The sequence below is a fragment of the Homo sapiens genome, chromosome 2 (genome assembly GCF_000001405.40).
Source record: "Homo sapiens chromosome 2, GRCh38.p14 Primary Assembly".
NCBI lineage: Eukaryota > Metazoa > Chordata > Mammalia > Primates > Hominidae > Homo > Homo sapiens.
This window is the reverse complement of record NC_000002.12, coordinates 146,824,754-146,896,842: the sequence shown is the minus strand read 5'-3', so window position 1 is coordinate 146,896,842 and position 72,089 is coordinate 146,824,754. Positions and strand designations below refer to the sequence as shown.

General features: G+C 35.6%; 1 long non-coding RNA gene and 1 pseudogene across 7 annotated transcripts; one reads left to right on the top strand and one right to left on the bottom strand.

The window, feature by feature from the left end:
• Nucleotides 1-18,622: 18,622 nt before the first annotated feature.
• LINC01911 (long intergenic non-protein coding RNA 1911) lies at nt 18,623-59,152 on the bottom strand. Of its 7 annotated transcripts, none has more exons than NR_187165.1 (10): nt 58,638-59,152; nt 50,025-50,214; nt 48,432-48,594; nt 47,530-47,698; nt 46,479-46,587; nt 42,889-42,972; nt 40,036-40,195; nt 37,242-37,305; nt 29,196-29,273; nt 18,623-18,921 (listed from the first exon to the last, which is right to left on the bottom strand). It is a non-coding gene; the product is annotated as a long intergenic non-protein coding RNA 1911 (long non-coding RNA). The 7 variants fall into 7 exon arrangements; NR_187164.1 differs by lacking the exon at nt 42,889-42,972 and adding an exon at nt 38,199-38,331; NR_187166.1 differs by lacking the exons at nt 42,889-42,972; nt 48,432-48,594 and adding exons at nt 38,226-38,331; nt 38,732-38,864 and having other exon boundaries at nt 58,797-59,152.
• LOC100420430 (nipsnap homolog 2 pseudogene) lies at nt 62,805-63,342 on the top strand (annotated as a pseudogene).

The window sequence follows — 72,089 nt, the reverse complement described above, 5'->3', positions numbered from 1 at the left end:
TAGAGAAATGCAAATCAAAACCACAGTGAGATAGCATTTCATGCCAGTCAGAATGGCAATTATTCAGAAGTCAAGAAACAACAGATTCTGGTGAGGCTGTGGAGAAATAGGAACGCTTTTATGCTGTGGGTGGGAATGTAAATTAGTTCAACCACTGTGGAAGACAGTGTGGCAATTCCTCAAGGTTCTAGAACCAGAAATATCATTTAACTCAGCAATCCCATTACTGGGTATATAACCAAAGGAATATAGATCATTCAGGAATATAATCATAAAGATACAGGCATGCATATGTTCATTGCAGCACTCTTCACAAGAGCAAAGACATGGAATAAACCCACATGCCCATCAATGATAGACTGGATAAAGAAAATGTGGTACATATACACCATGAAATACTGTGAACTCATAGAAAGGAATGAGATCATATCCTTTGCAAGTACATGATTGGAGAGGCAACTCATTATCCTCAGCAAACCAACACAAGGACAGAAATCAAACACTGCACGTTCTCACTTACAAGTGGGAGCTGAACACAGAACAAATGAACACAGGGAGGGGAACAACACACACTGGGGCCTGTTGGGGCCAGGGTAGGAGGGAGAGCATCAGGCTAAATAGCTCATGCATGTTGGGCTTAATACCTAGGTGATGGGTTGATAGGTGTAGCAAACCACCATGGCACACGTTTACCTATGTAACAAACCTGCACATCCTGCACATGTATCCCAGAACTTAAAATAAAATTACAAAACAACAAAAAAGCATTGCTCCTAGGAAACACAGGCTTTGACAAATGGGATTCAAAACAAGCTTTAATGAGAGGGAAAGGAAGATATGATGCTCTCCTCCAAATAGGAGACCTGGGCAACAGGGAGGTCACCCTGGTGCAAAGAAATAGAAGAGTGGCTATAAGACAGCCCACTTTAATAGAAAACCATAAAATATTGATGTACCTTATAAGTTTTCAACCATTTAGAAATTTAAAAATCATTTTTGCCCAATAACTATAAAAAATCGGTAGTGGGCCAGATTTGGTCTGGGGGATATGGTTTGCCTACTGTTGAATTAAAATATTCTGCTGGTGTTGACATTTCAACCTTTTTTTTTCTTTAATTTTTAAGTTTTGTTTTCATTTTACTTAGTTATATTACTAGTAAATCTCTAACAGGGAACCTATACTGATTCTATTCACTCAATGGATATTACCTATTTCTAAAAAGCTAATTTAAATAATATCCATTTGATATGCATGGATTTCTGAGAGGGAAAGGAAGATATCATGATGCTCTTAGGTGGATTTTAAAAAGTCTGTTTTTTTTTTTTTTTTTGGAATTATATGCTCTCATGCTTGTATTTGATAAACTTTCCTATTGTTCCTGAAAAAGAAAATTACATGATTATGATTAAAATAGTTTAGCTAATAGCACTAATTTCTGATTTCCAAATTTTTCTCCAATATTTTCCAGAATGTATAGCGTAGCAAAATGGAAATAGAAGCATGCTTAAAAATGCAGACACCTGGGCCTCAGTTTTGTAACTTTTTTTTAGTAAACCTGGGATAAAGCCCAGAAATGAGCAATCCAGGTGATGTTGCTGAAAATGGTCTTTTATTTATTTATTTTTTTGGTGGTGTTTGAAAAAAATTTTTTTTTTGCTTTATATATTTGGGTGCTCTGATGTCAGATGTATGTATTTATAATTGCTAGGTCCTCCTGGTGAGGGTGGAACTTCTTATTCAGGAGAGCTCATGGCCTTTCTTACTAAATGTCTCTGAAGTTTAGAAGTAAAATAGAAATATTCTTCTTTCTGAAAGTAGTTCAGGTATACATTTGCTTTGTTCACAGGATGATCTTTTGTGACCTCGTCAGAAAAATAAAAATTGTTTAATTTTCTACTTTAAGATCTTAAGATCAAATTCTTTTAAATTGAACTTTTTAAAAAAAGATATAATGCACAGGTTTATCTAAATTCAGGAGAGATTAGAAACTTTTTGATAGGTCCACTACTCCCAGCTGTAGAAATCAATTTAGTTGGCAGAGTACATGGGAACAGTGCACTGAGCTGCATTCTAGCGATTCTCATGACTGTTGAGCTTTCCATGTGATGATAGCTATCATATTCCTGCAATACTAATGGAAATGTCTACTGATAGTGGTGCTGTCATGCTGTTGACAGACCATTGTGATCAGAAAACATATAGCACTTCTAAAAAAAAAAAGAAAGAAAGAAAGAAAGAAAAACTATGATCAGCAGTTGTTAGCTTACTTTTAATTTTCTTGTTCCTTTTGTAAACTCCAGTTTAGGACCCAACATACATTTTTATGCCAAGGTAGTAGCAAGTTTATAATGAACCTTGAGTCTCCCTGCATAGGAACAAAGATTGCTTTCCCAGGTGTCTTCAAATAAGACTTTGGTCACTTAATTTGAAGGTTACACATGCTGAGGAGTTGGGGTGGGGGTGGTTCCCCTAAGAGACACAGCTGTCATATTTAAACAGTTAAGCAAATTAGGAAAGCTCTTGTAGAATCTACTCACTGGGAAGGAAGAAAGGAGTCCAGTTCTCAGAATCTTTTGCTTTATTAAAAACAAGTTTAGCAAATACATCTATTATGAAAGAATACTACCAGAGGAAACCCTTCTTTCTAGAAATCTATGCCCATCAACTCATAAAAGGTCTCAATTGAGGATATTTAGACAAGATTATAAAGAAATGTTTGATGTTTTAAAAATGTGTTTACCTATTAACTCAAAATTTTCACCTACATAGAATATTGTGCTTCATGAAAGCCTTTTGATATGCCTACAGAATAGCCCATCATGTTCTGGGAGATGTTCTGGGAGAGTTTCCTCCAAAAACCTCTCTTCATTCATTTGATCTGTCTGTGAATTGTACTAAAAGTTGGTGTACAACTGAAATGGGCATGTCATAGGTTGGCTGTAAGGGACGCTGTGTTGGAGTCACTTCCTTAAACTATACATCAGTTTGAACGGGCTGCCTCTTGTCTTATTTGGCTTTGGGAACATTCTTTTTTTAATAGTCATGTTTACTCGGACATTCAACCTTGTCCTCATATTTGGTTCCTGTATTCAGCATAGAGAAAGATAGAAGTAGCTGCTTATCAGAGACAGTTTGCCAAGTTCCAGGGTCCCCAGGGAAATGTCTTGAGTAGAACACTCCAGAATATTTCCTAATTTTGATGCTGTAAAACAGTTAGTATTCAGCTCAGGCTGATAGGCAATTCTTGTATTCACGCCATACTAGGTGTTATACTATAGAAGGCATAAAAACACGTTTCAAGCAGTATGTTTTCCTTCCTGGCATTTAGGAAAAACTAAACTCGAGAAGTTTTAAATGTCACTCTGGATTTGCTTGTTTTCTATAGCAGAGGGTTATTTGTTAAGATCATAAAGATACTTTTGTGAATGGTACCTTATCAAAAAAAGAATATTACTACCTCTCATTTGCCACTGTGCCTCTTTTTCAGCAATAATATACTTCTGATCTTGGTGTAAATGTCATATTGTGTGAATATGCAAACATCACATCCGCCTACATATGTTCTGTTGCTTAGTAATTCTTGGCACTGGAGCACAGTGAATTCTGTGCCTAATAAATGAGATATCCATCAGAATGAAAAATGAACTATGTTGGTCTCTTGAATAAGATATCTCTATTTCAGATTTTAGTTTCGAAAGTAGGCTGCGTCGTTGTGTATGGTGGTAAAGAAATTCAGAAGGGAATTGAATTCAAGGCTAACATTTGTTTACTTATTCATGAAAAAATGCCCACCATTTCCTAAGACATTAGCCAGTATTTCATTTAAAGACACTTAGATTTTTAGATAGATGAGGTTTTATTTGAAAAATGTAAAATTTACTTTAATCTGTAAAAGTCTTTCACAGTAAAATACTTACATAATTATTTTTGTCACCCTTTTCAACTCTAAGCCCCCATCTCTTTTTTGTAACATTCATTCATAAAGCTCTGTAATATGAGGTTTTCACTAGGGATCCATCAGCAACTTCAAATCATTGAATTAAAAAATATCTATTAACTCAATTTATTATTTCTCTGAATTGAAGAGACACTACCTCTGCCCAATTAAATATACTTTTCTCTAATTGGGACTTTGAATCTACCAAACAGGGTACCAGATTTCATATTTTAAAATGTCACCCTCTCCCCCGAGATGACTTAAACATCACTGTTTTCTCAGTCCTCACCTTGTGCTACAGACTGGTGACACAAAGGTGAAAAGATACCACCTCTCTCATTCAGAATCTCATGCTCTTGTGAAAAAGACAGATATGTACTTTGTTACAGCAGACATTTTGACCAAGCCACCAAGAAACAAGAGAGATCATACAACAAAACAGATACAGAATCATTTTAAAAAAGAAAACAAGAATCAGATGACTCATGAAGCCCTTGTTCACGTTGAGAAATGTTAAATAAGTAAATAAATAAAATATAAAAAAATAAAATATTAGAGAGGAGATTGAGGGAAAACAGTTTGGAGAGAGTTGTTAGTTAATAATACTTTAAGTCATAACCTCTCCCAAGGTGGAAGAAGTATAGGGTGTTCCGCACTTTACCACAAATCAAGAGCGGGGCCTTTAAAAGGACTAAGAATTTGAGACATGAATTCTTCAGTTTTTGGAATGGGTGCAGAGTATACTGCTGGGAAAATTGAAACAGAGGTTCACCTCAACTTCCTGAGTTTGCTAGGTCTTCAGTAGATCAGCTGTTTACCATATCATAGGATAAAGCCAACAACAACCTTAACTAAATACATATTTTATATCCCTTACCTCAAGTGAACATAGAGTAGAACTATGAATGATCTTTTATAGCCAAGTTATTTTTATTTCAGCTGAAATACTGTGCTTCTGTGCCCTGGCCTGACTTCTGAATGCTGAAAATCCTGCTCTTTCTCTTCACACATTGTCTATTGGGTACTTTACCCCTTCTCATAGTTCCAGCTACCTACTATGGGAAGATGTTTTTCAATTCTTTATCAATATACTCTTGACTCATATCTAATGATATATGTGACTGTTATAACTGGCTGTCCCATGGGTACTTCAGATTTCGGTTTATACAAGCCTGAACTAATAATTTTAAAATAATTCTTCAATTTGTTCCTCCTTTTATGTTCTATCTCACATAGATAACACAATTATCCACCCAGCTGTCACCAAATCTAGAAGAGTAAGAGCCAAATTTAATACATAGGTACTTCTTCACCTTTCAGTTCCTATAAATTACTACCTAATGTTAGGTTTCCCATTCCTTTTTCCTCTCTTATCTTCATCACAGCTAGCATAGTCTAACTCGTCATCACTTGTCTAGACTCTCACTTAACAACTTTCCTGACTCCATTCCTGTTCCACTAAAATTTATCTTTAATAATATTTCTAGAATGAGGATTGTTTTAAAAACAAAAATCTGAACATGGAATTCCCTTGATTAAAATTTATTCAGTAATTTGTTAAAATTCAGTCTTTAGAATATGATAAACATTGCTTCCTTGAGCTTGCTCCTTCTTGTACTCTAGCCAGATCTCCTATTACCCTCTGCCTTTTACTTTATGCTCATGCAACCTATACACCGTCTGTAGTTCCCACTTACATCATGCTATGTTCCTCCTGTGTTCCTGTTCTCATGCCATTTTCTTTGCCTGAAATGCCCTCTCCACTGACACTCACGTTAATGCTATGAAGCTCTCACTAAATGTCTTGTGTGCAATGGTAAAATTTACTCTGAACACTTTTATTTTTATCTTTGCACTGTCTTAATTTTTGTATTTATTTGTTTGGGTCCCTGCCAGATAGTGTTGCTTTTGAATAACCAATGCATAACTAAGAACTTGGTATATTAGAAGTGTTAGATGATTGAATGAGTTAATACATAAATGTCTACTAGTCCTGCTTGGTCTTTTATGCTGTACATGTATAATTCCTGTGGAGGTATAGAGAGGTAATATTTGAACTAGCAGGCCAAAAAGATATTCTAGATAGTTGATCAGATAGAATACACAAGCGCCATGACAGAAGTGATACTGAAAGAATTGTAATTTTGAAATTATCTGTGATATGGGTAAAAAGAAAGAAACATGAGTCAAGAACAATAGTCAGGAGATCTTGGCAGTTGTCCAAGATGAGTATATTTAAAGGGGGATTGGAAAAGAAAATAAGTGTATTTGAGATACTATCAAGAAATATTCAGCCAGAAAAATTGAATATATCAGCTATAAGTGTTAGTGAAGAAAAGTCTTCAGTGTTAAGAAGGCTTAACCATACGATTTGTGACTTCTTAAACATGGGTGAGTAATTGAGAAAAGATGTTTAATCTCCCTGGACTTGGAAAGATTCTAATTTATATAGAATTAACACTATTAAACACATTGATATTTGTAGTTTTTCTATTTCTGTCATGATGGAGTAACTGGTATTAATCCAGCCCTATTGTTGTAGATGATTAGAAAAATAGACCAAATGTAAAACAACTGATTTCAGATATTGGACAAAAGATGACATAGAACTGTTAAGCCTAAGAGAAAAGAAATAAGTGAAGTGAGCTCTATAACATCCCTTGCTTTCTTCATGGAGTCACTTTCTGAATCATAGCATGGGGGATGGAGGGATTCCGGAGAGAAAGAAATCATAATTTGGGAAATGGGGTTGGGATGAGGCAGCTTGAATTTGCAGGATGGAATACCAAAGAGCAAGAAACTAGAAGGAAAGAGCTTCTGAAATATTCACAAGAGTTGCCTTCAATCTGTCGCTGAATAATAATGTATGCATGTGCAGAGAGAAACTTTATGAAACAAACTATGATCAGTTATCAAGGAGCTGCAAGTTGAACAATTCCCAGAGCTCACACAATGCTGGGAGTTTCCATTATGCAGAACGGAAAGACCTCATTGGGTAACTGAGGCCTTAGGTAGTACCCCAGAAAGGCAGAGCCAGACTACACTTGAGTAAAGCCTACTCTAAATCAACTTTAAAAACATGTTATGAATATATCAGGCTGGTCCATGAGTAATAAAGTGAAAGATACAAAGATAAAATGGATAATACTTCAGGTGAATATTAGATGAAAATTCCCTAAAATGCAAACTGACCCAAGGGGGAAAAAAGAAAAAAAAATGAACAAAAGGCAAAAAATAGCAAAATTGGCACAAAATTATAAAAATTAAAAATCAGAGTGCAAAATTGTTTAATAAAAATTTTAATAAAATTTAAATTAAGTATTTAAAAAATTTAAAAGTAAAAAATAGCAAAAAGGAAAAGGAAAAACTGACTCAAGAAAAAAAAGCATTTAAAAATAGATGGCTTTATATCCAATAATGAAATTGAATTTGTAATTAAAAATGTTTTCACAAAAGAATTCCAGTCTTAGGTGGCAACACTGATGAATTCTATCAAAGGTAAAGAAAAAAATATAACAATTCTATAAATTCATTTTTCCAGTAATAGAATATGTGAATACTTTCCAACTCATCTAATGAGGGCAGTATCAACCTTAAACTAAAACTAGGCAAAAACATTACAAGAAAACAATATTAGAGTTTGATACCCCTATGAACTGAAATTAGATGCAAAAATCTTTAAATATTAGGAAATCAAGCCCAGCAATATATCAAAAAGATAAAAAATCATGATCAATTGGAATTTGCGCCAGAAATACAAAATTGGATTAACCATTGAAGATCTATTAATTTACCTTGTTAATAAGATAAATAAGAAAAAAGTAATAATTCTAGAACAGAGGTCAGCTTACAGGCCAGTCACCTATTTTTGTAAATAAAATTTTGCTATAACCCAGTCATACCAGTTTAAGTGTTGTTTATGGTTTTGTGTTACAATGGTAGAGTTAAATATCTGCAACAGAGAGCATATAACTTGTTAGCCTAAAATATTTACTACTGGGCCCTTTAAGAACAAATTTGCCGGCTGGCGCGGTGGCTTTCGCCTGTAATCCCAGCACTTTGGGAAGCCGAGGCGGGCGGATCACGAGGTCAGGAGATCGAGACCATCCTGGCTAACACGGTGAAACCCTGTCTCTACTAAACATATGAAAAAAAATTAGCCAGGCGTGGTAGCGGGTGCCTGTAGTCCCAGCTACTCGGGAGGCTGAGGCAGGAGAATGGCGTGAACCTGGGAGGCGGAGCTTGCAGTGAGCCGAGATCGCGCCACTGCACTCCAGCCTGGGTGACAAAGCGAGACTCTGTCTCAAAAACAACAACAACAACAACGAACAAATTTGCCAACTCCTGCAGTAAATAGTAGGACAGAAAGAGAAGAAAATATACAGAGATTGGAAAGGAAGAAGTAAATTGTCTTTATTTCAGACAACATAATTATATAATCATGTACAAAGAAAATCCTACCTATTCTATAAAAACTCTCCTAGAAATAGTCAGTGAAAGTCACAGGAAACATGGTCTAATTTTAAAACTCAGGCTCTTTTTAATATTTTAGCCACAAATGCTTTAACTTTAAACATTTAACAAATTGTATCATTTTATGATATCACTGAAAAACCCAAAAAACTTAGATATACATAACCTAACAAAATATTTACAAGACCTGTAGAGTAAAAAGAACCATACAATGTTAACAGAAATAAACAATATAAAAATAAAAATAAATAGACATACCATGCTCATGGATTGGAAGGCTCAGAACTGTTAAAGGTGGCAGTTTTTTCCAACTAATTTATGGATCCAATGCAATACCAATGAAGCCTATGAGCAAGTTTTTAAATTATTTTTATTTTTTGGTGAAAATTTATAAACTGAATCTAAATTCTAAAGAAAAGCAGAATTGGAAAACTAATACTATCTAGTTTAAAGACTTACCAAAAAATTACATTAATGGAGTGAGTAGTAGTATTTGGTGTAAAAATCAATGAAATAGAATAGAAAATGCAGAAACAGACCTTTTTTGACAGGAAGAGCTACATCCTTGGAGTTCAAGTTACAGACAGAAACTCTGCAGATATTACATTACCTGCACGATACCATAAATATTTGTCTGGCAGTGGCACACATGTTTAAGATATATGTTAAATATAACAATATGCTGGGAATTTATAGTACCCCTCCTTACTTAATTTATTTGAATTTGTTATAATTTTAACCAGACACTGAATCTATAATTTGATTACATGATAGTAGATGAACATCATTCTTTTGGGTAAATATCTAAGACTTGCCCAACCAACAATTCAGATTGTACATTCTTACAAAAAAGTATATTGTTATATTGACAATTTAAATATAGCACACAAAAATCCTGTGATTTTCATGTATATTATTTAAGTTATTTTTGAAATATGTATTCAACGTAAATGTGGAAGCCATAATTAATAAAACTTTTACAAATATTTCTGATTTTTTATATTTACTCGTAAGTTGCAAGAACAATTTACTTAACATATTACCAAATGTAAATTAAAAAAACAGATTATCTTGAAAGCAACAAGAGAACGATACTTTATATAGAGAGAAAAGGCAATTCGAATTGTGGCTGACAGCTTTTCAGAGACAATGGAGATCAGAAGACAAACTAAATGTTTAAAGTGTGAAAAGAAAATAAGTAAATCAGCATTCCATATTCAGTGAAAATATCTTGCCAAACATATAAGTTCAAGTTTTAACTTTTGACCTTGTTTCTTCTACTTGTTTAATAATCAAAAAAAGAGGTTTAAAGAGGGGTTTTTTTTTCTTTTTTCTTTTTCTTTTTAATCATCCAGGCTGGAGGTCAGTGGTATATTCTCGATTCACTGCAACCTCCACCTCCCAGGTTCAAACTATTCTCCTGCCTCAGCCTCCACAGTAGCTGGGATTACAGGCGTGTGCCATCACGCCCGGCTAATTTTTGTATTTTTAGTAGAGACGGGGTTTCACTATGTTGCCCAGGCTAGTCTCCAACTCCTGACCTCAGCTGATCCTCCTGCCTAGGCCTCCCAAAGTGCCAGGATTACAGGCGCAAGCTACCTACCATGCCCAGCCAATAATCAGTAAAAGAGTATTATTAGCAATCATGAAAATAAGTCCTGATTTTCCAGACTGGACAGGAGCCTAAAATATATACATACACTCTACAGGCTGGATCTAAGCAAGATCCCTTTAACACTGAGTTTATTTGTAAAATCAAGCATGATATATATAATTAATACTAGGCAAAAAATAGATAAATAAATAAAATGTCTGCCCACTAAGAAGAATGTGGAAATAAATAGTGTGTTAGGCTTTCAGTATCTGAACATTAAGCATCTGATACACTCAAACAACTCTGCATGCTCTGAACCCCTGCTCACAAAGCAGTTGTCAGATAATTAAGTGGTTTTCCATGTATATCTGCCAAGAAGAAAAATGTAACAGATAGGCTCACACAAATCTTACATCTCATTTAGCAGTATCAATTTTTGTTGTTGTTAATAAACTGGCATTCTACTTGATATATCAGTTTCTTAGAAGCTTGGTTAACACAAGTTGGCCTCCTTGAACATTATTATAATTGTATCCCTGAATGATCAATTTTCTGTATCTTTAAGACTTCTCTGAAACCGGGTTTCCCCATCCAAGAAATCTGTAAAGGATGAATAAAACCCTACACTCCTGAGTTTTTATTTTTTACTTTTTATTTTATATAATTTTAAACTTACAGAAGAGTTGGCAGAAGAATCCATTGGACTCTTACTATACCGTTTCCCCAAATTTAGAAATTGTACATTTTTTTTGCCATTTGTTTTATCATTTTTCTCTGTATACAACATACAGGTCTATGTACACTTACGTGCATACCAAGCATTGTTTCTAATAATGTATTAGAAATGTCGAGTTCCCTTTCTCTTAAATATTTGTGTATATTTCTTAGGAAAATGAGTATTCTTTCATATAACAGTCTGATTAGAAAAATCAGAAATTATCTATTATCCATAGTCTATGTTCAAATTGTTAATCATTACAATTATGTTCTTTATAGCCCCTTGTCCCATCCCCCTGTCCAGTGTCAATCCATTTAGTAGTAATGTCTTCTTTAATTTTTATATCTAACAGTTTTTCATTCATTTTTTTCCTTTTTAAGTTTGACATTTTTGCAGCATGCAAAATGTACAGTATAATATCTCTTAAAGATTGCTTGATCTCCTTATGCATTTTTAGGAATAAACCACAGAAGCGATGTGCCATCCTTAATCAAAAGGCATTATGATATAATGTTGTCTCAATTACAGTTACATAAATTTTGATCACTTCTTAAGGTGGTGTCTAACAGATTTCCTTTTTGTGAAGTTACTGTTTTAACCTTTGAAATTATCCAGTCACTACATCTCCAATGGCAATACGCTGTCCTTTAACATCATAGATTGGTTTTGTAGGTTTTTTGTCTTTATATCAATCATACAGTATGTATTCCCCTTGCATGCATTCTTTCATTTTACATTTTTTGTGAGATTCATCCATGTAGCTATGCCATTGCTATTTGATTATTCTTATTGCTATATAGTATTTCTTTGGTGTGATATACCATTTGTTTAATCACGTTACTATATAGATTATATTATTGTGCTATACAGGATTTCATTGTTGTGATATGTATGCATTCATGAGCAATTGGTAAATTTCCAGGCTTCATTATTAAAAATGTGCTCTGTAAACATTCTTACAGATGTCATTTGGAGAATCCATGTACACATTTCTGTTGGGTATATATATCTAGAAATGAATTGTTGAGTTGTGCAGTATCCATATATTTAGCATTGGTAGGTAATTTCAAAGAATATTCTGAAGGGCTTGCATTAAAATTACATGAGAGTTTCAGGTTGTCTGAAATAATACCATTTTTATTTCTTTTCAATTTTGTCTTTTCTTTCTTGCCTTATTGTACTTGCTAGGACCTCCAAAAAATGTTAAGTAGCACATTTATCATGAATGAGATTTGAATTTTGATTAAAGGCATTTTCTTTATCTATTGAGATGACAATATGCTTTTTCACCTTTTTTATCTTAATGCATTATATTATATGATTTGATTTTCAAGTGTTAAGCCAACCTAGAATTACTAGATTGAAACTACTAAAAATAATGAATTATCCTTTTTCTATATATCTAGATTTCATTTGTTAATATTTTATTAAAGATTTTTGTATCTTTGTTCAGGAGAGAGATTGCCTTCTAATTTTTTTCCCTATAATGTCACATTTTGGTATCAAAGTTATGCTGGTTTCATAAAAAGTTATGAAAGGGTTCTCTCTTTTTCTGTTTTCAGATGTGTATATGTCATATGAGGGAATTTTTTAAAATTTGAAAAAACTCAATGTTAAAACTATTTGGACTCTGGGTATTATATATGTTTCCAATAATTGATTCAATTTATTTGTTTGAGATAAGAATATTCAAATTTGTAATTTCACTTTCTGCAAATTTTGGTAAATTGTATTATGTAATAACATTTACAGGTCAATGAAATTATTTTTTGCATAAATTTTATTATAATATCTTTCTAAAAAATTGTCCTAGGGTCTCTAGTGATTTCTACTTTTTATTTCGGATATTGATAATTTGCGTTGTCACCCTTTTCTTCTTTATCATTCATGCTAATTGGTATTCAGTTTTATTAGTATATTCAAAGAGCCAACTTTGGTTTTTCCCTATTGCAACTTTATTTTGTACTGTTAATTTCAAATGTATTTTCTTCTTTTATATATTTTATTTGCATTTTTTAAAGATTCTATTCATTTATATTTCTTTTTGGTGCTTTCACTTAAGACTATACATTTCTCTTTGTTTAACCGTATTCACAAGGTTTAGTGTGTCATATGTAATTCTTAATTTTCATTTGATTTAAAATATATTTTAACCATTAATGTGACTTATGCATAGACAAATAGAAGTTTGGAAGCATATTGTTTAATTTCTAGTTTTAATTTCCACTTTCTGTGATTATGGAAACTTTCTATATCTGAACTGTCAACTATAGTAATTGTTACCCATTTATGGCTGCTGAACTCTTGATACATGACTGGTGCAACTGAAAAGCTGAATTTTTAATTTTCTTCTAAATTTTTAAAAATTAATTTAAATATAAATAGTTACATGTAGTTAATGGCTTCTGTATTTGTCAACATAGCTAGGGCTTTCAGCAATCTAATTTCTACACTGACATACTGAAGAGTGTGTTTACTAGATTTAGAAAAAAAAAGAAGACAAAAAACTGAGATTGCTGTTTTAAAATCTCTTGATCTGGGGGGCAATGCAAAGTATACTGTGGAGGCCAGATACAATTCTAATTTTGGAGTCAGAATGGGAATTAGGAGATCCCTGGCTAAGCCTTGACTACTCTCCTATGGAGTTGCTGATTTTGTGCTCAATAATGATATAGTAAAATAATATCCATTGTGTTAGACAGCTCTGGTTACATGAGTTATAAACCTTAAGTATGATAATTTGATAAACGGAAGAATGAGAATTAAGTCTAGTATGACCTAAGAATACACTGTCAAATACTTCAAAGCCTTCTTTCAATTTTTGTATGTATTTTGTCCCTACCTTTCAAATTCAGCATTTAGAAGAGAAATCTTATTTCTCCTTGCTTCAGGTTGTAAATTTTCCTAGAGTAATATCTAGGGAAAAAAGTGAGAGAGGAACAGAAAGGACAAAGAAGAAGGAAAGGTTGAATTCAGTAAATAACTGGTTTTGCAATTAGAAACTATGACATATGGGCTGCATATAAATTAGAATTCAATTATCTTATTGAGGAAAACATGATTACAGTCCTCCTACCTTATAATTATCATTGTACTCTTCTTTATTATTGGTTAAATATTTCAATGACTTATTATATCAGCTTCTGTAATGTCGAGTAAATAAATGATTTACACTGATGTGGACCTTTAGTAGCTGAGAAAATATTATCTTTCACTGAATTGAAGGTGATTATAATTATTTCCAAGGAAAACTCATAAAATTATTACCTTCTTGAAAAGGAACTCTAGCAAGTCCTGAGTTTCAGAGAATAAAATCAGATCTTCCAGTTATAAAAATAAAAAGAAAAAATCCTCAGGGGCCCTGTGAACAATACTTTCCAAAAATAAGGCTCTTGTCTTTTGGTAACACATCAAAATTTCACCATAGAGTTGGTAACAGCACAGAGAAAAGGATGAAATAACTTTAAGAATACTTTAGAGCTTGGGGATAAAAAGTCCTTTCAGGATAAAAGTCCTTTAGGATATTGTCACATTGGTAGAATACCAACATTACCATTCCTTTATGAAATGTCACCGTCAGAGAGATTAACTTTAGAAGTATAGGATCACAGAAATGTTTCTATTGATGTTGGCTACTTTGTTGAACTCCAAAAATGTGTCAAGAGTAACAAATCTATCTGACGTGTCCAGTCAAGGATCTGTTTTAAGCAGAAACCATGGCTTGTAGGACACTGTTACATTTTAATTTTGTTTTCCAGCCACAAAAAGGAGTCTTTGTTTGCAGTCAGGATGAACACCTGTGTAATCCTTAAACGTTTACAGACATGTCTTTAAAAGCTCTATGGTACAGTTAAGATTTAATCTATCAAAGTGGTATAAATAATGCAGACATAGCCTTGGGTGCCAGTTCTTCCCACAGTACATAGAAAAACATCACAGTAAGAACTTCTTTGCTGATTTTCCTATAGCTCAAACAACACTGCCAAGAAGGGCAGAGGAGAGCAGTGTAATTCTAGAGATATAGCCTTGACGTTACTAATAATGTGCTAAAGTCTAGAAATTGAAAATATGGTCTGCAAAGCTAAAATTATGCAGAAGAAATAAGATTCAGATGGTTTCATGCTCAAAACCTTGGATCTCATTTTGAAATGTTTATAATTGAAAAGAAGTGGTTTTAAGAACGGTCAAGTTGTTTTACGCCTAAGTACTGACCTTTCATATTCTTTTCATGTAATCTGAGGGCATTTCAATGTTTATCCAAGCTATAAAAACCCTTCTGTTTTCATGAATGTGGAGATACAACCGAAATTTCAAACCAACCATTAATTAAATATGAAATCGGATGTGCAAAGCACTGTGTTGGCTACTATAATGGATAGTGAGAAGTGTAAAATGATTATGAGAGGTGAAGCCAGCTGGACTTCCTGGGTCGGGTGGGGGCTTGGAGAACTTTTCTGTCTAGCTAGAGGACTGTAAATGCACCAATCAGCACTCTGGGTCTAGCTAAAGGATTGTAAATGCACCAATCAGCACTCTATAAAAACGCACTAATCAGTGCTCAGTGTCTAGCTAAAGGTTTGTAAATACACCAATCAGCACTCTGTAAAAACGCACCAGTCAGCACTGTGTGTCTAGCTAAAGGATTGTAAACACACCAATCAGTGCTCTGTAAAAGCGTACCACATCAGCATTCTGTGTCTAGCTAAAGGTTTGCAAACGCACCAATCAGGACTCTGTAAAAAATGGACCAATCAGCACTCTGTGTCTAGCTAAAGGTTTGTAAGTGCACCAATCAGCACTCTGTAAAAACGCACCAATCAGCACTCTGTGTCTAGCTAAAGGTTTGTAAATGCACCAGTCAGCACTCTGTAAAATGGACCAATCAGCACTCTGTAAAATGGACCAATCAGCAGGACGTGGGTGGGGCCAAATAAGGGAATAAAAGCTGGCCACGTGAGCCAGCAGCAGCAAACCGCTCTGGTCCCTTTCCAAGTTGTGGAAGCTTTTTTCTTTCGCCCTTAACAATAAATCTTGCTGCTGCTCACTGTTTGTGTCCTCACTACCTTTATGAGCTGTAACACTCACCACGGGGGTCTGTGGCTTCACTCCTGAAGTAAGCAAGAACACGAACCCACCAGAAGGAAGAAACTCCAGGCACATCTGAACACCTGGAAGGAACAAACTCAGGATACACCATCTTTAAGAGCTGTTAACACTCACTGTGAGGGTCTGCAGCTTCATTCTTGAAGTCAACGAGACCAGGAACCCACTGGAAGGAAGCAATTCTGGGCACAATTAGACTTACGCTTTAGGTTCTAATCCTAAAGATGATTAATATCTAGGAAGAAAGATAAGGAGAAAGTATTTAAACAGTAAAATTCAAGGCAGTAGATTTGAAAGGGAAAGAAAACAATTGGGTTGGGTTGTTCTAGAAAAATCTCCTTGGAGAAAGAAAACGTGAGACTTGGTAAAGACAAGGCTTGGTGCTTTTACAGTCATGTGTCTCATAATGATGTTTCAGTGAACAACAGACCACATATATGACAGTGGTCTGTCGGATTCTAATACTGTGTTTCTACTGTGCTTTTTCTGTGTTGAGATACACAAATACTTATTGTGTTAAAATTGCCTGCAGTATTCAGTACAGCAACATGTTGTACAGGTTTGTAGCTTAGAAACAATATGCTGCATCACATAGCCTAGGTGTGTAGTAGACTACACCATCTAGGTTTGTATAAGTGATGTTCATGTAGTGATGAAGTTGCTTAACAATATGCCTCAGAACATATCCCCATTGTTAAGTGATAGATTATTGTAGATGAGATGGCAGAGGCGTTCTTGACAGGAGCACTGAGGCAGAGTTGGAGAAACTGAGCAACAGAAGATAACCAATTTTAGCTAGAAGAATGGATTTATTAGAGCAATAGAGAAATCTCTTTGGAGCTAGTCCCCCCCCCCCCCCCCCCCGCCCAAAAGAATGTAGAAGGGCTGTGTAGTAAATGTAAGAAATTTAAAGGCCAGACGCGGTGACTCATGCCTGTAATCCAGCACTTTAGGAGGCCGAGGCAGGCAGATTATGAGGTCAGGAGATTGAGATCATCTTGTCTAACATGGTGAAACCCCATCTCTACTAAAAATACAAACCATTAGCCAGGCATGGTGGTACGCACCTGTAGTCCCAGCTACTCAGGAGGCTGAGACAGGTGAATTGCTTGAACCCGGGAGGCACAGGTTGCAGTGAGCCAAGGTCGTGCCACTGCACTCCAGCCTGGACAACAGAGTGACACATTGTCTCTAAATTAATTAATTAATTAAAGAAGTCTTTGAAATAATCACCTTTATATATAGAAACTAATACAATGTAGTTCAATAAATATTTATTGAATAAATGGAGAGATTATCACTGGATATTTATTATCAGTCTTATCGTAAAGGTACATATGGAAACAAAAATAGGCTAATCTATAGCAGATACATTTAGAGTAGAATTAGAGTCAAGATGAGGTGCTAAAAGAAAATGCAACTGCTCCTTCTGTGGCTACACATGCAAGAGATGGAAATAAGGTAGCAGTCCAATTATCTTCTTGTAGAATGAAAAACCCTAAGTTTTCTTGAACTTTCTCTTTTACCTAGTGCCTCCAAATTCCTGTTGCTTAGCACATGATCTTCCCTTCTGAAGAAAACCTTCTTTCTTCTCTCTGGAGGACAGATATCGATGTTGCAGGTCACCTTCTGAAAAGCCATCTCTTGATCCCTCTCAGGTAATGTTAATTACCTCCTTTTTTGCACAAACAAAGTAGGCACTGCTCTTGTTATATTGTACTTTCCAAAGTACGACTCATTCTTTCAAACGTTTATGTCTCATGCTTGAGTCTTTCTAAAAATTAATATCTCTATTCTTGGCACAATATATACTTGCCAAATATTTATTGAATTAAAAGCTTTCCAGTAACATAATGCCAATAACATAGAGGAAACTTACAAAACAAGCTATCCTTAGAAAATGAAAAATAAAAAAATGGCCAAAGGATTACTGGCCCTTTGATAATGGTTCCTTAGTATCTGCACAGAATAAAGAGGGAAGTGACAATTACAGCTTTACTTGGGAATTCTAGATTCAGCCATTTACTAAAATACTTTCATTTTATACATCTGTATTTCCTAATACATAATATATAATGTAGATATAGATCTATATTTCATATATCTATATGTATACACATGCATATATGTTCATATGTATACATTATGTGTATATATGCATGCATGCATGTGTATTATATATATAATATCAGTGATCTCTCTTTTTCTATACATATGCATTTTTAGTTGATGGGGTATCTGTAAAAATGCTGTGCTTCTGCCAGCCTAGCTTTCCAAACAGGTCTCATAGAAACAAATGAAATAATCAAAACAACTCCTGTCCCTCCTTCAGCCACACTATTAGTTACCTGTTGAGTAATTTATTTTGCTGAAGATTTCGGAATCCTAAGGTTTAGAAATGAACAATAAATAGATAATCTATAGAACAAATCATACAATAAAGTTGATAATTTAAAAGAAGAAAAGTACCCAGAATATTTCTACTTAAAGGTAAGCTTTTCATATCTTAGGGCATTTTACTTTGTTTTGTTTCACTCTGAAGATCCACAGCTAGCCTTCAAAGGTTTGTGGGCCCCATTGAAATCATATGCTACATTTTGCAATATGTACATTTTTCTTAGGAAAGGTTTCTGGCCTTTTTTATGTAAAATTAAACTTTCAAGATCTACACCCTTCAAATGTTCTATTTTGTCCATTTAATGTGTTAGACAGTAGGATAAATATTTGATAAGGATAGTAAATATAGTAATACTTTACATATAGATAATAATTTCAAATTATTCACATCTCCGTATCTTTTTGACAACTCTAAGAAGTAGAGTATTTTTAATATTCATTTTGATAATGAAGAAATTGAAATTCAGATATCAAGCATCTTGCATAAATGAGTTTTTACATGGTAGACAACGAAACCATTTCTCCCATCTTCAAATCTGCAACTCATCTCAGTAGGCTTGTTCCTTGCCCCACCAGTCTTGTGCTCTTCAGGAATTTCTCTTCCTCCATCTGTTTTCCCATACACATGAGCATGATCAGTTCTTGAACAGCTTGTCCAAATGCTCCCTGTCCCACTTCCTACCATGGTTCCAGGTCTTCTGAGCGTAGAAGAAAAAACAGATCAACAGAATTGATATTTTGAGCTGGCAATCTGGAAGTCAGAATGGTCACACTTCATTGTTGGGTCACAGTAGTGGCACAGAGGAGTGCAAACATAATTATCAGAAAGAGCTTTGTACTGGAAATTCGGAGGCAGAGGTACAAGAAAAGGAGTGAACTTAGAATAAAGCAGGCAGGAGAAAGGCAAAGAGAGATATGTCAGCTGGTGTCATGGACCTAGGCTCAAATAGAAAAGATTCCTTTTCAGCACTAGAATTGTAAAACCTTACTAATGCTGGGAGAGCCTGTTCCCAGTAGCTTTTAGTGACTCTGTCTCTATCAGTAACTACTCTTTAAATCATCCTCCCTAGACAAAAGAAATGCATCAAAGGAAGGAGTAAAGAAGTTGAGGCCAAAACAGTCCATCTGACCCAACTCCCTAGGGAAATCTAAAGCATCTTAACTCTGCAGTGCCACCTTTATACTGCATGGATTCTAGTCCATTGAATCTTTGCAAGCCAAAACCATCTTTATTATTTTTCTCACGCAAACCTGACATCCTTTATCAGACTGGGAACATAAGTGTTTCTTCCTTCCTCCTCTTCATCCTCTTCCTGGAAGCTTTCACCTACCAAAACTAACAAAAACTTTTGCAATGTAATTTAAGCCTGAGAAGAGATAATACTGTGTTATGGTTCCTGAGGACCTGAGATATATCTCATTCATTCTTACTGTTTGCATTAAGAAATTGAGGTCCAGAAATATCACATCACCTAATTGGAGGTAGATGCCTTGGGCCTTTGGATCCCTGGCTCAGACCCACCCCCTCTGTACTGTGAAATGTTCAGTACATACATTGTCAATAATATTGCTTAACTGACTGACAGGAAAGGAAGTTAGTCACTGCTACTTATTCTTGGTATTAAGTTCAATATATGTATTCTATTTATCTAGAAACATAAATAAATTCAGAACCCCTTGGTACTTATTTTTCATATCAGTGCATGCATGCAGCAGATTAACCAAGTCAATATTTATCCCTACTTCAGACCATTTAGTTTTCTGTCTTACCAAGACAAGCATTGTGATTGGGCATATCCTAGGATACAAGAAGTTTCCACAAATCTATAGATATTCCCCACCACTAAGGGAACAATACACTTTGTAAACAAATGCTGTTTGTGTCTATGAGGACATGCAAAGCACTACAATGTACCTATCAGGGTATCTCAACACTCTTCCCTGCTTAGTCTCAGAGTCCTAGACATTGGTGGTGAAGAAAGGATGGAGACAGGAGAGAGAATGGACAATGTTAAGTGATACCTGAATTGACCTGTAAAGTCAGAGCAGATTTCAAAGAAAAATTGCAAAGCTAGTGAAGTTTCTCTTTGGAATTTTTATTCATTTCCAGATGTCTATTTTAATCAATAAGAAAACTTCTTGTCTGCTGAACTACTGGGGTGCTGATCCCAAATGGGTTTCTGGCTGACCTGAACCTCACTTTCTCTGGCATGTAGCATTGAGGAGAGAGCAAAGGTTTTGCAGTCCTCTCTTTGCTCTGCTAAGATAACCGGCACTGTTCCATTTGGGAACCGTTGGGAACAGCATTTGTCCAGCGCTGGGAGAGATGGCCTTCCCAACCTCAATTTCTCAATGATAGACATGGAACATAATTTGTAACTCTAAGCCACTGAAATTTTGTATCCGTGTGTTACAAAATCCTAAGCATAAATTAGCCTTTCCTAACTAATACATTCCTCCCCGCTTTTTCCCCTCCTAGTAAAAAATTAATGGAGTTCTGTTTATGGAACAGGAGATTAGAAAGTCACTCATTGTCTTGGTCGGCTCAGGACACTATAGCAAAATACCATATCCTGGGTGGTTTAAACAACAGACATTTATTTCTCACAGTTCTGGAGACTGGAAGCCCAAGTTCAAGATACCAGCGTATCTGGTTCCTGGTGAGAGCCTTTTTCCTGGCTTATAGACAGCTGCAGGGCTGGGGTGAAGATCTTGTGTTTCTTCATTTCCTTATAGTGGCAGTAATCCCATCATGAGGGTCCCACTTTCAGGACCTAATCTAAACTCAATTACCTCCCAAGAGCCCTACTTCCAAATACTATCACGTTGGGAGATAGGGCTTCTATATATGAATTTTCTGGACACATTCAGTCCATAACACCTACATATTACAACTAGTAATACAGGCAGAATGAACAGTGGCATTCTAACACCAATTTAGTTGAAGGTAAAGCAGTGCATCCTATTAAAAGCAAACCTGGTGAAATGAGAGGGAAGAATGAGTGAGTGGTTCTTCCATTTAGAGGTGGCTGAGGGGCACAGTGCATAAGAGAAATGATGTTATGTGACATTTCCTATATTGGCATTTCATCCCAATCTCTACTAGATTAACAACCCTGAAAAATTTTCTCAACTTCCCTGAGCCTCAGTTTCCTCATCTGTTAAAAATATATATATATTTCTCATATTGTTGTTAGGGGGATTAAATGAGATAACACATATAAAATACCTAGCATAATGCTTGGAGATTAGCAGTACATTTAATAAATAGAACAATTATTTTTATATTTTTATTCTAACAGTTTTTTCATCTCATCTCAATTCCTGTCTGATTACAGCCATGCATGCTTCAGCAGTGTAAAAATAATTATTTTCATTCATTTGAATGGCTTACCACTTTTGCCTAATGATGTGTAGCACAATAGCTGTTATACATATCATTAAATATGTGTCTGATTAATCTTATTATAATTTTAATTGCAACATGAAATTCCTCTCATGCATACTCAGCCATCAAAGGCTGTTGTTCATGAAACATGGCTGGCTACTGTCAACCTGAAAGAATTACAGGGAACATTGATCACATATAGTATATATCATAGACCTAAGAACAGCCTTGCACAAAGGACAGAAAACAAATTTGGGAGTCATATACACCAAGAACTGAAAGCTTTACCCAACCACTGTAATTTATTCAACTTTCTTCTGAGAGTTTTTCTCTGAAAAATGTGGCCAGTGATACCCACCATGTAGGATCTTGTGAGGAATCGAGATATTTTATGTAAGGTGATCAACAAGGACCTTGGAACACAATAGACAGTTAATTATATTAGATATTACTACTTTCATACTTTTGGACTTTAACTTGGAAGGGACTTCCAGAAGCCCATAGTATTAACCACCTCTGCTTCAAAGGCGAGATGTTGTCACCTCCCCCACTCTCATTTTCTACAAACACAGGGTATAAGACACCAGCATGATTTGCCCAAGGTTAGGCAGCTTGCAAGTGAAGGAGGTAGAAGCTGAGCCAGCAGTGGGTGCCCCACCTCTTCCTTTACTTCCTTCTTTCACTCAGCTCATGCCCGTGGTTGGCGAAACAACCCAAAGCACACATTCTTCTGGTGCTGAGTCAGTGGCATCCTGTGCCTTCCCAAAGAGAGGAAGCACATTTGAGTCAGGAGGAAATGGAATTGCCAAGTAGGAAAAGAAATCCGAGAACAGAGGACAGCCGACCTGTTCTGTGCTATAAATGTGGCAAAAAGCCACATTAAAGTGGTTCTGTAGACTCAGTAATCTTGAGAAAATTAAAATCTGTCAGTATCTGAATCTACATTCCTCCTTCAGGAAGGAAACTAGAATGACTTCTTGTTAATAAGAACCTGTCTTCATAAGGCCTAAACCCCAAGTTTCCCAGGAGACCTGGCCCTCCCTTTGGCTGTCATCCCTGAATACTTTCTTTATCATTTAGGTCTCCTTCACCTGAGTCTGACTCAGTGTACAGATGGAGCAAGGAATCTGAGCTGTCCCAGATGCTGGCTGCACACTGTCATTGTAGTAGTGGCTGCTCATTCAAGGACCCCATCTAACACGTGCAGTCCCATCTCAGAATGGGTAGCTGCTTTCTCAGAAGGTTTAGTGCTGGTGCATAAACCTTGACTCAGAGCCCTATGAGGCTGATAGAAAAGTCAGACTTGACTACTCGATTTCTTTCCTTTCCATTATCACTGTGACCTAGTTTTCTCTCCAAAGCCATGGGGACAGTGTGTTAATGGTGGTTTGAACCTTGGCATAGTATCTCACTGGGAGGTGAGTCACTTTTCTTCTCAGGTGTTCCAATGAAACGGTCATTGCAAGGATGAAATAAAAGACTATGGCTGAATAGACTAGATATACATTAGGTATGAGGAAAATGATACTGTGCCTTTATTTGCTGCAAAATAAAAGCTAAGTTTAGAGAAAGAGCTATAATAAATATAAATATTTCTGATAATTTCAAACTGATAGGGTTAAAGATAGAGGAGAGTGCTACTTCCCCATCATGTTGAATATCTCATTTTCTATAACCATTACTTAAAATTTATGATGAATTTATGAAAAAAAATTTAAAGTTTATATGGAGAAGCAGTGAGACTTTAGAGAGTAATTAATATATATATATTAGGTATTCATTTCCATTTTAATTGAAATGACTTTTCATACATCAGGAAAACCTTTAATAAAGGAAGCAAAACTAGACGTTTGACATGACACTTTGTTGATGAATTCGGAGTATTGAAGCAATTTGAGGGTAAATATTTTTCTGGTTATGATAGAATCAAGTTGTGATTTTTCTGGTTATGAACTTGTGGTTTGGAAGATTAAGAGCTTTGTTGCCAGAGAAGTTGTTTTTCATCAGCTTGGGCAGTTTTGTTGGGTTCTTCAGTAAGGTCCTGGCAAAAGCCAGTCTCATGATTAAAGCTGAAAATCCCATGATGCTCCATGAATTTTTTAAACCTAAATATATTCATAATAATAAACACATGGTATCTCAATGTCCTTCATAACAATTTTGGAGAAGTGGGGAAGCAGTTAACTTCTTTTTGTCTGCATTAAGTGTCAATGAAGGAGAAAATGGGCTTTTATATAGGTTCTATAAGCTGGAAGTTCTGAAGCATTTTCTATAAGTCATATCATCTATACTACTAAGAGTTCAATATGTTATGTGTACAATTTGTTTATATCAATATACCCACGTATAACACCATTGATGCCACGAAGAGTTAGAAAAAGTAACACTGTGGAAATGTTAGTGTGAGCCAGTATTGCCTGTTTGTATGGCTTGATGATTTCAAGCCTATCTGGCACATAAGCCATATGGGGCTATTCCTGGAATGTGATTTCCATTTGGGCTCAGTCCTATGACTAGCTGATAAGGGCTGTGGAAATGTATATGAGAGGAAATTTGTAGCTGTTATACCCTCATCTAGATAATCAAATTGAGGCACCTATAGATGAATAGCTCCAAGTTCTGTCTACCTTGCAGACTACTGAGGAAGATGAAATGTCAGTAAGTGGACCCATACAGTTCAAACCTGTGTTGTTCAAGGGTCACCTGTATAGTACTTGCAGTTTTCTGGAAAGTGTGTTAAGTTTCATGTTGAAAAAGTATTGTTGCTGCATAACCATCCAGGTACAATTCTTACCATGTTCTCTTGTTTCTTTAAATTAAATGAAAACTTTCACAAACTCCTTCCCTTATCTCATAGCCCAATTTTCAGGAAGTCTAGAATTTTGCTCTTGTCTCATTTGCCCTCATTTTACCAATGAGGAGACAGTTTCATAGCATGAGAGGGATAACTGCTGAGTTAGGTTAACAAAAATTATTGACATAAGAGAAGGCCCTTGGGAACAGTGACAGGATTGTTACTTAGACCTTCTTTTCTTGGGTCATTATGAACTTGAAAAGGAAATCTATGTTCCATCTCTCTTGTTTGTGTTCTTAAGAGTGAAGCAAGGAGATTTAATACTTAAAAAAAATGCTGGAATAGGGCATACCTACTGTATGTCAGGCACTGAACTTGTGCTAAGGATACAGCTGTGAAAAAGACAAACATAATTTACATTCTCAAATGCCACTGTGAAAAGATAAGCGAACAAATAAGTGGTGAATACGTTGGGGACTAGTTCTTCCATTGCAAAATTACTACTATGGGAACTTACAGCAAAACAGCTAAAGTACAGTAAGGTTATCTTTTATAAAATTAACCAGAAATAACTACAGAATTTTGGAGTTGTAGGTTGGGCGCCGTGGCTCACACCTGTAATCCAAGCACTTTGGGAGGCCGAGGCAGGTGGATCACCTGAGGTCAGGAGTTCGACACCAGCCTGGCCAACATGATGAAACCCCGTCTCCACTAAAAATACAAAAATTAGCCAAGCATGGTGGTGGGCACCTGTAATCCCAGCTACTCAGGAGGCTGAGGCAGGAGAATCACTTAAACCTGGGAGACAGAGGTTTTAATGAGCCAAGATCATGCCATTGTACTCTAGCCTGTGCAACAAGAGTGAGACTCCACCTCAAAAAAAAAAAAAAAAAAAAAAAAAAAAAGGAGAAGAAGAAATTTGGAGTTGTAGACACCCTTTGTGAGAGGCTTTGGACAGATATAGAATCTCTGGCCTGTTTAGGAAAAGAAGGGACATCAGTTTCCTACTACTTAACAAATGACTACAAACTTAATGGTTTCAAACATATTATCTTAAGAGCTCTACAAGTTAGGAGTCTTATAGGACTAAAAATATCAGCAGAGCTATGTTCCCTCTGGAAAGTCTAGGGAGATTGTGTCCTTGCCTTTTCCAGCTTCTAGAGCAAGCTTGTCCAACCCGCAGGGCACACGTGGTGCAGGATGGCTTTTAATGCGGCCCAACACAAATGTGTAAACTTAAAACATTGTGAGATTTTTTTTTTGCGATTTTTTTTAAAGCTCTTCAGCTATCATTAGTGTTAATATATTTTATGTGCGGGCCCAGACAATCCTTCTAATATGGTCCAGGGAAGCCAAAAAATTGGACACCCCTGTTCTAAAGGCTTCTGACCATCCTTGGCTCACAGCCATGTCACTCAACTTCTGCACATCTTCTTTGCCTCTAACTCTCTTGCATCCCTCTTTCACCTGTAAGGACCTGTATGATTACACTGAGCCTGCCTATATAATCCAGGATACTCATCTCAGCATTCTTAACCACATCTGTAAAGTAATTCTTTGCCATGTAAAGTAATAACGACTCATACATTCTGGGGATTAGGAGGTAAATGTCTTTAGGGAGGGAATTCTGTCGCCTAGCACAGAACATAGAGTGAGAATTAAAAATGTTTCAATTTAACATCTGTTGGGGATGGAATGTTTTTGTAGCCCCCCAAATTAATATGTTGAAATCCTAACCCTCAATATAATGGTGTTAAGAGGTGGGGTTTTTGAGAGGTAATTAGGTCCTGAGGGGAGAGCCCTTATGAATGGGTTCAGCATCCTTATAAAGGGGTTCACAGAGAACTCTCTCATCCTTTTCTCACCATGTGAAGATAAATGAGAAGACAGCCACCTGCAGCTCAAAAGAGAGCCCTCACTGCAACCCATCCATGCTGGTGCTCTGGTCTTGCACTTTCAGCCTCTAGAACCGTGAACAATAAATTTCTGTTTTTTATTAGCTACCCAGTCTATGGTGCTTTGTTATAACATCTCAAGCTAAGACAATAATTAATTCAGGTCTTAATTATTTGAAATAGATAAATATAGATGGAAAGACATTTTAGGTTGAGTTGTGAGGAAATTATCTTCAAACTCATTACTGTCAGTTTTGCATGAGGCTCTTTTACAGTCTACGTCTGAAACACAGATGCTTCCTGGATCTTTAATGTTTAGACCTTGTTTTTCTTACAGAATAATCATGAGTCCTCGTGATTGCCCTTCAGATACCTTCAAAGGGCAGTTTAAACTAACTATAAGTTGGAACCACTCTTCTTTTGGAATAAATCAATAAAAATAGTGGGATCTCCTAATAATAGGTCACTAATTGCTGAAAGAATAGACCAAAAAATATTTAATATATTTCAGCCCTGTGCCAGTTACGAGAGTAAGTAAAAAGAGTATACACTCCAAAGCTATTGGCCAAAACATGAAAAAGAAAATAAATGCTTACATGGGTCTTCCAAATTAAAAGCTAATGTAAAGGTTGGATATTAGATTTTATAATGTACATTATATTGTACATACCAGAGAAAAAGAATCAATAGGTGATATATATTAGGGATACATATATACACACACATACATACACAGATATATATATATGAGATTTAGAGAGAGACTTATTTTAAGGAATTGGCTTATTCTAAGGAGTTGTGGAGGCTGACAAATCTGAAATTCTTTGGCCAGGCTAGCAGGCTGAAAATTCAAGTAAGAGTGAGGTTGCAATCTTGAATCCAAAATCAGCAGGGCAGGCCAGCAGACTTGAAATTCAGGTAGGATTCCCATGTTGCAGTCTTGTGGCAGAAATCCTTCTTTGAGAAACCTCAGTCTTTTCTCTTATGTCCTTCAACTGATTGGATGAGGCCCACCCAAATTATGGAGGATAATTTGCCTTACTTAAAGTTAACTGACTGTAAATGTTAACTTACATCCACAAATACCTTCACTGCAATATCTAGACTAGTGTTTAACCAAATAACTGAGCAGCATAGAACTGAGGCATGTTGATACATAAAATTACCATCACAATGCCCAAGGCTGAGAGCAGGATTCTTATTTCTTTGGTTGGGGCAGTGGAGATTTTTTTTGAGCAGAATAGTCTTGAGAATTAGCAGTAATTCTCACGACTACCACTTATATTACTACAGGCTGGCATTTAAATAAAATAAAAGAAGTCAAAGATTTCTTGGAACTGAAAATTGGGGAAATATGAGATTTTGTTACTTATCATTGTACATAATTTCTTAGTAATGATTATTACTAGAACTACTTTATTGCGCAGCCATCAATTCATGTAGAAGGACATGGGCATAAATCCCTGTGTTGATTAATTATTTTGGGAGCCTGGAATCACCTTGAATTAATCAGCCAGGTTACTTTAGAATATAATATATGACATTAATTTTATGATACTGTGACAACTGTGGAGAAACGAGCTGATTTGAAAATGGACCACCCATCACATTGATAAATAGAAACTGCCCAAATGCAGAGGAAATGTTGACTTAGAGAAATTTACAGATATTGGTGTTAATAAAAAAGTTCCTCAATATTAAATATAACCAGATAATTTTTAAAAACTTGAAAGGATTAGGAGCTTAAATAAGTAAACGAAGCTGAGTTTAATGCAGAGAGATGTTTTACTAGATCCCTTTTGAACTACATTTTTAACTGAAAGAAAAAGACTTTTAAAAGTCACCAACATAATTATTTTAAAGATAACAACTGATGCTCATCTTTGTACCTGTTCAGCTACTATCTACTGGCATCATGCAGGAATGCTGGGCCACAGAATCAGGATTTCTATGTAGAACCATATGCACATATATATCCTATACAAGAGGATGTTGGTGATAGAAAACATTTGATTTCAAGGTAATGAATCAAAGAGCCTGACTTTGTATTCTGTGTGGGTGTATGTGTGACAGAGAGAGAGATTTGTCTTAAGGAATTGTCTCAGTGCCTGGAGGTCTGGTAAATTCCAAATCTTCAGAGTAGACTGGCAGCCTGGAGATCCAGGGAGCAGTTGACTTTTGAGTTTAAAAGTAGTCTGCTGACAGGGAAGTCTGCATTCTCATAAGGCCTCCAACTGATTGGAAGAGGCCCATTTACTTTATGGAGGGCAGTCTGCTCCAAAGGCCACAGAGTTAAATGTTAATCTCATCCAAAAAAACACCCTCACACAAACATCTAGAAGAATGTTTGACCAAATATCTGAGAAATGTCTCCAGCCAAACTAACACATAAAATTAACCATTACAGATTCTTAACTGATTTAAGCTATGAGTTGGAATCACATGTGTAATGGGAATACAAGTAAGAATAGAAGAAATGAGTGGATAATATGAAGTTCTTCCAGACTGGATAGTCCCGTTTTATTTCCCAAGAGCTCTTTAGACCTCATAAATGCAAGTACAACTCTAATATTAACTGTAATAAAAATGACTGTTTAAAGAGAATATAATGGTGGAGTAGCAAGAAAAGGATGTCAGCTCAGGAGGAGACAAAAGGTGAGTCTTTTTAGCAAGTAAAACAGCCCTATTCATTTCCTCCCTTATGGGTGCCTCCTGTCCCTCCTCTGCACCACTGAGTGCAGCTGCTCAGTAGCATGCAATGCTCAGCTCTCAACTTCTCTGCATGCCCCTTGTGCTCCTGACAGCAAAAGGGGAGGCTCTTGGAGAGACATTGCCAGCAAGATGCATTTCTAGGTTGGGCGTAGCTCACTACAGCAGAGGCAGTGCTGAACTCACCATCTGCAACGCCTACTTGTTTTCCAGTCAGATTTGTCCACCGAGTCTTCCTCACTCCCCGCTGTGCCATCAAGCTGGCTGCAGTAAGAGATAAAGATACTTGTGTTTTTTCTACCACTGACCTATAATCAAGAACCGTAACAATGAAGCACACTAATTCTAATCAGCAAAGGCCACTTATTTACTCATTCGCCTTTTGCCTTTGTGATGTTCAACATGCATCTCCAATCAGTCAGAGAGATGGAATGTGGATTTGATTAGGAAGGACTCCAGGCTCCTGTGCATTCTGAACAGAGGCACAAGACCCCACTCCTAGGCTGTTCTATGACTATTACAACTCTAAACCTCTATAGAATGCTCCTACCACCAGCCAGTCCTAGTACCCACAGCGTACCCAGATGAAAGCAAAAATAAAAAACCTTTCAGATTATTCTTAATTACCTTCCAAAATTCAAGGAAGATTTCCATAAAGAGAAATTAAGCCATTGATTCTATCAATTTATATTTGCATCACCTTTTCCTGATGCATCTTGGAAAAGGTGGAACTAGATGTCATATGAAAGCCAATGGCATTGAAGTCCTTTATAGACCTTTTTTTTTCTCATCTGAAAAGATGATTTAGTTACATTTGAACAGGAGGATGAATTAAATGTTTTGAAATAATTTCTAGGTATAGTCCTTTAATATTCTCTCATAAGGAACTTAGGGATAAACAAACAAAAAAATACAATAAACATGCCTTCTATACTATTCAAAATTAATTAACCAATTAAAGTTCTCAATAAAAAGTAGTTAATTTAACTATCAGATTCTTAACTAATATGGCAAAGCAGTCTTGTTTAATGTGCTTACATTTATTCTTCTATTCCCTAGGCCAATAGTGTTTTTAATTTCCCTTTTATCTTGCCAAAATCTATTAATGAGTATATGTAAGTACGCAAACATTAGGTTAGGAACAATATTAACGTATATAGTAGCCATTCACAATTATCCAGCCATAGCTTAGCCTTCTTTCCATGCTTTGTATACTAAATGGGTCCTTTTATTAACTTACAGATTTTTTTCAAAGTAAGCATTAGAATTTTTTCCTAACAGGCTTTGTGTTGCTACAGGGTTTTCATTCACAAATAGTATTTGTGGGTTTGTGTGTGTATAATGTTGCTAATTTGCAGGTGGGTATTGCAGTTGAATCCCTGGGGACACCGACTCTGAAACAATGGTTGGCTGGTTTTAGCTAAATATATCCAAATTTATCAAAAATCTTAATTTTGTGTTATGTATAGGTCTTTGAAAATATTTCCCTAGATTTAATAACAAGTTTGTAGTTTCTTCTAAAATTGTAGAGTTTTTCACAAAAATTTAAGTGTTTAAACCATCTAGAATTAATTAAAAGGTTTATCATGTCCTATTGTTCTACCTGAGTAGTCAATTTCTGAATATTGAATTTAGTTTTCAAATATTTAATATTATGCATATATGTAACTTATTTCAAATTGTGAAAATTCAATATTTATCAGTGATCAGTTTGTTGCCACTCAGCCCATAAATCATACTTGAAAATCTCCTCTGTTATAATGCACTAGAATCTTCAACATTTTTTCTTTTTCTTAAAATTTATTTATTATTTATTTTTTCCATAAGTTATTGAGGTATAGGTAGTACTTAGTTACATGAGTAATTCTTTAGTGGTGATTTGTGAGATTTTGGTGCACCCATCACCCTAGCAGTATAGGCTGTACCATATTGTAGTCTTTTATCCCTTGGCCCCTCCCACTCTTCCCCCAAGTCCCAAAAGTCCATTGTATCATTCTTATACCTTTGCATCCTCATAGCTTAGCTCCCACATATCATATCAGTGAGAGCATATGATGTTTGGTTTTCCATTCCTGAGTTTCTTCACTTGGAATAATAATCTCCAATCTCATCCAGGTAACTGCAAATGCTGTTAATTCATTCCTTTTTATGGCTGCATAGTATTCCATCATATATGTATACACATACACACATATATATACACACACACACGATATGTATACACACACAGACACACACAGACACAGACACACACACACACACACACACACACACACCACAGTTTCTTTATCCACTCATTGATTGATGGGCATTTGGGTTGGTTCCACAATTTTGCTATGGTGAATTGTGCCACTATAAACATGCGTGTGCAAGTATCTTTTTTAAATAATGACTTCTTTTCCTCTCGGTAGATACCCAGTAGTGGCATTGCTGGATCAAATGGTAGTTCTACTTCTAGTTCTTTAAGGAATCTCCACACTGTTCCCCATAGTGGCTATACTAGTTTACATGTCCACCAGCAATGTAGTGGTGTTCCCTGTTCACCTCATCCATGCCAATATCTACTGTTTTTTTTTAATTTTTTTGATTATGGCCATTCTTGTAGGAGTAAGGTGGTATCGCATTGTGGTTTTGATTTGCTTTTACCTGATAATTAGTGAGTTGAGCATTTCTTCATATGTTTGTTGGCCATTTGTATATCTTCTTTTGAGAATTATCTATTCATGTCCTTAGCCCACTTTTTGATGGGATTTTTTTTTCTTACTGATTTGTTTGAGTTCATTGTAGATTCTGGATATTAGTCCTTTGTCAGATGCATAGATTGTGAAGATTTTCTCCTACTCTGTGCTGTGGATTGTCTGTTTACTCTGCTGACTGTTCATTTTGCAAAAGCTCTTTAGTTTAATTAGGTCCCAGCCATTTATCTTTGTTTTTATTGCATTTGTTTTTGGGTTCTTGGTCATGAAATCTTTGCCAAAGCCAATTTCTAGAAGAGTTTTTCCAATGTTATCTTCTAGAATTTTTATAGTTTCAGGTCTTAGGTTTAAGTCCTTAATCCTTCTTGAGTTGATTTTTATATAACGTGAGAGATGAGGATCCAGTTTCATTCTCTTAGATGTGGCTAGCCAATTATCCCAAGACTGTTTGTTGAAAAGGATGTCCTTTTCCCACTTTCTGTTTTTGTTTGCTTTGTTAAAGATCAGTTGGCTGTAAGTATTTGGGTTTATTTCTGGATTCTCTATTCTGTTCCATTGGTCTATATGCCTATTTCTATTCCAGTCAGTACCATGCTGTTTTGGTGACTATGGCTTTGTAGTATAGTTTGAAATCAGGTAGTCTGAAGCCTCCAAATTTGTCCTTTTTGCTTAGTCTTGCTTTGGCTATGCGGGCTCTTTTTTGGTTCCATATGAATTTTAGAATTGTTGTTTCTAATTCTGTGAAGAATGATGGCAGTATTTTGATGGGGATTGTGTTGAATTTCTTTCTAATGGGCACTATGTTAAGCTTTGTCAGGAGAGGGTGTCTGAGGAACATTCCAGTAAGATGGGGACTTCTCTTCTGGGTTCTGGTGTGTTTCCATCTGCCACTTCTTGCTCCTGCTGTGTGGTTGTTCAGTAATGTGGGTCACCCAGAGTGCTTAGGCTCTCAGCAACTGCTCAGCCCTGGCTTGGGCCCAGTGGCCATCTTTCCAGAACCATTTAGATGGAGGTAATGCATATGCCAGGCCTGTTCTGGCCCAGGTGACCCAGAGGCTCCTTTGACATGGGGAGGCTGCAGCCACACCTTTCAGCTCCAGCCTTTTGGGAGAAGAACTCACATTCCAAGTTTGCCCTTCCTTGGATACCCTTCCTCAGCTCCAGGGTACACTGTAGGGATCGTTTTACATTTTTATAGTCATTCTTCTATCAAAACAATAGGTATATCAAATTTCCCAGGTTTCAATTTTCGTGTATTTTCTGGTTCCTAATTGAATCCAGCCTAATGCAAACAGCACTTGGTTTCCAATGGATCTGTAATGCTATTGCTGTCATATATTCACGGTTATGGTTGTGGGGTGGGTGGTTGCTAACTTGCCTTTTTGTATTTTTTTTCCCAATGCCAAGTCTTAATTATTCAATGGCTTCTCAGTGCCATTTTTAAACCATTTAGTTACTAAAAAAACAATTAAATTTACTGTTTATATATATAAACTATATATATTTAGTATATATATATAGAAATATATATACTAAAAAATTCAATTAAATTTATTGTTTATATATAAACTACATATCTAATAAACTAAAGAGTAAACAAACATATTTAATTAAATCTAAAATGTGACATATTTATATTTAATTTAAAATATACACATATATTTTGATTATCTATATACAGATGCTTAATATGATATCCATTGTGTTTTCCTTTTATTATTATTCTTTAAACTTATCTTGATTTCTACTTGCCCATTATTCTTCACATTAATTTTAGAATCAACTTTTCAAATTCTTCAAAAAAGTTTCTGTGTCTGATCAATTGGTATTTAACTAAATTTAAATTCATTTAGGGAGAATGACCAGATTTACAATACTGACTCCTCCCATTCATGAACATAGTATTTTTCTCCAGAAACTTATTTTGTTTATCCAGATCTTGTTTGTCTTTTAATTTAAAAATTATTATTTTTCTCCAAAAACTTACTTTGTTTAATCTACTCTTAGGTAATTATACGTTTTTTGATATTCTAATGAACAGTTACCTGTTAACAATATATTTCCTGATGAATAAGAAAAGTTTTCATGTGTTTATATGTATCTTGTTCCCAGGAAACTCACTGAATTCTCTCATTAGATCTAAATTTTGTTTGGAGATTCTTTTGAATTTTCTAAGTACACCTTCATATTATCTGCTAATAGTTGCAATTTTCCCTTACTGTTTTCATTTTTTAAATTTCTCAATCTTTTTTAACTTGGTTACTTAATGTAGTCAATACAGTGTTTAATAGAAGTGGCAATAAGCATGCTTTCTCTGTTCCTGATTCAAAAGGAATAGATCTAAAATTTTAACACAGTATACTATTTACTAGAAGTTTTGGTCATATATCTAGGGAAACTCACTAGTATTACTAGTTTGCTATCAATTTTGAATCAAAATTAAGAGTTGAATTTTATAAAATGCTTTTCTCTGTGGAGATAATTATATGATCATTAAAGCAGAAGATTACATTAATAGATTTTCTAAAATTAAAACATCCTTTATTACTGACTATACTCAATCATAAAAGATGTTTCATGATTTGATTCCTTTGATTCATTTAATTAGTGCTTTTGGATGTGGTCTTATAAGTTTAATTACCCAATAATTTTGCTTTCTGATTCTGTCATTGTGTAGTTTTAATACAAAAATGTTTGTAGTATTATAAAATGAGTTGTAATTTTATATTTTCTCCATAATCTAAAACAAGTTATATAAGAAAAAATATTTATTAATTGAGGGTGCTTTTTTTATGAGCATGGATTCATGAGCATGGGAATGAAAATCAACTATAGGTTTCTTGAAACCACTGAGATTATAATTTGTTATCACAGCTTGGCCTAGTCTATTCTTACTGATTTTATAGCCAAATTCCAATTGGTCTTCTATTGTTTTTAATTTGAGACTCTGTCCTTCAATTAATGGTTTGAATATAATAAAATTTGCTATGGTTTTTGTTATACTTGGCCTTACTTCTTCAGTATTGGGCTTTCTTCATACAGTATGTTTTTCTTGCCTGTTTTTTCCACCTCTTTCCTTCTATTGAATTGTTAATGATTAATTTATTTCATTTTTTCCACAGTTTTCTTGTTTGGAGCTTATTCAATTTTCATTATATTAGTAGTTGGCCTTAAAATTTTAACATGCCCAATTGTCTTAATAATGTCTACATTTGACCAGTTTATCCCCACTTAGTCTAAAAAATTCAATAGAACTTAAATTTTTACTGCAATTAATCACTCTCAAATTGTTGTCTCGAATTTTAGTTGTAATTTTAATTCCCCTCTAAATTGGTAATTGTGATTAAAAAAAAAGTATTTAGACAATTTACCTAAAAGTTTTATTTTATCGAAAAGACAGTCTATTTAAATACCTAAGTTCATAAATTCTTCTAAAATTCTAAACAATTTTTCTAGAATTTGATGAGCAATTTCTTTCCTTATTCCTTCTTGTAGGTTTGTTTTTGATTTAATTTATTTTTTATCAAGAACATCTATTAATTGACCTTTCAATCAGAATCTGAGTGGTAAATTATCTCTGTCTCTTAAATGCCTTCATTTGTATTAATATTTGAAACTGTTTCACTGGAACTTTAGAATTTTAGGCTGTTATTTTTATCTCAGCTTTTTGAAGATATTATTTTATTGTCTTCTTACATTTTTGCCAAGAAGTAAACTGTTAACAATTTTGATTCCTTTGTAAATAACCAAGTCTTTTTACTCTTTAAAAACTTCTGATTTGTAAAACTTTTCTCTTTTTTTAGATCCTGCATTTTCTCCATAATATACGGAGGTTTGGATCTATATTTATTTATTGAGTTCATATTTATTTTGCTTATTTAATCCAAGAATTTATGCCTTTCACTAATTCTGGAAAAATTTCACCTATTATTTCTTTGATTTTTTTCTGTCCCCAATTAACTCTTTTTTCTTTTATCAACCTTTGTTGAACTTAAGTCAGATCCTTTCATTTTAGCCTAGGTGGTTGTTCCATTGTGTTGTCTACATTCATGTCTCTCTTTTGCTTCCTCAATAATGTAGCCATACCCAGCTTCCAGCTTATATATTCCTTTTGAGTCCAGCTTTATTTGATGTTAAATTGTTACAAAAAACTTAGTGGTATTAATAATCATATCTCTAATGCCTTTAAGTGTATTTGCTATTCTTGGTGTCTTTTAGCTTATAGGATTCTATTCCTTCTTTTGCACCTTAAATAATTATTTAAAAACCTATTTTTCACACACTGTAGGTTGCTTTATTTCACAAGTTTTTTTGTTACAAGTTCTTCTGTTTGTTGCATCTCCTCTCTTCATCATGGAAATATTTTTTAGGAATTTCTTTAATTTTTGTTGTTCTCTTTTCTCTGCATGTGTTCTATGAGCGCGAGATTATGAAAATGGGATTTCAGAGTAATTTTGGTTTACAACTGCCACTGCCTTCAGAGGCTTAATTGGTCTGGTATCAGTCCTTATGTAAATTTTTTTGAGATCTCTGCACAATTAGTACAGTGTAAATTTGAAATGTATATATGCAGAGGACAGTCTTGGGATTTCAGTTTCTGCAAAGAGACTTTAAAAGAAATACAGAATCCTAGTCAGACACAGAAACGTAATTATTTCTTGGGACTTTTCTGGGCCTGAAGGTACAACTTCTCTAAGTCAATTTTCACCAAGTAGGAAGATTTCCCAGGGTTCAAATCTCATTCAGGGATTCCAGTTCCAACTGTGAACTTGTCCTCTGCCCCTGCCTGTGAAATACTATCCTGATCTTGACATGTTGGGCTCATTTTAGAGGTCATATTTCCCTCGTCTTTCATTTTAGATCTCATTCTGAAGTGTTGCCTCATGTGTTTTGTTCTTCTGACTTCAAGTTCCTGAGACTTGGTCATTTTTGTCTGTCTTTCAAGGTTAGCTAAGTATTTTCTTTACTTTTGTTTAATTGTCATATCTTAGCATTTGTAAGTATTTGGAATGAGGTAGAAGTCTGCATCATTTCAGTCCACCATGTTTTGAACTTGACTTCAGTCATTTTTAAATACATGCTTTCTTATTTTAATTTTTTGCATAATTATATTTACATAGACTGTGAATTTTTACGGCCTATTTTCTATTATTAAGGTTCTTGCCAAATATGAAATAAATCTCTTTCTGAAGTATTTGTACTATCTTAGGGTTCTTGCATCATTGTCTAAATAATGTAGAGTTGTCGTTTTATCACTAGCATTTAGTATTGGGTAATATATTGATTTATATTTGCTAACTTGAGAGGTAATCTAGAACCCAGATTTACTATACCTATATCTATATATTATAGTGGCAATTTGTTAATAAACTAATGAATTGTATAATGTTTGAATTGTATTGGAAAATCAAAAGAATAGCATTTAAAAAGGTTTTGGTGTCAAATACGTCAGATACTTAGAATATTTTAAAAGCAGTGTGTAAATGAAGGTATCATAGCTCAGAGTCTGACTTTATGGCTCATAAAACCCCTCTACCTTTTTGATGTTGTAGTGTTGATCTAATTTAGGTGCTGACTCTTGCAGTCACAGCTCACAGGGGCTGGAATAGAAATTCAGAACATTAGATTGTCAACTCCCAGTGAGAGATGTGTCAGGCAGAATGAATGAATTCTCATGTTAGCCTGATCATTACATTTTCTCTATATAGATGAATATATAAACATAAAAATAATTATATAGTTGTTAGATTATTTTGGAATCAGAACAAGAAGGGGTGTTTACAACTTTTTGAATATTTGATACCATCAGGGCTCAAAACTTGATACGTGAATTCCTTTCATAGAAATGTATTCGCTCAGTGGACCTACACTCACATTCATCTGACACTAGATCTTCATTCATAGAGCTCAGATAATCATTGCTTATGTGTTCTCAATGGCTCCTCTGTATCTATGCTTCTATTGCTAAATAATCTTACTTAGGGTTGCCATCTGCCATTTTGAATCATATCCCTATTTTCAATCAGGTTTTGGCTAAGTTTTGTTAACCTTGCAGTCATTTTCTCCCCTGAAAGCAACTGGCTTTGAAATACTGCTGCTGCCTTTTTCCACCATGATTATTCCTATAATTAGCTGCTGAGATTTACCAAACTTTTCCTACGGAGGCACATGCTATACTTTTTGATACTCATTCTCTCATTTAAACCTAGAAAACAAATATGAAACAGAAAATGTTATACCTATTTTGCTGATCTATAGAGTTCTAAATGACTTGTCTAACTGTCTAGTAAGAAAGTAGCAAAGAGTCAGAATTTATATTTACTCTAAAGCACTTCTACCCACTTGCACAATAACTGACTCTTGGAACCACACTTCTTTTTGACACTAAATCTTAGTATATTAGATCAGGACTGTGGTGATTATTCTCATTTTATATGTGAAGAAACAGATCTAGAAGTCTGTATTTATCTAAGACCAAAATCCAATTAATTACTAGCCAAGCTGGTACTGGAACCATGACCTTTAGAGTATGAGTCCTGGGAATTTTCCGAAGTTATTTTCTCTTCCTTATTTTCCTTCTACAGCTGTGCTCCTTCATATGTGAACCATTTAATTTGCAAAGTTGCCTGAAGAGATGAGTCATGAAATTATTAAGTTTTATATTGACTAATGGTATTTACTTATCTATATAGACACATGTTATACACATGTGAAGAAATGACTACTTCCATCATTACTAGGACACAGATACTAAGTTTTTTGGATGTGAGGATGGGCTTGCTTTTTTTTTTTTTTGAAATGGAGTCTTGCCCTGTTGCCCAGGCTGGAGTGCGGTGGTGTGATCTCAGCTCACTGCAACCTGTGCTTCCCGGGTTCAAGAGATTCTCCTGCCTCAGACTCCCAAGTAGCTGGGGCTACAGGCACGCACCACCACAGCCGGCTAATTTTTTTTTATTTTTAGTAGAGACAGGGTTTCACCATTTTGGCCAGGATGGTCTCAATCTCCTGACCCTGTGATCCACCCACCTTGGCCTCCCAAAGTGCTGGCATTATAGGCATGAGTCACTGCGCACAGCCGAGTTTCCTTTTTTTCTTCTTTTTCTCTAAGCTGTCCATCCTTTTTAACCCAGTGAGCAAGTTTGAACATTTCGCACACAGTCTGAAAAATTAGGATTACAAATTCTGTTTCAAATAAAGCCTTAGACAGACAAACAAAGTAAGTGTAAAAACTACTAGCTAGTATTCAGCTGTCTATAACTAGCTAAGTATCTCACTAGGAGTATTCACTTTTTCTTATATCCTGAATGGAAAGTTTGTGGCTTTGCACAGCATGGATACTTTCTAGTTAAAATTCAGAAGCATTATCATTGTCCAGCTGAGCTGCTATGTGGGTCAACCATTCCAAGACTTCATCTTTTTTATTTTTAAAATGACTGAAATAGTATTGTAAAGAATTCAGTCCTTTGAGGCTAGCAATATATAGAAATTATATGACTGTAATCCCAGATGGAAGAGTTTTTTGGTTTTGTATTTAAATTTTGAGGGAACATTATGCCTGTGCAAGATGTCAGCTTGGCAGGTTTGAAGATCAAAGTTCTTTGTTCATGTACAGCATATATGCCAAAGCTAAGACATCTCTCCTACCCCATTGTGCTACTAACTCTTAATAATAGCTGCCAATTCCAGCAAGGGAGAAAACAGTTAAATGCCCATGCGCATCCCTCCTTCGTTGAGTCTGACAGGCAAGGTGACATTGTGATGATGAATTACCGATGATGGAGTCGCAAGGAATTGAACAAATGAAGCATTAGTATCCTGAGTAGCAGCCAAACAACATTTCCTCAAAAAAGTCATCTTATCAGGTCCCCTCAAAGACTGAGAACCCTGTAACTTCAAGGATAGATTTTCAAACTTTAGAATTGACTAACCAATATAAAATCTAAAATATGAGAGTAGTATTTTTTAAGAAAATGAATGAAGTCTCCCCTTTTCTTTGCTTTTCATTTTTAGGGAGGATAGGCCAGCTTTGTGATAAATCTGTTTTTTTTTTACAATACTTAAAATATAATTTTCCATTAAAATTTGATATAGTCGGCTCAGTTATTTAAAACTTAGCAGCTGACAAAGTTTGGTTTCATCATTTAAAAAACTGAGAGGTTGTTTTTCCTAACATAACAACTATTTTAAAATTTGGGCTGAAATAAAAATTATTGACAAAATATTATTGTAGAACAGTTTGGTAAAATGAGAAGGTCCATTCTTTACCAATCTCAACTTGTATAAAGAAAATTTTCACATGGCTAACTAACAAATATTTATTCAGTACTCACCCATGTGCCAGTTTCTATTAGGTATTGAGGTTATAAAAATGGTTTCTGAGGTTAGGCGCAATGGCTCATGCCTGTAATCCCAGCACTTTGGGAGGCCGAGCTGGGCAGGTCACGAGGTCAGGAGATCGAGACCATCCTGACTAACATGGTGAAACCTCACCTGTATTGAAAAAAAAATACAAACAAAATTAGCCAGACGTGGTGGCACGCACCTCTAGTCCCAGCTACTTGGAAGGCTGAGGCAGGAGAATGGCTTAAACCCGGGAGATGGAGGTTACAGTGAGCCAAGATCCCACCACTGCACTCCAGCCTGGGTGACAGAGCAAGACTCCATCTCAAAAAACAAAAACAAAAGTGGTTTCTGCTGCTTCTTATGAATTTACTGTATGGTGGGAGAGGAGAGACATATGAATAAAGAGAATAGTAACAAACCAGAGACAGTACAAGTAGAAGAGGTGACACAATGCTACCTGAAAGAGGCATCAGATAATACCATCTACCAGAGGTAACAATGGAGCTTATCTTACTGGATAAGACTGAAGTTGGCCATGCAAAAGGGAGGGGATTCCAATCCTAAAACAATCATAGTACCACAAGAGCAAGCACTACTAGAAATAATCTCATCTAAGCAAAACCATTTCACCAAACTCCCTTTTAGAACTGCAGTCTGACTCGGAAAAGTTTAGGTTTTCTACTAATTAAAAGCCCAAACTGGGGATGCTTGTTAATTTGCGTTGCAGTGATCATATTCTTTGTGTTTTCTTTGCTTTTTGGTATTGTCTTATTTGACAAGGAAGAAGCTAATTTTGTTTCATTCAACTTTTACTAGGCCCCTAGTGTGTATTATGCCTAACTCAATCATCTTTTTTTTTTCTTTGTACTGATCTGAATACGAGGATTTTTCTATTAATTTTGACAGTTCATTGAATCTTAAAAGTTTGCTTCAAGGTTGAATTAACTATATATTTAGATCTAGAATTTCCTAATGTCAAAAATAATGTTCCATTCTAATTATTGTTAAGAAAGTTGTATACATATTTCCAATGGAAGGAACTTACTTTATTGAGATTTTGCTGTCACAATGCAAATAATTATAGATAAGGTAGCTCTTGGTGACTTGTGTTTGTAAGTAAAAGGGACCATTGACTTTTTCTAGTTTTGTCAATGATTTTTCACATTTCAGTTAAACAAATACCTTCAATACAAAATGCAGTTGCCTTTATCATTTACAAAGCATAAAGTACAAAATATTCTTCCCTATTCACCAATTAGTTTGGAAAATAAGAGAAGTTGGTCAAACTTCAGGTCCTTGAAAACATTAAAACTTAAAGGGTTTCAAAGCCTCTAAATGCTAAAGCTTTGAAATTTTTCATATGCAAATTTCAATGGTGCATCACATAGAACTTTAAGAAATCAGATGGCTTTTTTTTTTTCCTTAAACACAGCAGCATTTTAGGATAATGTGTGCTAGCTTCTCTGTTTGTGTAACAGTTTCTGAAACAGATCTTTTCAAGCATAGTAACGGGTTTGAATTGTGTTTGCCTAAAGGCTGTGAAAACCAGAAACTGTGAAATGGAGTTCAAGCACAGCCCTTTCATAGCTGGCAGAAGTTCAGCTGTAGTTTTGGGTAGTTTGGTCAGCAGTTTCAACAAATACTTTGAAAACTTTATCTATATATAAGCATTCTTTTACTGAGCTGTTGTAAGCGAGTATTGAAGAGTAAATTCTTTATTTTTCCATCCATTATGCACTTTCTAAATTTGTGGGAATAGAGACCACTCATTGAATACATTTGCTGGGTTCACTGCCAATTGGAATGTATGAATAATTGATACACACTGGATTTACTATCTTTCATTGCAAATCCCTTTACACATTATACCAGGATTATGGCTTAGGAAATGAGGTGGGTGTGAACCACACTTCAGAAGTCCAATCTTATTATTCATTGCTTCAAATACCTCTGCTTTATGTATTTTTTTTTCGAAAGTTTAATTCAACTATAGAAATAAGATGAAAAAGCAAAAAAGATCTATCTAAACTGTGATCCCACGCTATGTTTCTTCTAGTCTTCTGATTTTTTGTTTTGAAATGAAAGTTCATGATCAAATCTAGTGGGCCAAAAGATGTCATAATTAAAACTATGGTAAAATCCAACTGGACGCCCTTTCATTCAACAAACCTTTATTGAAGCCCTGCTTTTGACCCAAAGCCATTAGAATGTATGAAATCACTCAAGGAAACTGTCAAGCAAGTTCTGGGGCCAAGAATTCTTCATGATCTCTTATTTGAAGGGGATTCCAAAGTTCTTCATATCCTAATGCTGTATTATAAGGTTTTAAATTTCTATTGGGATTTATGATTTGTAAGCCTTCTCACATGTAAAATATCCATTTCATAAGGAAAGAGTTATAATAAGTATGTGGATTTCAATTCTGAGCCTTCTGCTTGCTGGGAGGGTAACTGAATTGCTCCTGTTCCAACTTCAGCAGCAGCTTCAGCAGTGGCTACATGTTCTGGTGGCCTCAGCTCTCCCTGAATGGATACCTGAGGTCACCTCCACAGGATGACCCTGGCTTTGGGTTTAGCCACCTCCATGGCTAGGAAGGCTACGGGTAGTTTTCTGCTTTTGCTATTACTTGGGCTCCCTCAGATACCCCTTAGCTATTTCTGCTTTTCCATTACCTGTGTGGACATTTCTTGAGTTTAAATTCTCTCCGTTTGAAATACCTAGAGTGGTATTTGTTTTCCTGACTGATATACCTCTTTACACCTCCATTCCCCAACCCCTTGAAAATGAAGATAAAAAAACAACTTCAGAGGGCTGTTTTGAGGATTACAGTAGTGAAATACCTGAAGGATGAAGTCAGAGGGTGGAATAACAGACAAACCAGCTGTGGGGGAAGGATGTCATGGTGGGAGATCAGCTAGAAAAGGCTGATAGAAAGAAAAGAGCATTTACTCAGGGCTTCCTTTCTCCTAAGCACCCTAATTTGGTTAATAATCTTTATTTTCATTTTTAAGATGAGAAAAATGAGGCTTGTAGATTTGAAGCAGAGTACCATTTATTCTATGGAAGTAGAACCCCAATCTGTTCAGACTTTAAATTTATATATTTCTCCTGCCCACCTTGATGACTGCTTTTGAGAAGTAAATGATGTTGAATTAGGCAGGCTCCATTTTTAGGTATGGGATTTATAGTCATTGACAAAATGCAGAACAAAATTTTTTAAGTGACCTTTCCTCTTTGTTTACATGAGTTAAAAAATACTATTTAATTAGAACACACACATACTTTTTAGAAAAAGGAGAGTAGTTTTACATAGGTTTATGGGGTATTAACTATTCCCTAGCATTCTGGTCTAGAAAACCTCTTAGGTCATGTCAAATCTCCAGTTGTTTACATTTTTTAGCCCTTTGCCAAGATGATTAAGATAAGTCATGAATCAAAAATGTTTTGCTTTTAATTGCCCATATTGTCCATGTAAATGCCACCTTAAATACCACCTGTTTCCCTTTTAACTGTAAGATGTTTTATGTGCAGTGTCCAGTAACTCATTTTCTACCATCAAAAATAAGTCAGATAACAGGTTCACAAATTATTTGTGGAAAATACAAATCTCTGATTTGAAAAAAAGAATACCTTAAGTAAATATGCCAGGGTGGAAGCGAGATACAGTAGCAGGTGCAAATTCTCACCTTAATTTTTAAGTTGGTAAACCTTAGAAGTACGTGGAGGAGTGTCTATGTGATAAAATTAAGGATCATTAAAATTTGTTAAAGACATTCCTTTGAGGTTTTGGCAGTTTTACAGGCCAAACAATATAGTTTATGTAAGGAAAATTACATGGAAAAAATGATTTAATAGCATGACAGGATACATGAAGAGAACTTCAAAAGCTATTGACAGCTGTGGAGGGTGAGCTCATATTTTGTGGAATGGAGCAGAGAGGACAGGTGGGCACAGACCTCAAATTTCCCATATGTGAGATACCTGGGAGGTCTACCAACTGCTGGGAGAAGTGATGATTTAAGGGAGGGAAACCAACTAGACACACGTAAATGAGGGAACCAATATTGATAAAAAGGAATCTCAAGGAATGTGGACATTGTTTCCAAGAATTTTGTTCATGTTCACTTAATTGATTTTTACTTTGTTTCCCATTAGATGTTTTGTTTTTGCATTCATTTGCCTAGGGTCATACCACCATGGATGCTCTCCTTATGTTTATAGACCGAGCAAAGCTTAGTCAGAAGTTAGGTTGGGAGGGAAAAAAAGACCACCTAGAAGAGTTGTGCATGGTATCACTTAATGCCAAAGTTGTTGATGCAGTAAGAAAACCATGAATATAACATGGATTCTAAAGTTAGAACCTAAAAAAAAAATCTGGCATTGAGATAAAGTTAGAAAACAGTTGTATGACCTTTGATTACTGTACTTGAATTATTCTATTTAATCTTCATTTGTTGCTTATATTATAGGATACTATTTGAGGAAATTAATACATAGCATTTGATAACTACTTGATCCCCGGCACAGGGCCAAGTAGTTCACATGACTATCTCATTTAATCTCACAGTAACTCTCCGAAAGATGCACTGTAATTACTCCTGCGTTGCACATGAGGAAACTGAGGCTCAGCATCTTCAATCTATTAGTATAATTAGAGAGAGCCCAATGAGGACAAGGAGAGACAATGGATGGGATTGGTGGATAAGACTTAGCCTGTGAAACAGTGCCAAGATTTTAACATTTTTCGGAGTTTAATAACGTTTTAAAATTTTTAAAGTTAACTTTGAGGCTACAGGAGTAAGCAAATATGCTGCCACAAAGAAGCCATCTTTTGGGCAAAATGTGCCTCAAAAAACCTTTGGTACTACCTGAAGAAATAAAGAGGTTTTTTAATCATAAAGGGATAGAGACCCCAGGATTCATGCCAGTCTCCAATTTATTTAAAATTCCTCCCACAATTTCAACATCCTGCCAGCACTGACTGTGAATGAACGTGGCTAGGAGAATACATAAATTGTGGCTGCGCCATTAATCAGGTGCGATCTTTCAAAGTATCATAAATTTCAGTGATCAATGCCAAGTCTCATTGTGATGACCTGGGGACTAAACCCATGGATCAGCCTGACAGAGACAAATAAGAAGCTAAATAGGGATGTGATAGTCTGTTAGGGGTGGGAGATACTTGTTATATTTTCAGACGTGTCATTTATTAAAAAAAAAATACTGGATAATTTGAAACTCTTCATGTCTCTCATCTATGATTCCTTACGCTTATAAGTAGAATTTTGTGTCATTTCTTGCAGATTTTATTTATTTTGATTTGAAATCAAAAATATTAACATTCAAGTAGTTATTTTTCAAAGCATATATTATTTCTGGCAGAGTTTCAAATGAACTAGACTTAAAAACAGTACAAAATTTGTATTACACAGTTCTTTCTTGTGAGTTTATACTTTTACTTGAAAAGTCAATGAAAACTTTTAGGATTTGTTTAAATTATTTTTTTCTTACAATGCAATAGTATTAATGACTGCGTTTTGAAAATTTAATAACAGTAGGAACAGAAATAGATATTTGCCTTTTCATTATTATCTTACTAGTAAGTCTTCTTAAAGATAGTCAAATAAAATTTTTTAAATCTATTTTTTTGAAAACCAACAAAATGTAATCGTGGTTAATGTCGAGTAACTTCCTTGTGATATTCCTTCTTACTCAAGGTTCAGTCAGTGCTTGGTTTAAAAAAAAATAGAAGCTGCTCTACATGTCTATGGTAATACATGGAATGAGAGGCATTCACAGTTGTGGGAAACCAGTGGAGTGAAAGGTGAGAAGCAGTCACTAACTCTCAGCCTGCAGAATGGAAGTGGTAGATCTCAAGAGCTTGCTTGGGAGCTGCCACAGAACTCAAGTGCTTCTAGGAAGTTCCAAATGACTATGTAGCCAGCTGCACTGAGATGAGTGGTTCCCAAGAAGCCGTATCAGCTAAAGCTGCCTATAGCACCTAAGTAAATATTTTGCAGAAGTTCACCCTGAACTTCCTTGAAACTTCACATCTGATATGTACTCATGTGTCTGGGTGAATCTGCCTCCAGTGAATATCGTCATTTTATTCCCTTTTACTTTCCGAAGTTCACAGAAGTGACTGTCAGTGATGGAACTAACTATACAGGAAACCACACAGGGAAAAGGATTCTGGGGAATGTGCTTCTAGCCTTCTCTTCGCAATGCAGAGAAGACCACCAATGGGAGTGGCAATGATGTTAACCTGACGACAGTTAATCCAGCACAGTCCACTCATATTTCATCTCAGCATCCCTTGACACTCTTTTATCCACATTTAAACTTCTGCCTACTTCTACCACCAACAAATCAAGATTTTAATATGACACATATATACACATATCCCTCATATGACCAGAGCCATGCTCACCTTCTCTGGAACATGGGAGGCTTCAAAGGCCCATATGTCACCATTTCCATCTCTAAATCGTGTTCATTTCTTTCTTAGCCCAGTCAAATCTCTCTCTCTCTCTCATATCCTGTAACATAAAGACCAGATTAAAAGGTTAAGGTTATGAATACAATATAGAAAATAAGGTAGAAGACTTGCCTTTTTACTTCACAGTGATCAAAATGAGCTATATTTGGACTTGATAAAGCAACATCAGGCATCATGTAGAGATCTTGGACATTAAGTTTGAAACTTTGACCACTTAGGTTGTTTCCTTTGGGGAGGATGAGTGTATTTGCCTGCATTAAGAAGAGTAAACCCAATATTTGGTAGCCAAAAACCAGGTATTTTGTCATTAGAGTTTGTTATCAAATATTTCTGGTCCACTTGAACAAATGGTGGGATTGCATTCCTTCCATGCTTATAAGTAGGTGTGGCCATGTGACTTGTTTTAAACAACGGAATGTGAGTGGAGATGATGTGTGCCATATCTGCCTGTGAGCTCCAAAAACCAGTGCAAGATTTGCCATTCTTTCTCTTTCTGTCCCATGGATTCTGGCAATGCTATACATTCAAGCTGCTCTATGAACCTGGGTTTTAGAATGGGGATGATGAGTAACAGAGCCTGACTTAGGCTCTGATAAGCATACAATGTACAGAAAGAAAAACATATTTTACTATATTAGGCAACTGAGATTTGGGTGTTGCTTATGATTGCAGCTTAATATATCCCATTCTGAATAATATAGTCAATATTAACTATGAAAATAGATATATTTACCAAGTTTAAAGTCCAAAGCTTTTAAATATTTGAAGAGTAAAAGTTAGAAAATGATCTTGACATTTAATGCAGCTTAGAAAAGAGAAGGATATAGAATTGGTTTAATATATTTCTGATTGTATCAAGGTTTTATTAGATAGCATAGCTATTTTTCATAAGGTTCTATCACAGTCCAGATTATGGGTCATGAAGGGTTAAAAATCACCATGATCCTGATCTACCTATAAAGTATTTGGAAGTACTGCTTACCGGCAATTTTCTGTCCTGAGGCTCATGGCGGTGACCTGAACCAATCAATTTGTAAGCATAGACCTAGCACTGTTCCAGGTGCATGTAGACATAGAGAAGTAGAAGTCCTATTCTTCTTGTAAAATTTGTCCAAAATCAGGGTATAACGAGGATTAAGTCACCAACTTCCCTGGGAGAAGTATATCATAGCAAAATAAAAAAGGAGACAAATGAAAGGGTCAGTCTGAGTTTTTAATATGGTGTTATTTAAGTTTTGAATTCTAATTTCAGCTTATGAAGGGTGGGGATATAATGACTATAAGTTTGTTGTGAAGTTAATCAATATGTCAGACACAGTAGTTGCTCAATAAATATGTTGGATTTTTAATATTCATCTTTGTTAATTTTATTCCGAATATGCATATGGGGTGTTTGGGATCAGAGATGGATGGCTTAGTAATTACTTAATAGTAAATAACAAGTGTATAAGCCTCCTTGCCCCACTGCTTGTCCTCAGGGCAATGTAATGAGAATCAATGGGATTTTTTTCCCACCTGAGTAGCCAGAAAGTGCATATGCAATAAATGAGAAAAAAAATGACTTTTCTCTGCTTATAAAAGGAAAGGAGGAAGCTGTCTCCCTCCACTCCTAAAAGCATCTTTTCGGAAATGTAATGGGCCTCAATCCTAACTTTCATTTGATGTTGTTATTGACTGAATGCTTTAATATGTCTATAGACATTTATTTACATCAAGTATATATGTTAATTTTTCAGCAAAAAAGGGTGGTTAACTTTCCCAGTGTTTTTCAATAATGGATAGAAAGCCTTCAATCACCCAAGTCCCATGGAACAACTTTTTCCTTCTTAAAATCCTATTAACTCAACTGTTTGGCAGAATTGAAAATAAGTTTCAGCAACTGACCATGTCTAGAAGGCAGTGATGTGTGGCCATGGCAATAGGGCAGTAGCTGCAAGATGTTTTCTTCTGAATTTAACTAGAAAGTCATCGATCATGAGAAACCCTTTTATAGACAATGTGAAATTGAACAGGGAAATACACTCCAATTACTGGCCTACATAAATATCTAAAGGGAACAAAGAGCATCAGTCAGGAGGCTATTGTCTTCCTAATTATGTTTCAAATTGGAAATGGCAGCTTGTTTTCTTCCTCACATAATAGTTCTCTAAATAAATTGTCTTCTCCCTCTGTCTGCTGTTCTCTTGAGGATTTGGTTATATAGGGATAAAGAACCTGTGGTTGTGAAAAGCATGGGTTATGAGCCAGCTAGCTTCCTATGCCAAGAGAGAAAGCAGGAATGAACACTGAGGTTATGACATGTTGTAAACCTGATATGTTTAGCAATTCCATTTGTTGTGATTTGGGTGCTACAGAAGACTTTTATAAATTTTATATCTTCTCTGATGGTTAGAATATTGACATAGTGTACTGCAATGAATAGCTTTGCTTCCTGAAAATCACATATGGAATATTTGATAATACCCCTATCTTAAATTGCCTTGGTATTTCTTCAAAATAAGAATGTATCTGATGGAGATTTAAGAGAAGAATGTTCATTACTATTAGTTAATTCATACCATCAATTTGCTTTGTCTTTATCCATCATTTAAAAAAAATATTAACTTTAAAATTTGATACTGAAATATTTTTTCTGTTTTGCTTAATGACTTTCTTTAATTATGAATTTCTTCCATTTTTGTGAATATTACTTGGTTTAAGCTTTGCCAGTGAAATACCATCTCAATTATAAGGTAAAAAATTAAGATAATTGCCATCAAATATCTAGGGTTGGATTTTGCATGACTAATCTCTCCCAAGCTTGTTTGTTTATTTTTAGTATTTTAGTTCTGTATTCACAGAATTTGCTTTTATTCTTGAAAGTGGCAATCAACTGTTATTTTCTATGATTATGGTTATAATATTAATCATTATTTTGGTTGTAGCTAATTTCTGTTCAACTAAGCACCTTTCTAAATTGTTTTTAATTTCCTAGAAATGTAATTTTTAATATTTGTTGATGTATAGATATGTCCTTAGGAAGGTTTGTTTTTGTGGTCTAAATGGTCTTATAAATCTTTTATATCAAAAGCAAATGGTAGATGATCCTTGGTAGATTTTTATCTTCAAAATACCTTGTCTTTCAGTATGAATAATGACAAATGTAATGTTTTGACAAAGTGAAATTACAAAAACTAAAGACATATCATAAAATACTAAGAAGCACAAGCTTGAGACACCTTTAAATAAAAGTTACAGAAGCTTAATTCTCAAGAAAGTTGACTCTATCAATGTCATTTTCCTGAGAGGTAACTGTAACATGGAATATATTGTGATAAATGAAGTCATTGATCTAACATGGTACTGTCAAAATGGAATACAAATAGTAAGTATGTTATTAGTTGAAACTCTTTTCTAATTATTTTGATATTTTTTAAAACCTATTTTTTTTTTAAGTATAGCTAACTTTCACTCTCGATTGATGACAAGGACACTTGCCTGGGCTCCGTTCATGTTGAAACAGGCTTCGATGTAAAAGTATAAATGCGCCTAATACATCTTTATGCTGGAATATAGAAGTCTATGTGTTAGAAACACTTTTATCCTGCATGTATACAATCTGAGAAGAAGATAAAAGCTGCTACTGGTTTAGCAGTGTGATTCTTTTCAATGTCTTTGCCAGTAGTGTCTGCAGAAAGGAAATAAATTGAGAATAATAATGTTAGTCTTCAGCAATCTTGTTATCTTTCCTCATTTAAATTTTAGCCAGATTAGAGTGAAGACTTCCCAGGGAGATAGAGCATCAGCTATAGTTTTTGCACAAATAGACTACACCTACAGAGAAGAAAGGGAGCTCATCAAATGCTAGACATGAATTTGGTTTAGAATTTTGACTATAAAGAGAAAATGATCTAATCAATAACCTCAGGGTTATTAAGAATTAGCAAAATCTTTCATTTTTCCCCCCTCTTTCCCAGTTGTGGTTATATCTTAGAATCTGGACTCGCTTCCTCAAACTTAGGCATTTCTTTTCTTGATGGACCATGTCTAACATGGTGCCCATATATCTTCAAATTCAGAGTGAAGATTTGGGTTTCTGAGCAATCTGTGCACTTTTTTGAAAAACTTCTTTTTTATTATACTTTAAGTTCTGGGGTAAATGAGCAGAACGTGCAGGTTTGTAACACAGGTATACGTGTGCCATGATGGTTTGCTGCACCCATCAACCCATCATCTACATTAGGTATTTCTCCTAATGCTATCCCTCCCCCAGCCCCCCAACCCCCGACAGGCCCCGGTATGTGAGGTTCTCCTCTGTGACACTTTTTATAAGGTAAAATTCTCTAGATTCAATTAATGATTCATGAAACACATAACTTGTTAAAGATTGATGACAAGAATGACTATTGGTTTTGAATTTGACATGATAAAACTGCAACTGATCAGGTAGAAAGTAAAGGTCAGTGTGAAGGCACACCATTTTTGCTCATAGGTGTTCCTACTGTTCTAGAACAGGCCATAATACATTCACTAATGGGGTGGAATACATGAGAACACCTGATTGGTTAGTGATCGGCAGTAGAGATGAAGTTCTCTTTCCATACATTAAACCCCAGCTGGGGTAAACAGAATATTCCCTGCTCCCCAGTAAGTATGTAAGAGTATGTGATGACTACTGTAGATAAGGCATGACATTTTCATCTGAGATTTTTGATCATCTTCATAACTGGCTAAATCTTTTCAGATATCATGTCAGATTCACCTACAACAATAACAAAACAAATGACCACACTCTTTCTCTGTTAAGTCAAGTGTAATGAAACTCATTTGCCTAAGAGTTGGAATAGGGCTGTGTTAGGAACTAGAGTAATATCTAAATTTTAATGACAATGGATAAAATATAAACCGGCCTAATATCATCTCTGTTAGTTGTTGGCAACTGATTAATGCCTCTTGAATTTTCCTGTAGCCTGATCTAATTCAGATAGGCTAATATATAAATTTTCTTTTGTCTTGTATGTATAAATAAGGCCAAATAAGAAAGCAATTAGAAAACTAATGTTGGTGTTTAAATAATGCCATATAAGCCCCATAATGCCCCATAAAGGGAAATGCGCCTTGAGGGTCTCAGTAAATAACGTATTTTATACAGTTGAAATAAGTTTTTAACCTTCATAAAAAACAGATCCAGTGAATTAATGCTAGATTTAGCTCTAGTAGAGAATGTACAAATTCACAAAAATGGATCAGTGTTCAACTCTTTATTAAAATATTCTTTTGTAGCATTTGAAAACATCAAGGCAAACTCATGTGGCACATTTTTCTGGTTTTCTTTACAATGTATTAGTGTGATAGATATGAGAACTTCAGATAAAAACGCAGGAACGTAAAACTTTTTGCTCACTAACCCTGACCGTCAGTTGTCCAGTTATTCCAGAGTCACAAGCCTCGACTGTGCTGGAGATTTTCTTTCAGATGTACTTTGAGATGAATAATGTTTTGTGTGATGAATCTGCTGTTTGTATTTTGAAAATGTTTATCTGGGCAAAGGGTTTTCTGATGGAAAGCAGTGGTGATGAATCTAGATAAACTGAAAGCTGCTAAGCTTTTTTGCAACTGACAGAGTGGTTTTTGATCTTTAGCTCTGTATAAAATGGATCTTTTCCCAGAGATATTCCTTAATAAAATTAGCTAAGTATATGTATACCTGTGTGTGGATGTGAGTGTGTGTGTGCATATGAGAAAGGCAGACATGAAGAGTGTTATACTCTCAATAGTGAGTTATGGAATAAATGTCAAATTTGCTTCATGTTCAGAATATAAAAAAACACGGGAGAGATCAGACTATGGCTTACGCAGGGTCACATGTGCTACATGTTAGTGATTAACTGTTAGTCACTAACTGAGTTTGAAAACTGAAGCAATAGTTTGTGTACTTGATGTTCTGTTGGACAGATCCTTAAATTTTTATGGATGCATTCACAAGCTTCAGATGCACATTTTATTTCAGAAGAGAGCATTGCAATGGTTTTTGTCTTTTTTTTTTTTTCTTTTTTGTCAAATCAACCCAGATTTGCAAGGAGTTTGTGTAGAACATAGTCTGTAGTTTAACTGGAAAATACATTCCAATTTTTCAAATAAGTTATAAATTAATCAAGATTTGAAGACTCTCTATTAGTTTGCATTTTTATAAACTACACTGGGAAATGATATATAGTGTTTGAAGCATGTTCTGCATCAGTTGTGATATAAAACTAATAAGATGGAAAATTACTTTGAGAAGAAAGCAAGTTCCGTATTAGGTAATTGGCCCTTTTTTTTGAAAATTATTCAATAAGTGAATGACAATTGGGAAATTCAGCACTTATGATGCTGAAATAATATCTCTTTATACAGAAATTTTTAATTTAAAGAGGTTTTTTTACTATGTAAGTGGAATATATTATATGGAAGCAAAAATCGTAAACTTGTCTCAGAATTTCTTAAAGTAAGCTTTATTAGGCACCTCATACACTGAATTCACGTTTTAACTTTTATTATCATTATTTTTCTTCCTGGGTTTATGGAAAATAAGATTTTCTTCCCTTTAATTTTCTCCAACACTAATTTTATCCTGAAATGTTAACAAGTTTCAGAAAGACAGAAGTTTTGAAATGTTTAGACAAATATATTATTTTAGAAAATGTGTTCATTGATGTATTAATTTTGTACCACCCTAAAACAATTAAGTTAAATTGCTAATTTATGAATTCTACATATGTTATATGCATATCCATATGGAATTTTTATTCAACCCAATTTCTGCACAGCAAGTTGTCAATAAATTTTCATGAAGAATGGTTTGCACTAAGATTATAATAGAATCTACTACCTAGAAAATTTGGTCACAAGCATGAAAAGCCCTCTTCTCTTTTTACTTTCTTTCACTCCAATCTGGTCTTGCTGGTTAGTTGGTGACAACTTTCTGATGCTGCTGCTATTAATGTCTTCTTGCTTTTGTTAGCTGAAGTTTGTTTTTCCTGGCCAACCTACTTATGTTGTATTTCATTTCTCTCCCCAAATATCCTTAGATCTCTGCTAATTATTTTCCTTCATTTCTCTTCTATCCCACCTCTTATTCAGAATTGACCTCAGTTTAGCTTAACCTGAAATACAAATGTGTAAACCAGTATTTTCTGCCTCATTTTCTTTCATCTGAAATATATTTATCAGTCAATACATATTCCAGTTATCCAGCTCTGAGTATAAAGAACTTCCACTGTCCCTCCCAGATGCTGTGAGTATAGGAATTCACAAATACCTGTGGGTACTAGAATCCTAATAATGGTAATAATAAAACAGTTAATACATATTGAGTACTTACATGCCAAATCTGTACTAAGTGATTTATATGGATTTGCCATATGATTCTTCCAACCATATCATAAAATAACTGCTATGTTTATCTCCAATTTATAGTCTAGGAAACTGAAACTTAACATGATCCACACAGCTAAGAATTGGCAGAGGCAATGTTTGAATTAGGGTTTCTGGTCTCTAGAAACCACATACCTCTGTAGGAAGGACCCATGTCCCACAGAAAGGCAGGATATCTGACTAGTTTAAAAAATAATAAATACGGCCTTCAGACTTATTGCCTATAGGGATTCTCACTCAATGACCACATCCAAATTCATACTTTATTAAGTGAATATTTTATTATTTATTTAATAAATATGTCTTAAGTACTATTGAAGGTATTGAGGTGAGTCATGAACAAAATTGATAAAGTCATGAATATCATGCAGCTTTCATTCTAATGGACAGGACAGATGGTAATTGCAAATATAATATATGCGTTATGCCTGGCAGAAATAAGTTCTATTAATACAAATTAAGCAGGATAAAGGGAAATAGAATTGTGCAGGGGACTAACAGTCTCCCAGTTTATTCTCTGATACAGTGCCATTTGAATAGAGAACAAAATAAACTGTGGGGGATGAGCCATGAAAATGTCTAGGGGAAGAGTACTACCAGGTAGAAAGAGTGGTAGGTATAAAGACCTTGATACATAAGCACACTCTGCCTGGTGCTTAGGATAAATAAGGAGGACCTTGAAGCTGCGTTAAAATGAGCCAGAGGAAGTATAACAGAAGAGGTCAGAGGAAGAGAGGGGAGCTAGGTCATATAGAGTCTTGTGGGTCATAGCAAGCTCATTAGAATTTACCTGGAAAGAGCTGAGAAGCCCCATGAGGCTTTTGACCAGATTTATTAAGTATCTGACTGCTGTATGGAGAATCAACTCTAAGAAGGCAAGAATCTGCAGAAAGCCATTGTAATAATTCCAGTGAAAGATACATGTGGCTTAGAATAAAGTAGTGGTGGGCCAGGTGCGGTGGCTCACACTTGCATTCCCAGCACTTTGGGAGGCCAAGGCAGACGGATCATGAGGTCAAGAGATTGAGACCATCCTGGCCAACATGGTGAAACCCTGTCTCTGCTAGAAATACAAAAATTAGCTGGATGTGGTGGGCATACGCCTGTAGTCCCAGCTTCTTAGGAGGCTGAGGCCGTAGAATTGCTTGAACCTGGGAGACGGGTTGCAGTGAGCCAAAATTGTGCCACTGCACTCCAGCCTGGCGACAGAGTGAGACTCTGTCTCAAAAAAAAAAAAAAGAATAAAGTAGTGGTGCAAGTGGTTAATACATATACACAATACACACACATTTGCATACATACATAAATATAAATTTTGTGTTGAAATGAAATGCATGTATACAAAGCACACATCATAGGCATACATTTGGATGCATATTTTTTCTGCTGGGAATACTAATGTAAGTAGCTCTCACATTAAGAAGGAGAACATTATAGCCCTAGAAACTCCCACATGCTAAATTGTAGTCATTACATAGGCCACCTTTGGCAAAGATAAGCAGTGTTCTTACTTGTTACGATAAGTTCTTTGGTAAAAGGACCAGAGAGTAAATTTTTAGGCTTTACGGACCATATGTGGCTTCTGTCACAGTACTCTTTTCAGTTATTTTGATAGTTTTTCTATGTGTACAATTATATGTTAGAAATCATTTATGCCATCAGAAATTTGAGAACCTTGCTCTTCACTCTTCTACCTTCCAGAAAAATAGACAATTTTGAGCCCAAAATCTTTCATTTCCAACTTGTGAGCCCTAATTTGAGGCAGCTTTTGATCCAGAGACTTTAGATTTTTTTTCCAAAAAGAAAAGTTATCTGCCCCATTCTCCTTCCAAGACATATATGGACTCTGTGACTCAGTTTTGTCTTCATTGAATTATCCTAGCTATCAATAATGAATTGATCAAAACAGTGAATGATAAAGTCTTTACAATCCAAATGCTATTCAAATACTGCTCTTATTTTAGAGAATAAAGCAATAGCTTCACTCAGTTCAGATTGCTCAGAGTCTGCAGCAGTCACTTGGAGAATCAGATGTTGGAAATGCCAGAAGCCCGTCCAACCCCATGATAGTCTTGATCTAATCCAGAAGTATACTTTCCTCAGAATCAATATTTTAAAATATTATATTATCTGAGAAAAGCAATACCTGACTACCAAGACTGTTTTAGATCCTTAGGAACCTAGGGGTTCCCTAGGATGCTGATTACCACTTCACCAGGGATACAGTAACCATATCTAGACAATAATACACTTGCTGCAATTCCCATCAAAATACCACTGTCATTCTTCACAGAACTAGAAAAAATCCTAAAATTCATGTGGAACCAAAAAAGAGCCTGCATACCCAAAGCAAGACTAAGCAAAAAGAATAAATCTGGAAGCATTCTGTTACCTGACTTCAAACTATACTGTAAAGCCATAGTCACCACAGCAGCGTGGGACTGGTATAAAAATAGGCATATAGACCAATGGAACAGAATAGAGAACCCAGAAATAAAGCCAAATACTTACATTCAACTGATCTTCAACAAAGCAAACAAAAAAGTTGGGAAAGGACACCCTATTCAATAAACGGTGCTGGAATAATTGGCAAGCCACATGTAAAAGAATGAACCTGGATTATCATCTCTTACCTATATAAAAATCCACTCAAGATGGATCCAAGACTTAAATCTCAGACCTGAAACCATAAAAATTCTAGAAGATAACATTGAAAAAACCCTTCTAGACATTGGCTTAAGCAAAGACTTCATGACCAGGAAACTAAAAGCAAATGCAACAAAAACAAAGATAGATGGGACTTAATTAAACTAAAAAGCTTCTGCACAGCAGAATTATTACTGAGTTTCAAGAATGTGTGAGGCCAATACCCTTGTTGAAAGGGATCCCTAAGTTAACCCTCTGGTTCAATGATTTGCTAGAACTCAAAGAACTCAGAAAATCTGTTTTACTAATGGTTATGGCTGATTATAGTGAAAGAGCACAGACTAAAATCAGCAAAGGTGAAAGGCTGATAGAGCAGAACCCAGGAAAGGCTAAGTTCAAGCTTCTATTAATAGTTGTCCTCTCCTAGTAGAGTCCCACAGACATCACCTAATTCTTCCAGCAACAATCTGTAACAACACAAATGGGGTGTTGTCAACAAGGTAAGCTCATCTGAGACTTGGTGTCCAGGATTTTATTGGAGGTTGGTCAAATAGGCATGGCATGCATGCACATGAGGCTGACCTTAGTTTCTCAGCCTTCAGCCTCTCCAGAGGTCAAACTGATATCATGTGGCCCAAGGCCCCAACCATAACTTACATTGTTAGCATAAACTGCCTCACATGGCCCAAGGCTCCAGGTAAACAAAGACACTCTTATGAGGTACCATATTCTAAAGGCTTAGAGGCTCCTAGGAGCCATTCAGGGTCCCATCCTTTCTTTGGAATGGGCAAGGTTTACACTCCTCAGACCTGCTGAGTCAACCTGTCCCTGCACAAGCATATTTTATCATTCAAATTTAGGAGATGTAATCTTTATAGAAGATCTCTTTCCATAAATTTCCCAAGCAGAATAACTCCAATTTGAGGCCACATTTTTATCCCACATATGAAAGAGCTATCTTTCCCTCTTCTGGTTGAAATTCACTTATCTCCTGTCTACCTCCACCAGATTATAGCATGTTTTATTCTATGAAATGTTTTGCTATTGCTATATTATTCAACATTTGAAGGCTCTAAAGAGCTGAATCAGTCAGATATTGCTATGTAACACACAGCCACAAATATCTCTGTGGCAAACGATACTAAGCATTTCTGTCTCACCCTGGCACCTGTGAAGTGGCTATAATTATTTTGCATCTGTGAGAAGCAGCTCTGTTCCATTTGTCTCATTTAGAGTTCCCAACTGGAGGGGTAGCAGCTACCTGGGGTTTGTTTTTCTCATGGCTTTAATAGAAGCACAAGATGACAAGCATAAATGCTTAACCGTATTTCAAGCCTCTACTCATGTCACACCTGTTAATATCCCATTGGCTAAAGCTAGTCATATTGCCAATGCCAAAGTCTAGGGACAGAGAAGTACATGTCACCAACCACGTAAGGCCATGGCAAAGGAATGGATGGATAATAATTCTATAGGTAAGTGAAGAATTGATAACATTATTTTCTGTACCTCCGAGGACATAGTGCAATGGAAAAATTTAGGAGGTTTTTCAAACCCTGGTTTGGCTACTTGTTTATATACATAGATGCAGTTACTCAACATTTTCATTACTTGGTTTCCTCATCTGTAAAAAGGAAATAAAACAATTATTCAGAATTTTGTTGTGATGATTACAGGTGTTATATATGAAGTGCCTAGCTAGCACGGAGTCCAGATAATAGGTATACAATTAATGATAACGTAATTATATTGAATATGTCTCAGAGCTTCCTCCTCAGAAGCACTAATGAGGATAATAACAGCTGATATTTATAGAGTATCTACTATGTACTCACTATTATCCTAAGAACATAACAGGTAGAAACTCTTTCATATGATTTGTCTGTGTGTGTGTGTGTGTGTGTGAACAAAAGAAGGTGAGAAAAGCTAAGAAACATGCCCAAAGTTAGCTTCATTTTATCTCAAACTATCTCAAAACCAAGTGGCTTAAAATAACAATTGTTTATTTTGTTTATGATTTTATGGGCCAGCAATGAGAGCTGGACTCACCTAGGTTGCTTTTCTGGACTCATCTGGATGCAGGCCTGTATCTGCAGTCAGCTGCCTGGTTGGCTAAAGCTGCCTATTCTAGAATGGCCTCAGCTGTTATGGCTCATCAGTGTTCCAGTGACCTCTCATCATCCAGCACAATAGCCTGGGCTTATTTACCTGATAGCTGGGAAGGGTTCCAAGAGAACAAGTGGGAAAGCTTGCTTGAGGCCTGGGCTTCTGATGTGTCATCACATTTACCTCTGTATTAACCAGAACAAGTTACAAGACCAGTCCAGACAGAAGGCAATGGAGAACAGAATCCATCTCTTAATGAGAAAAGTGGCAAAGTCACATTGCAAAGAGCATGGAGGCAAGAAGGAATAAAGGATTATGAGCCAATTTTGTAATTTACCACAATCTGCCTCTGGCCACAATTTTCACCTTTCTGCCCATGTACAACATCCTTTTCCTTCTCATAAAATTCTCATGGAACTATGACATCAGGCTTGAATTCTAGAATTCAGTTATCCAGTTAAAGTTGAGAGGAAGCCTATCAAATGTAAATTTTTTTGATTCAGAGAGTCATGAAATTTAAAAAAAATATATGTCCCATAAACATCCAACCTACAATATTAACACAGGGATAGGGTAACTGATAAATACTGCCATTCTGAAAGAAAAAAAATGGGAGGTACATAGCAGTTACTGATCTGTCGGAAATTTAAAATATATGTAGAAAAATATTGTTAGGCTCTCCTACCTGGGAGTAGTAACTATTCGTTAAGGCAAGGTTATGCTTTTTGGGGGTGGTTTCCCAGTTCTTTCTTCTTCATGTTTATTGGATCTTGACTCTGCTCTCTAGAACATTCTCTCTTTTTAATTTCCTTCCTTAGCCTTTTGAAAAACGTTCTCAGTCGACTTCTGGATCATAGAAAGTTGGAGCCACAGAGACCTTTGTGCAATTTAAGTAAAATCATTCTTTCAAAATTCAGGTTGATGGCATTTTTATAAATTCAGTTTCTTCCAAATCATGGTGGACTTACTATGAGTTTAATTTATGTGCACATCATTTGTTAGAAAGCCATACCTGATTGTTTTCAAGACATGCCTTTCTGTATAGACTTATTTACTCTGGGATTGGGCTTCTGTGAGACCATACTCTTACGAAGCTGAGGAGCTGTATTTTTTAGTTTGAGAGAGAACTAGACAACATATAAATTCTTTCAGATTTCTTAACAAAGGATTACAGAGCTACGCACTTGAATTGATTTTTTTTCTTTTTGATGCCTCATTTTACTTTGAGAATTTTTACTGGATGGAAAGACAGAAGATACGAAACAATTATATTTTCCCACCCAGAAAATTCTGTCCCCTCTGTGTTCCCTCAAAATTCTCCTTGCAAGCTGGCCATGTCTTTATTTAGACCATTTCTTTCTTCTTGTACCTATATGTAGCTAGGACCAACCATCTGACATTTCAACATTCTGTGGAGGTCTCTTTAGCCAAAATCAAAAGTTCATTATATACACTGGCCATCTTTCAAGTTTCTATAGGCAACACTTTTGACAATTATTTTATTCTCAAAAATACAGATCACCATTTTTTTTCCTAACCTCCAATAACAATTTGATTTTTTTTTCTCCGCATTTGCTAAGAGTTTGTTTGCCATTTTTCCATCCTCTGCTCAGTGCTTACTGCCAATGGCACTTATTTTAGATTTTTGTTATGGCAGCACCTCAATTCTAGGAACCAATTATTTCTGCATCAGTTAGCTTTTGCCATGTTAAAAAAATCACACAACTTCGCAGCTTAAAACAACCATTTCTTTTATTTTTTAGCACATAATCCTGCTGGTCATTAATATGGACTGGGCTCAGCTGAGCTTGTGTTTGCAGTCAGCTTCCAGGTCAGCTGGGGACTACAGGTCTAGAATGGCCTCAGCTGGAGCTGCTCACCTTGGTTCTGTGTTTTCTCATCATCCTGCAGGATAGCCTGGGCTTGTTCTCATGGTGACTGGTCAGAGTTTCACGAGAATGAAGAGAGGCAAGCTAAGGTTTTTGGGGCCTAGACTTGGAACTAGCACACTGTCACTTATGCTGCATTTTATTGACCAGAACAAGTTACAAGGCCAGCCAAAACATAGGAGAATGGCAAATAGACTCTAGGTCTTACGTTGTAAAAGATATAGATATTCAGAGTATAGAAGAATTAGGGATCTTCTTCCAATATACCATACCTCTCACTATTAGTAAATTTTGTTACCATTACTGTTTTCTCAAAAACACTATTAAATTTTTATTATTTCATAGAAAAGCATGACTGTGGCTTCACCAAAACTTTTCGGCTTCCTTGAGCATAGACACTAATTTTCTGACCACACAACCTGACCATGTATGTGTTAGTATCCTACTCCAGATCCTTCTTACTGGTCTACTTGTTTCAGTAGGCAGCTCCTCAACTGACTTTTGCCTACCTACCTGCCTCCATCTTTGTACAGCTCTAACTGGTTGAATCCAGACCTGTAGACTTGCTTGTCTTTGGGTGGCTTCTGATCTTCACCCACCTTATAAGCAACAGCAGCACCAATCAGCCTGTTGTTGGAAGGAAGGCCCACCTACATAACTTCTGCATGCCCCACCTCAGTGGTGATCATGTTCCACAGTCCCCTCTTCCATTTTGCACCTTCTTCTGATCAGCTCCACTACTAAAAGTAGGAAAAATTTGTTGAAAATATGAAGTTCTTCAAAAACTAGCTATGCAGAGAAGAGAAATACAGCTTCTACCAGTTCAATGGTGTTAACTCCGTGAGTTAGGCCCAAAGACCTTTTTTTCAAGCCCAGAAATTGTTGTAAACTAGATGTGAGGCTTTGGTTACTTCTTTGACTTTCAAGTCTCCAATCTTTATTATGTCTGATTTTTGTCCTTTCATTTGTGTTTTTATGGACAGTTCTACAAAGGAAATATGAAACCTACTTGAGAACATTCAAAGAAAATGGTGAAGATACAGAATTACACCAAAAGGCCACATGTTCATTAGGATGGAGAATAAAATCACAGTGTGTCTCAAGATCTATTTAAAACTCCATTCTATATTTACATATGAATACTTGCTTTTTCTCTGATTTTTTTCTGAGAGCATAAAATAATTTTGAGATGATTCTGAATGTTTTAAGTTAAAGAATTAAGAGCACAAGAATCTTTTATAGTTCACATAAGCACACACGCACACATACACACATACTAACAGACATTTATTTCTCTTTCTAATCCACGTTTGTTGGTCAACAGTATAGATGATGAAAAGAATATCCTCCCTCATTATATCAAATAGCTCCACCAGCTTGGCTATGAATTTTACCCTGAAATAAGCAACATAGACACACACATGCACACATGCATACATCCTTCTTTCTTTAAGTAGAAAACAGCCCTAATTTTGATTCAATTCAATAAAATATACTGTTACAAAATTAAGAAATAATTGAACAGTAGTTTTGAGAGTTAATAATGCAAAATCAATATATTATACTTTTCTTACTGCCCGTGATGTAATATTTAGCAAACCAGTATTTATTATTGGACTAATGGTAACACAATTGACAACACACTGGGATATTATGGGAATTTCCTGTCATACGAGTACACCCACTTCAATTTGAGCTCTACTGGAAAAATCAATGCTTAGAAAATGCAAAAGGGAAACAATGACTACAACAATTTTTTAAATGTCTAAGATATTATTACATGGTTTTTTTTTGTAAGCAAAACTGAATAAGAATAGCTTTATTTCCTAGAAAAAGCTAGATATACTCCTAAAATAAAGTTGCATATGATTTAAAAGTAGATTCTCATTCATCTGTGTTCTCTGGCCTTTATTAACTTTAAGTAAAATATGTAATAATTTGAAAGTAAAAATTGAAGAGTTCAACTTTAAAACGAAAATACCCCGAAATAAAATCCTTTCTCCCCATGAAACGTTTGTTTTGCTTCATGCATGTTAGTTCATAGGCTTTCCCCCTTGAGTCCCCAGTGTAACATTAAAGACAATTTAAACATTTCTTTCTCAGCACGGAAGCTTATGAGCTGAATAAGATGGTAACATAAGCAGAGACTCACAAGGTAGTCCTCCCTTCCCACCTCAGACCAACTTGCAGATTGACATTCTCCTATATCAGACCTCAGGATGATATCTAGTCAAAATCTTTACTTGTCCAACAAATTTCATTATCCAAAAAATAAACATACTCTCTAATCTCTTTGCTGTAAAGTAAATGAGCTTTCAGAACAATTTTGATTATACAGAGTTAAACTGAAATGCCTTAAAGTGTATAACAAAGTTAGTTTAGAGTTAGTGCCAAAGGTTGGTATGTGAAAGTCAATATGGCTCTTGTCCTTTGGTGAAGACATGGAACACAAGGTTTCAGGAACAGAATTAACCTTCCATTTTTGGACGTATGATGGAAGCTATGTCTTATTCATGGAGGTCATAAACTCAGGAAACAAAGATCAATAATTTTTGGAATTCCCTGAGTCATGAAGCAATACACTTCTGACCAAGAAGAATCACCTGCTGTGGAGATTTGGTCTGGACCTGATATGTTTGCACTGAAGTCGTCTTTACTCAGATCAAGAAAAAAATGTTTGAATGGGGGTGATTCAATTCAGAGGGAAACACAGTGAAGCAGTTTGAGAATTCTCTCATTTTGGCCTGCTATACGTTATATATAATTTTGGGTTTTTTTATTTATTTTGTTTTATTTTTAATTTTATTATTATTACACTTTAAGTTTTAGGGTACATGTGCACAACGTGCAGGTTTGTTACATATGTATACATGTGCCATGTTGGTGTGCTGCACCCATTAACTCGTCATTTAGCATTAGGTATAGCTCCTAATGCTATCCCTCTCCCTCCCCCCACCCCACAACAGTCCCCAGTGTGCAATGTTCCCCTTCCTGTGTCCATGTGTTCTCATTGTTCAATTCCCACCTATGAGTGAGAACATGTGTTTGGGTTTTTAAGATTCTGTTTAGGAAAGATATATAGAATGTAGCATGCTATAAAAATAACTGGATTAATTGGTACATTTTGTTATTCCACTTCTTGAGAAAATGGAATCCAGATTCTAATTTTATTGACAGTTATGACATTCCAGTAAAATTTTATAGTTGATTGATATACCTACGTAGATTTATGTAACAAATATTTGCCCTAATTTTATGATATACAGTGGACTCCATGTGAGAAAAAAAAAATCTACCTTAAAACTGCTCTTTGTAGCTTACTAAGAGATCTATTTTCTCCCAAATTTACATAATCACAGAGAAAGAAACTATTCTAGTGTGACTAATTGTAACAGTAATCTGTCCTGCTTTTGGAGCATGCTTTTGTTTGTCAGATGTACCGTACAATATTACAGGTAGCCATCTCCCCCGACTCTTCACTCCCTAGAACAAGCAGCAGGTTACAAATAAATTCGACCTGAATAAGAATCCAAATATAAAAAAGGAATATTACCAATTTATTTATAAAGTGCAAGTTTATTATAATAGTGATATTTTGATAAACTTCTTGTATCAAGAAGAATTATGGGCTGGGCATGGTGGCTCATGCCTGTAATCCCAGCGCTTTGAGAGGCCAAGGAAGGTGGATTGTTTGAGCTCATGAGTTTGAGGCCAGCTTGGGCAACATGGTGAAACCCTGTTTCTACAAAAAAAATACAAAAATTAACTGGGCGTGGTGGTGTGTGCCTGTCAGCCCAGCTGCTTGCAAGATTGAGATGAGAGGATGGTTTGAGCCTGGGAGGCAGAGGTTGCAGTGAGCCCAGATTGGGCCACTGAACTGCAGCCTGGGTGACAGAGTCAGAACTTGTCTCCGAAAAAATACCAAAAAAACAAAAAACAGAAGATTTATGAACTTTACTTAGTTGTATTTCTTTCATTATTTTTAGTCTTAAACCAGGAATGTTTTATGAATAGATTTAAAACACTTGAAAATGCATTGTTTGGTATTTTAGAATGTGTCTTTACTAGTGTGTTAGTGGTTGATAAAGTGCACATAGGCAACAGTTTGTTTTTCGTGTAGCTAAACATGATTACTACAAATGAGGAACAAATCTCTCCAGTTCTTTCATTGGACTTCATGATTCATTGAGTAGCATACAATGAATAGCACCAATTTTTATTGGCAATATCTTTCTAATATCTTTATATAGTGAAACAAATAGCTCTGACAAAGAGTTTTTTTTAAAATATGTGACTATAGACATCTCTAGTTACTATTTTAATAAACTTAGAGCAGATATTTACAACTGCTCTATTATGAATGTTGGTTAATATAGAGAAATTTGCATAAAATAGTATATTCTTTAGATCTGTTAAATTTTGTTTTTTAAAATAATATACCACTTTGTCTTTATAGTAATTTGATGCTGTTGAAATAAAAACAAATCCTGTTGAAATTAAAAGGTTGGATCTGTCCACCTCAACATTAAGAAAATGCAGAGTGAATAAATCTCATAATATGTCTAACTTTTGCATGTAAATGGCTTCCAACAAGAACATATAAATTAAATAAAATATTCTTAGATTTTATAGGAAAAAAATCCTAATTTCTTACTAGAAAGGATATGTAGAGAGAGGCAAATCTGTGAACCAGAAGGAAGCAGGGCTTGTTGTCAGTCTTGATTATTGGCTTGATTCCATGTTGAAATTTATTTAATATGGCTTATTATATTTAATTATTAATGCTTAATATGTGCTTACTATGGATCAATCACTTTATAAAAATTTACCTCATAATAAACCTCAAACCTATACAATTAAAAGCGTATTAAAGTGAAACTTCCTTTACTTTCCTTTTGGCTTATTAGATAAGATTAGCACTTACCTAATATAATAGATAAGTACCCACCATTGCAAAGTGAAAGTGAAGCACCAGATGACCTTGGGAGGACAATTCAAAAAACTGACTTTGTATAAGTTTAGCAGTTCTCAAGCATCACCCACCTTTAGGCTATAGAAATGGAGGCTAAGGATTGCACCAGAGGGTTTAGACATTAAAGGCGTGAATTCTTTGAAGAGAATATTCATGACTACGCATTTCCTCCTTTTACCTCCTGGGGATATTTGTTGGGAGTTTTCACTCTGATCTGAAGCCAAGTAAAAGGGATCTTAGGGAGATTACTAAGAGTTTGACATGCATTCTTTAATTAGGAGGCTACATAATGGACCAGTGTTTTAAAATGTCAAGGCTGGCCGGGCGCGGTGGCTCACGCCTGTAATCCCAGCACTTTGGGAGGCCGAGGCGGGCGGATCACGAGGTCAGGAGATCGAGACCATCCTGGCTAACACGGTGAAACCCCGTCTCTACTAAAAATACAAAAAATTAGCCGGGCGTGGTAGCGGGCGCCTGTAGTCCCAGCTACTCGGGAGGCTGAGGCAGGAGAATGGCGTGAACCTGGGAGGCGGAGCTTGCAGTGAGCCGAGATCGCGCCACTGCACTCCAGCCTGGGCGACAGAGCGAGACTCCGTCTCAAAAAAAAAAAAAAAAAAAAAAAAAAAAGAAATGTCAAGGCTGACTGGGGCTCTCTGACTGGGTGAAGAGGATGTGAGGATGCCGCATAGCAAGCAACCACCTTTCCCTGATAGCCAGACAAAGCTTCTATGAATTCAGGGAGGCCATACGTATTAGTTTTTTATGCTGCATATGAAATTTCCACAAACATAGAGGTTTAAAACAACATCATTTATTATCTCCAAGTTCTGTAGGTCAGAAGTCTAGCTGGTTTTTGTTGCTTTTCTCCTGTGTCTTACATAGCTGAAATCAAAGTATGGGCGACAGGTTCTGATCTGCAGTTTCTGGGAAAGATCCTACTCCCAAGCTTGTCTAGGTTATTGGCAAAATTCATTTCCTTGTTTTTATAGCACTGGGGTCCCCATTTCTTGCTGGTTATCCCAGAGACCATTTTCAGCTCTTACAGGCTACTCTCAGGTCCTTACCCTGTAGGTACCCACATCTCAGCAACAGAGAACTTCTTTCATATGGAATTCCTCTCTTGCTTCAAATTTCTGACTACTGCTTCTCTTATCAGCCAGGATGAACTCTGTTTCTAAATGGCTCATGTGATTAGAATGGGTCTACCTGGAAAATCTCTCTTTTAAATAATTCAAAGTCAACTGATTAGTAATCTTAATTACATCTATAAAATCCCCCATCTATAAAATCCCCTGTTCATGCAATATAATGTACTCATGGATATAATATCTGATGATATTCATAGCCCAGAGATTAGGGGAAGAAATCTTGGGCCACTGCAGAATTCTGCCTACCATACAATGTGGGAGGAAGCTGGTCAGGGATGAGGCAACCCCAGCCAAAAGAGGCTACAGTTTTAACACTGGGTGTTGTAGATAATTAATGACTATACCTATTTGCTTGATAAAATAATATGCGTATATTCTCTAGTTCCTGGAGTTGGAATAAACAGTTGCGTATATACTGATTATTTTTGTAGATTATGCTTGAGTCATTTATATGCTTTGATATACACTGTTAAATTGCTAGTAGAAGCATGTCTTAATCAGGATAAGCTTAGTTATGCTGTGAAAACAACACCACAATCTTAGGTACTTACAACTGGAAAGGTATATTTCTTGATTTCACTGCAAGATCCTTCTCAGAGTAGCAGGGGAGGTGGACTCCTTCATGTTGTTCTCATTAAATGACCAAGATCACAGAGCAGGCACTATTGGAACATTGTCTTTCACTGAGGTGGGGAGTAGGCAAGTTGTAATAGAATATGCAGCATGTTATTTCTAACATTTTGTTGGTTAAAGTAAGTCACATGGCCATGCCCAATTTCAGTGAGGAAGGAAAGTGCAATCCATCCAGAACCATAGTCTTGCTAAAAGCTCTAATGACTGTCTCAAAGACAATTTGGAAAAATCACTCAAAAATTAAATACGTATAGCTCTTGACCTAGTGATTTCTAAATGAAATGAAATCACTAGTTCAAATTGTATTTACATTATGGTACAAGCATGTTTCTGTGTTATCTGTAATAGCAAAAAGTAAGAAAACACTTAAGTTGTAGAAAGTTACATTAGATCCATTCAGTGGGATACCTTGCAGCCTTTCAAAAGTAAGATGTATCTGGATTAATATGAAACTATTCCAAGACCATACTATTGAATAATAATCAAAGTCTATATGCGTGAGTTGGTGGTAATGATTATGGTGGGTGTGTGGTGGGGCCAGGGATAATACATACAAAGCACTTACAATAGTGCATGGCAAAAATAATAGTAGTTAACACTCATATGCAATTTACTGTGTGTAAAGTCCTCTTCTAAATGTTGTACATTCTTTAAGTCATTTGATACTCATAACAGTCATTTGAAGTGGTATTATTCTCAATTTTCAAATGAGGAAATTCACATACAGAATATATTCATGAATAATTTCTAGAATAATATTTAAGAGAATGTCTGCAAAGAAAATGTATTTCTGGGTAATGGGACTGAGAGATATAATGGGGCTATTTTATGATTTACTGTGTTGCTTTCTGTTGCTTTTAGAGTTTTTATCATGATCACATGTTACTTTCATAGTAAAACTCTGGTAGTAAAAATATAATGACAATGAGCCAATGGGAGCTGTTCCACTCTTGCTAGAGTGTATTTGTACCTTTGTGCCCTGACAAGGGCGAATTTTTTCCTGTGGAGAGAGAATATGTAAGACATAAACACTCAACACCAAATCTTCCCTTTTTCCTAATGAAGGAAAGTCTGAGTTTGTCACTCTTTAGTCCAGATTGTCTGTTTAGGTGTGATGATCCATGGTAGGTTCTGTTACTGTCCAATATCTCCCCCTCTTGTAGGGTGCTACATCACTTGTCTATGACAGCAGGCTTGGCTAAGTGCTGGCTTTGGAAGTGACGTGTACTGCTTTCAAACAGAGGCTTTAAGAGTCACTGTGAGGCTCTACTCCTGCTCTTTTCTGTTTGCCATGGGAATAGCAATATAGAGACATGGGCTACTTTTTAGCCAGGATCTTGGAGAGACAAGAACATAAGTGCAGTTGTAGGAATATGTAACACAGATGAGAAATTAGAGATGAACTTTTCTTGTAGAAAGCCACTGATGCTGAGCCATTTGCTACCATAATATAAACCAGTGAAAACTAATATAAGATCTCATAGAAATAATAGATATGCAGAAGTAGAGAAAATATACCTTCTGGACATATTCTGGAATGGGGGCTCTGGGACATTTCAGCATTTTGTGCTTTTTATTATTTTCGTATTATAGCATTTTGCTCTTGGATCTTCAATACCTGACAATCTCTATTTTATTCTTCTGAAAGAAAAATGTGTATTGTCCTACTGCTTTAATATTCGCAGGCTAGTAGTGGAAGACTTGTTACACAATTTCAATTTGATTTCTCTTTCTAATTGTGGAAGATTTACTTGTTCTACACAATTTGATTTCTCTTTCTAATTGTGGAAGATTTACTTGTTCTACACGTCCTGTTATTGAAAAAAGTGGCAATATTATAGCAGTATAAATAGTTGTAGTTATATTTCCCTTTCAGTAGTTCATTTCTCTAAGCTTCTCACTTAATTGCAAAATGTTGCAATCACTTTATCTTTTTTATTATCTAAATTAAATCATGAGGTAAAATTATCAAGGGTTTTCCCTAGACATTCTATTATTTCATTTCACACAAAATACTTTATATAAATAAGAACTTGCAAGTTTGTAGTTTAATGTTAACTCTAAAGAATGTCCTGCTTTAATGATTGAATTATAAGCTAATACCCAAAGAGTCATGTTATAAGTTAATTTTTCCACTAAGCATAATTTTCAACTAATATAAAAAAATTTCTAAGTTTTTTAGTCTTTCATTTATAAGAACAATTTTATTTTCTCTTAATGGAGTTAAATTAATTGTTTATATCTTATCAAAATAAAGCGAATAATCTATTTTATGTCTCTATCCAAAGGTCCATTTAGACACCAAATTTTTAGCTTAAAGGGATACACTGATTTCTGTTGGTTTGTTTATTTCTGTAGTTATACTATCCATTGCAGCACTATTAAAAACACTTCTGGGATGAAGAGTATTTGGGGGATTGTCCTTGTCCCTAATCATACTATACACACTTTAGTAAAACTGTTGACTGAAAAGGAGGCAACTCTGCTCCAATATTAAAAAAAAAAAAAGAAAAATTCCAAGCTATCTAGAGGAAATATCCTTTATTACAATCAATCAGTAATTAAGTCCCTACCCCACTGTACAACCAGTTAAGAAGGCTTCCCTTCTCTCTTCCACATTATATACAGGCTCTAAGCCCTTCTGTGGCAACTATTTAAAGACTAATCCTTTTATCCTGATTTCCAAATACAGTTTCAGTAGGAGGGCTGCCTGAGAATACCATGTGCTCTGGTTTGAATATGGTGTGTCCCTATCAAAATACACTTTGGAACCCTAACCCCAGTATGGCAATTTTGGGAAGCAGAGCCTTTAAGAGGTGAGGCCTGTTGGGAGGTGTTTGGGTCATAGGGTGGATCCCTTGTGAATGGCTTGGTGCTGAGTGAGTTCTCACTTTGGGAGACTGGATTAGTTCTTGCTGGAATGGATTAGCTCCTTTGTGAGTGGCTTGTTTATAAAGCCAGCCTCTCAGGTTTTGCACCTTCACACATGTCTGCTTCCCATTTGACCTTCCACCTTGTGAAGCAGCACCAGAAGCTGAACAGTTACTGGTGCAATATCCCTTGAATTTTCCAGCCTGAAGGACTGCAAGCTAAATAAATCTCTCTTCCTTATGAATTATCCGGTCTCAGATATTCTGTTATAAGAACAAAATGGACTAAGATATCATGTGATTTATGGTATGCTTTACAAAGTCTAGGAGGTATTCTAATGGCCACACATCAAACTGCATTGGAGGACCTAGGAAGCTTCAAGGATAATCCTATCTCCCCTCTTTTGCCTTCCAAAGCCAGTAATAAAGAATTCAATAGCATTCTAGGGAAGCTCTGTGGGCTCTCTAAAGGTAACAGGGAGTTAGGTGGCCTATAGGAGTGGTTTTTGTTGTTGTTGTTGTTGTTTTAACAAATAATTTGTGCCCACAACTTCAATTTCAATCTAAAGTATACGTGTCTTAGTTAATATCAAACATATATTATAGAGGAAAAATAAGATCTTTGGTGGTTAATATAAAACATGAGTTATTCCACTTTGCACATTTAAGAAATATTTTTAGCATATACATATGAAAACAGAAAAGAGTTTCTATGATGAAGATACACATTTTAAAACATTTTTAATCTCAATGACTGGAATAATTATGTTTTAAAGAATGGGGCAGTCAATTATGAATTTGTTATTGCTTAATGTGATTCTGAATGTAGTATTCCTGGATTACTTTCTGTAAATTTTATGTTAATAATTTTAATTTGTACAACACTTTGACATGAGAATCATTCAATTTATGGTCATAATTCTTAAATTTATTTGTAATATATTTAATGTCAGGTAGATTTCATGCCAAAGACACACGAACAGACTTGAATGAAATAGTATCTTGGGGGATGGCTTTAGAGTCTAAGTCCTCTGGGAAAATCTGAGTAAGAAGAGAAATGTAGTTGCTGAAAGAGCTGTAGGAATCTGTTTTCTGACATAAATTTTCTAAAAGAATGTATAAATTCAGGAAAAATAATATAGGAAAAATAAAATATTAAAATATTCTATTTGGTTGTAACATGTTCTTAACTATTTTGGGGCCTGTAGCAAGCAAATTCTCTCATGGCCTCTAATAGTTTCCAACTCCTGGTATTCTTTTTTTTTTTTTGAGATGGTGTCTCACTCTGTCACCCAGGCTGGAGTGCAGTGGTGCCATCTTGGCTCACTACAAGCTCCGCCTCCCGGGTTCACGCCATTCTCCTGCCTCAGCCTCCCAAGTAGTTGGGACTACAGGCGTCCATCACCATGCCTGGCTAATTTTTTGTATTTTTAGTAGAGAAGGAGTTTCACCATGTTAGCCAGGATGGTCTCGATCTCCTGACCTCATGATCTACCCACCTCGGCCTCCCAAAGTGCTGGGATTACAGGTGTGAGCCACCGTGCCCGGCGCTCCTAGTATTCTTACTCTTGTGTAATCCCCTCCCCTCAAGTGTGGGCTAGCTCAGTGACTTGCTTCTAACCAATAGAAAAGAGTGAGATGGGATAGAATAGAATGGGATTTCTCTTCTGTGATTAGTTTAGAAGAAACTAACTTTCATCTTGATAGCTATAGTCTATGGTTAATAGCTTGGTAGTCTATAAAAGATTCTTCTTTATCCTGGCTGTCATATTTACCAAAAAGGGTAAATATCTTGCCATGTGGCAAGAAAATGAGGCTTCTGGCCAATAGCCTCCTAGGAACTGAGGCCCTTGGTCCCAGAGCACTTGAGGAACTGAAGTTTT